This window comes from Oncorhynchus clarkii, chromosome 22 (genome assembly GCF_045791955.1).
Source record: "Oncorhynchus clarkii lewisi isolate Uvic-CL-2024 chromosome 22, UVic_Ocla_1.0, whole genome shotgun sequence".
Lineage (NCBI taxonomy): Eukaryota > Metazoa > Chordata > Actinopteri > Salmoniformes > Salmonidae > Oncorhynchus > Oncorhynchus clarkii.
The window spans coordinates 39,144,909-39,216,997 of NC_092168.1; the positions used below are offsets into that span (position 1 = coordinate 39,144,909).

Genomic DNA, 72,089 nt, shown 5'->3' on the forward strand with positions numbered 1-72,089 from the left:
GGATTGAAGCTCCTAATTGTATCCTGTCGTGTTGGTTGATGTCACTGGTGTGTAATATCATCTGGGATCATCAACCATATTGATCCTCTATACCACTGTCAACAGTCCTAAGAGCTTCCTCAGCAAGTCTGTATCTAGTCTCTGGTGCATGTGATTAATGACTACAGCCCCTATGGCAAGTGCTCCACAACATCATGGCATTGTTCTGTCTGTCTGTCCAAAGAGCTCTCTCAGCGCCCTTTTAAACTTAGTGTTTCAATCAATGTTATCACTTCAACTGGCTGTTGGTGGATTGGATATCGATAGGACGTCACAGGCCTCACTTGTACCATTGATTATGAGCTATAGTTTGGCATGAATTATAAGATAGCTTCATTTTAGACAACAACAAAAACAGAGCAGAACTCTTGTCAAAAATGTTCTCTTCAACCCAATCTTGATAAAGGTACTTTATGTTCTTCGTATGAAAAGGTATTGGCACACATCCAGGACAGCAGGAAGGTTTCTCATTGGGTGAAAACAGAAGTGCTCCTATAAGTCCCTGTAGCTTATATGTTTTAAGGTTTGATCACTTTATAAAATGATGACAAATGAGACACTTTGAATGCAATTTATTGTTTCCAAAAGAGCGGTACAATAAGTGTTACATAGCACTTTCAAATCTGTCGAGTGTGGCGTGTTTAGCAAGGTAATGCTGTTCACAGTATATACAACTGACTGATACACCACTGGAACACAATAAAACCTCCCCTAACAGGATTACATTACCTACAATAAACAGTATTTAAAGATTACAACTTGTAAAATTAGCAATATACAAACAGGGCATAAAAGTTCAGAAATAGGTTATTGTTCAAAGTTTGGCTGTGACAGGCTGTTCATGCAGGAAGTAAAGTCAGGTTTCTATGAACCTCAAAATGCTCCAGAAATCAAACCACTGTAAGCTATAGATATTCTTCCATTAATTCAGCTACTTAAACTGAATGTAATACAAATAAACAAATTGACCGATTGGCATCTTCACTGGTATTTTGTCAAGATGACAATTCATGTTCTTTTCAAGCAAATCTCACATGCTGTGTTGTTAGAGGCATTGACCTGGGCCCGGTTTCCCAAAATGCACTAGGTTTCATTTAGCTGTAAGTGGCTAAGAAATCAATTTGATGCTGCCTGCCACACCGCTCATCTGTATTGAGGGCTGAGAGCCTCGAGCGAATGTTGTAACAGGTTTACTACAATGTATTTTATCACAGAGGCCTGTGAAATTGATACTTTTTCAAAAGATGCTTTTGGTAAACTGGGTCCTGCTCTTGTCAGATCTGCTCTTCTGTCATAAAATAATCGTTTTTTTTCCCCCAAAGTCGGCAAAGCTGAGGCTCAAGGTGTGCTTGTGTCAAATTGCATTCCCTCAGCATGAATACATAATCTACCCTGACAAAGCTCTGCTAAGAGATCACCTCTGCAATGTATCACGTCAAATCGTCTGTGTGAAGCACTGTAGGGCCAGGAAGGAGGGATTATCCATACAAATCAACGGATGGCTTTGCCATTTGCTCACAACAGAAGAACACAATTACAGTGGTGCCATTGTAGATTCACACTTCTTTCTGTGACCATTTCACCCCAACCCACTTCCCTATTTACAACATTCAGATAACGTGATGAATACAGTACATTTGAAACAGTCCTTTAATGTATAAAAAAAGAGCAACACTGGATTGCCTTAATCTCAACATACAAACACAGTACAAATACAAAGCATTAACAAACTTCATCAGTCATATTTAGGCTACCCTTTATCCCCACCCCAACAGCAAACTGAAAACTCAGGAAGCAATGCTTTATGTTAGATGAGTGTGAGATAAATCTGGGTATTCACATTGAAGATAGTTTTTGAAATTCCAATGTGTTGATTTGTTTTTCATGGTTCACCCAGATTGAAAATATTTAGATTCCCGATGCGTCCTCCTGAATACAAAAAGACTAACAAACTAGGATTTTGGTACTGATTATTTCCACAGATCACGTTTTGTATTGAGATATTACAAGTTTGGAACTGGCTGAACCATAGTGTTCTGGTGTCTAAAATTAATTCTTATTCATAAAGCACAATGAATAAAAACTGAAACAAATGCATTTACTGTACTGTGACGTTTCACATGACATAATACCATCATACAAAAAGGAAAACAGCTTTCGGTGCATCATGGTGTTGCTGCCTTTTCTACGAGGAAAAATATAACAAGTTAAAAAAAAGATACATTTCACAGGCCTCTGTGATAAAATACATTTGTAGTAAACCTGTTACAACGTTCACTCGAGGATTTTACAACCACTTGGGGCTCTCAGTCCTCTGTACAGATGAGTGGTTTGGCAGGAAGCATCAAATTGATTTCTTAGCCATTTACAGCCTTAATGAAACCTAGAGCAATAATTGAAGTGATATATCTTGTGGGTCCGTAATAACTTCAAACAGGCTGTCCACTTGTCTGTCTAGAAAAGGCACTCTGTGCGGGTTTGGACTCTACCGGATGCATCTGGTTTTCAGGGGGAATGGAAAGTGAGCCTGTGACGACATTTCCGTTTTCAGACGTTAACAAGCCGACACTCCATCTTAACTCCTCCTCCACATTTACAGGATTGGTTCAACAGTGCAAAAGAGAACCTCTCCTGACAGTTTATTTTTCTCGTCAGGACCAGAAAGAGAGAAACGCCTGCTACATTAGGTTAACAAAACCTAAAGATGAGCAGAGGAGTTTTAAAAAGGCCTTTTATCTGCTGGCATTGTGATAAGCCTGGTAAGCTAAAGGAATATAGATGTACTGTATATCGTTTACATTTTATGTACTGCAGTGTATGATACAAATACGTAAATCTATATTGGTTTCATATTATGCATAAGATTTTTTTCTCTCCCAAATCAATAGAAATATCATAGCAAAATCTACACATGCTGTAGGCTCCATGTACAGTAATAATATCAAAAGAAAAATAACTCATATGTAATACAACATGGTACTACTTTATCCAATCATGAACAGAACACAAAGTATGTGACGTTGGAAGATGGATCCCAAGTCCTATGTGAACCTAGTAACTTATTGTTATGTCATATGTAATCATATGTACGCATGTACAGTCATTCACTCACTGTAAATATGTGTATGTATCTATGCCGGAGATAACAAAATGATCTATTCCAGCAAGATTTACTTGGATGAATTTCAGGCTGTGGAGTGTACTGACAATTGGTTCCTATCTGCAGATATTAATGTGTTTCCTTTAGTAGTTATATGGGATCCAAATTCCACCGCCAACCCAGCAACAACCTACATCTTTAGAGTGTAACAAAAGTTTATAAAATCTCAGATATCAACAAGTAACAAAGGGAAGAAAACACCCAAGACAGTTGAAATGGAAGATGACTCTGAGTTGATGGGTTATCTTGATCATGGAGGTTTAACTCAAAACAACATGATCTGATCTCATTTGATCTACTGTGCAAAGCAATCTCATATACATGTCCTAACGGACTCCAATACCAGGGTTCTAGAGGCTGTCTTGACTTCCTTGTTTTGACCTCCTCTTGAGCTTATTGGACAGTCAGACACTAACCCTCTTGTTTGATTGGCTAACCATTGTTAGTGATTACATAAGAGGCTTCGGGTTAATAAAAAAATGACTAACAATGTGGGAAGTCTGTGGCTTGACTTCCCAGTAAACAAACCCCATACAAGAAGCTTGAATAGTGTAAGAGTTAGTGTTTTGTTTCATCACGTTATCTCTGGATACACAACTGACACATGAATCCTCCTCTTTCGTGTTCCACGATGTGATCATATTGAGACAAGTTGGGAGAGGAGAAGATAAAAGAAAAGGTGGTTAACAAGTGAGCGGGAGAAGAAGGAGTGGAAGCAAGAGGATGTGAGAGAGAAGACATGGTGAAAATAGATTGGATGGATGGGAGATTGGGGGACGTATTGGCTGGGGTGGTTGTGTTTACCTACAAAACTACAATTCCCACAAAGCACTGTCCGTCACTGATCTCCCGTCCATCAATCCATTTTCATTCTGTCTTCTCTCTCACATCCTCTTGCTTCAGATGTCAGGGGTCATGCCTGGGGGCAAACGCTTGGCAGAGTCTGTACAGGTCGGTGGGCAGTCTGATGGGGTAGTTTGGGGCTATTCAGATTTATGGCAGTACAGGTCTTTAAGTGCTTTCAGTTCCTCTATCAGGGTTTTGTTCTGGTTCTCCAGCACGGCCACGCGGTTCTCCAGACACTTGACATACTCCTTCTTCTTCCTGCGACACTCGCGGGCCGCCTCTCTGTGTGGCACAACAAGGACCAAGACACAGTCAGGGAAACCTCCGGCTATTGGCTCAGCTAGTATGGGATGGTGCACAGCATCTCTCTAGGATCTTGGTTACACTTTACTTAATGCAGACAGGTGTAACACTAGATGGAGTTCACAGTGGACCATAACCAAAGAGAACCTCACTCTGACTGTATGTCCTTACCTGTTCTTCATGAGTCTGACCTCTCTCTTGCGGGTAACTTCTACCTCTGGGCCCCCCTGGCCAGACAGGGCAGGGGAGGAAGCCATGACCACCCCAGAGGCGATGGTGCTGTTGGGGACCGTGCGGATCTGGTAGGCCTGCACATCTCCAGACGCAGCTGGGGAACAATGGCATGATCCAGGAGGTGAAATATGGAACCATCTTTTAGAAATCTACTACATTGCAGTTGCAATGGATTACTGATATACAGATGACCTGGCACCCAGGATAACTACTCATTATCTCTTTTAGATGAGCTCAAACTGATTCCATTAAAACACACCGTTGTCTGTTTGTGAGTTCAAAGAGGTAAGGCCAGTGTCTGCACTACCACTCACCTTGCACTACCATCTGGTTGCTGGGCACCAGGATCTGCTGGCCGTCCGAGGTCTGGGCGTACTGCAGGATGGTGGTGCCCTGCTGGGCGGCCGCAGCGTTAGACATGGTCAGGGTCTGCAGTCCCTGGACCGCGTCTGTTCCGTTATTGGCCAACTGGATTGCACCGCCTTGGGTGATTGCGACTGAGAGAGGAGAGGGAGGGGGAGGGAGAGATAGAAAGAAAGGGAGGGGGCGAGAGAGAATGAGAGATATGAGAGAGAGTTTGTGGATAAGGTTGCAACATAAACAACTAAAGATCTTGCTTAAACTACCCTCTTACTGTAAATAAACTCTTTGTCAGTGACATTATTGAGTAAAAGAACGAAGGGTCAAAGGTGACGTACTGTACTGGCCACTGCTGGTCTGGTAGATAGGGCATGATGTGGGCATGGTAACCGTGGTGATGGCAGGCGCTAGGTCCTCCTCTGACTTCTCTTCCTCAATCCTGGGAACCCCCGGGGTGTCATTTGATGACAAGTCATTCAGGATCTTTCTGTTAGGGTCAGAGGTCAGGACGTTAGATAAAACGCACACTAACAGTCGTCACAGTACAGCATGATCACACAAACATCAAAGTGTACCTGTATGAGGGGCGTCGTGAGAGGATCTCTCTGCGTTTCTGAGAGTCAGTCACACTGTCCACTGACTCCTGGGAGTCTTCCCTCTCTGCTATGTTGGAGATCTGAAACAGTTCAATCAGGTGTGTTAGTGCTGGGCTGTGAAATAATACTAGCTCCATCACAGTATATTCTTCTTGCGTCCTGTTGTGGTGGTCAGAGTTGTACCCAGGGTGCAAAGTTGGTGTATCTAAGCTAAAGTTTTAGGTATTATAAATAAAAGGTTAGATGAGAAGGTCTACTCACCTGAACAGTCTGGACCTGTGGTGACTGTATGACCGAGGGCTGAGCAGCCTGGATGACCCCGTGAACCTGGACCGTCTGACCGTTGGGCAGCTGCACCAGGGTGACCGTAGGACCACTGGACGTGGCGTGGCCCGCTGCCATGGAAACCTGCAAAGCATAAACATAATCCTGCTGTCCAGGGGGGACACACCTATGACTAGAACCCCCGAGTCTCTCCTAGTATGGAAAAACTTGGGGTTTTCTGGGCCATACTACGTACGTTTATAAAATACATTATTTTGTATCTGTATGGGTACAGTTGAATTCGGACAATTAAATACACATTAGCCAAATACATTTAAACACAGTTTTTCACAATTCCTGACATTTAATCATTCCCTGTCTTAGGTCAGTTAGGATCACCACTTTATTTTAGGAATGTGAAATGTCAGAATAAAAGTAGAGAGAATGATTTATTTCAGCTTTTATTTCTTTCATCACATTCCCAGTGGGCCAGAAGTTTACATACACTCAATTAGTATTTGGTAGCATTGCCTTTAAATGGTTTAACTTGGGTCAAACATTTCGGGTAGCCTTTCACAAGCTTCCCACAATAAGTTGAGTGAATTTTGGCCCATTCCTCCTGACAGAGCTGGAGTAACTGAGTCAGGTTTGTAGGCCTCCTTGCTCGCACGCGTTTTTTCAGTTCTGCCCACAAATGTTCTATAGGATTGAGGTCAGGGCTTTGTGATGGCCACTCCAACACCTTGACTTTGTTGTCCTTAAGCCATTTTGCCACAACTTTGGAAGTATGCTTGGGGTAATTGTCCATTTGGAAGACCCATTTGCGACCAAGCTTTAACTTCCTGACTGTGGTCTTGAGATATTGCTTCAATATATCCACATAATTTTCAGTCCTCATGATGCCATCTATTTTGTGAAGTGCACCAGTCCCTCCTGCAGCAAAGCACCCCCACAACATGATGCTGCCACCCGTGTGCTTCACGGTTGGGATGGTGTTCTTCGGCTTGCAAGCCTCCCCCTTTTTCCTCCAAACATAACGATGGTCATTATGGCCAAACAGTTCTATTTTTGTTTCATCAGACCAGAGGACATTTCTCCAAGAAGTACGATCTTTGTCCACATGTGCAGTTGCAAACCGTAGTCTGGCTTTTTTTAATGGCGGTTTTGGAGCAGTGGCTTTTCAGATTATGTCGATATAGGACTCGTTTTACTGTGGATATAGATACGTTTGTACCTGTTTCCTCCAGCATCTTCACAAGGTCCTTTGCTGTTGTTCTGGGATTGATTTGCACTTTTCCCACCAAAGTACGTTCATCTCTAGGAGACAGAACGCGTCTCCTTCCTGAGCGGTATGACAGCTGCATGATCCCATGGTGTTTATACTTGCGTATTATTGTTTGTACAGATGCACGTGGTACTTTCAGGTGTTTGGAAATTACTCCCAAGGATGAACCAGACTTGTGGAGGTCTACAATTTCTTTTCTGAGGTCTTGGCTGATTTCTTTTGATTTTCCCATGACGTCAAGCAGAGGCCCTGAGTTTGAAGGTATGCCTTGAAATACAGCCACACCTCCAATTGACTCAAATTATGTCAATTAGCCTATCAGAAGCTTCTAAAGCCATTTTCCAAGCTGTTTAAAGGCACAGTGAACTTAGTGCATGTAAACGTCTGACCCCCTGGAATTGTGATACAGTGAGTTAGTTATAAGTTAAATAATCTGTCTGTAAACAATTGTTGGAAAAATTACTTGTGTCATGCACAAAGTAGGTGTCCTAACCGACTTGCCAAAACTATAGTTTGTTAACAAGAAATGTGTGGAGTGGTTGAAAAACAAGTTTTAATGACTCCAACCTAAGTGTATGTAAACTTCCGACATTAACTGTACGAATTTCTTGTGTGTATGCGAATGAAACGGTAGCGTGAGTGATGTAAGTATGTACAGTATATTCTGTGACATCCTACTGTCTCGGCTTGGTCACCTGGCCATTTTACAGTCTCCTGCCTGCATTCCAGCCATTACAATGAGCCATCCCCCTATAGCTCCTCCCACCAGCCTCCTCTGGTAGGTGACCAGATTTCTAGTACTACAGGGTCATGCTGATTACCGTCTCTCAGATCTCTGCCGTGTGTGTGGAGTGTCAGCACATACCCTATCAGTCAGTGAGTATGTAGTAGTGTGTAGCAGCAGTATGTGGTAGATGTAGCAGTGTGTGGTAGAGAGACAGGGAGGCAGTGTAGACTAACCTGTGAGTGGTAGTAGTGATGAGGTGCTGTACCAGTATGTGGCAGGGTACTAACCTGTGAGTGGTAGTAGTGATGAGGTGCTGTACCAGTATGTGGCAGGGTACTAACCTGTGAGTGGTAGTAGTGATGAGGTGCTGTACCAGTATGTGGCAGGGTACTAACCTGTGAGTGGTAGTAGTGATGAGGTGCTGTACCAGTATGTGGCAGGGTACTAACCTGTGAGTGGTAGTAGTGATGAGGTGCTGTACCAGTATGTGGCAGGGTACTAACCTGTGAGTGGTTGTAGTGATGAGGTGCTGTACCAGTATGTGGCAGGGTACTAACCTGTGAGTGGTTGTAGTGATGAGGTGCTGTACCAGTATGTGGCAGGGTACTAACCTGTGAGTGGTAGTAGTGATGAGGTGCTGTACCAGTATGTGGCAGGGTACTAACCTGTGAGTGGTAGTAGTGATGAGGTGCTGTACCAGTATGTGGCAGGGTACTAACCTGTGAGTGGTTGTAGTGATGAGGTGCTGTACCAGTATGTGGCAGGGTACTAACCTGTGAGTGGTTGTAGTGATGAGGTGCTGTACCAGTATGTGGCAGGGTACTAACCTGTGAGTGGTAGTAGTGATGAGGTGCTGTACCAGTATGTGGCAGGGTACTAACCTGTGAGTGGGCGATCTGTTGGCTGTCTGTCTCTGACACGGCTGTGTCTCCTTCCTGCTGAACCTCTGCTGCCGACTCCATGGTCATCGACTTAGCTGTTGGGGAAAAGGGGAGCGGAGTACAAGAGGGTTACAGAAGACTTTCTGATGCATATCTTATGATCAACAAGGAGAAAATCACTAATGATCCTTTCAGCTGGTTTTTATTGACAAAATGGTAGTAGCCTTACTGCTTTGTAGTATTTTCTACAAGTAAATATTCTGAAGACTTCGACACAATTGATAGTTAACTGGTATTATCATGTAATATCACATTGTAAGAAATGCATGTCATTAATCTTCCTGTAGAGTTCATTAGTCAGTGGAAAGCTTCTCTCTGTCTGTTAGCCAAGTGTTTGTTTGTACACATCCATATAAGACTATGACCACAGATGTCCTTCCAGTTTTTATGAATAAAGTAGCTAATAACTGAAATAAGACGTGTATAATGAGTCTGTTTATAACTGACAAAGTTGTATATGACTTGTGTCACTTAAATGTCAACATGATAGCTTGTACCTTCTTTTAAGTACAGCAGGGCGAAGCCACTTCTCACAGATGTGACTGAGAGGTCGAGTGAAGGTTAATATGGCACCTTCACAGACAGCGCTCAAAGCTATTCCTGAGCTTTATCATAGTCTTCGACACTGAGTATACTTAAGCAATAAGGCCTGGGGGTGTGGTACGGGCTACGGGCTGTTCTTAATCAAGACGCAACGCAGAGTGCCTGGATACAGCCCTTAGCCATGATATATTGGTCATATACCACAAACCCTGATGTGCCTTATTGCTATTATAAACTGGTTACCAGAGCAGTATAAATAAATGTTGTCTCATACCCATGGTATATGATCTGATATATTCAATGGCGGTCAGCCAATCAGCATTCAGGGCTCGACCCACACAGTTTATAAAAAAACATTAAGATGCTTTTCCCATGACACAGACTGACCAGGTGAAAGCTATGATCCCTTGTTTAGGTCACTTGTTAAATCCACTTCAAATCAGTGTAGATGAATGAGAGGAGACCGATTAAATAAAAGAGTGTTACGTCTTGAGACAATAGAGACATGGATTGTGCATGTGTGTGCCATTCAGAGGGTGAATGGGCAAGATAACGGATTTTGAAGTACCTTTGAACGGTATATGCTGCTGGGTTTTTCACGCTCAACTGTTGCCCGTGTGTGTATCAAGAACTGTCCACCACCCAAATGACATCCAGGCAACTTGACACAACATGGGCCAGCATCCCTGTGGAACGCTTTCGACACAGGGATATATATGTATATATATATTAGGAAGTTGTGCTTAATGTTTTGTACACTCCAGTGTATATACTGTAAATATACAGTACGTGTAAGTGAGGGACTTAGGGCAACCCTTTGACAATGTCATTTATTTTAGGAACGTCCTGAGACAACCACTGGAAAACTGACGTCATGATTACAAAGAAAAAAGCCTTGCATTCTGGCTGAGGAATACCTTAGAGACCAACCCTGTAGTGGAGTGAGGAAGTGGCCAATTTCTGGGTTATAAACACATGAGCGCATCACACTACAGGTCTTCGCAGATCCACCTATACCCGAGAGGGTTCGGATCAAGAATTCTAAATAATGTCACGGGCCTGGGTCTGATCTGATTTTCATGGGTCATCGGGTATGTGTAATTTCAAATGACTTGTTCGGAAGTACCAATATAGATCCAAACGTGACTGCTTCAGTAGAGAGAGAAAGAGAACAATGGTAAAATTTATGCTACTGCTCTTTGATTTTCATGAGAGTGGCGTGTGTAGCTTGTTGTTGTTATTGGCCAATCAGAAGTCATCAAAGCAGCAATAGGCTACAGTCATAGAGCCTCGCACCATGTTAAAGGAGAAGGCTACAGCGACCAAGAGCCAACAGGTATGCTGCTACTTAATATTCTGAATGGAGTTGTTGTTGTTTGTAACTGTAGGATGAGAAAGTGCATGCAGCCTCAGTTAGCCTAAAACAAATTACTTTTCTACTGCTTCCCTCCCTCCCTGTCCTCGGGTCCCTTCAGAACGTGTCTATATATACACAACAACAAAATATGCATATTGGGTCTGGGTGGGAAAGACACAGGTCCATTTCAAAACGGGTCCAACTTGTTGGACCTGTGAAGACCTCTACATCTCTCACACACACACACGCACACATACACGCTCCCTGGAGAAGTCATTCATTTCATTGTGTCACTTTCCTCCCTGCAGCTAGTGTGTGTCTGGGCAGCTGACATTTCCCCCCAGTCCTCTGGGGCACCTTGTTCAGCAGAAGGCCTGTAGATCCACCTAATGGCTACATCTGAAATGACACCCTATCCCTATACAGTGCACTACTTTTGACCAGGGCCCCATAAGGATCATAGGGCTCTGGTCAAACATAGTGCACTATATAGGAGATAGTGTGCCATTATTTATGCATCCCAATTTCTTCCTTTTCTGAACTTTTAGGCTTCAAAATGTTCACCAATAGGCAAGCTGCTGCTCGACTCCACGAGTCTGACCGACTCAGATACTTGGCAGGCATGCGCACTGCGAGACACCCAATAATCAACATGTCATGCATTGGCTTTGTCCCCTACAGGCCGTTTCTTCCCCTGCTTTCCAAAACCCTTTCCCCCTTCTCTACCACTGTCTTGTCAACATGCCATGTATCCAGACTAGTCAGAGAAATGATTCACCACACACGACACGACTGATGTGTTGTGACTTGTTGTGCTGCTAGTCTGGTTTGCCATCCCAACAGAGTTCTGTCAGAGAATTCCATGTTGGAAATCCACCTACTGCCAGTGTGCGTTGGCTGGCTGTTAGACATGGAAGTCTGGTTGTGGAGAGAGGGCCAGCAGCCACAAGCCCTCTTCTTCAGTGGTAAAGAAAGGTAATGGAAGAGGTGCCAGGTACAGACACAGGAAGAGAAACAGCCAAAGTCACTCACTCTGCCTTGTAAATCAAGTAGGCCAGCTGAAAAGTAAAAAAATGCTATTTTGTAAAAATTGCTATATTGCTAAATGTATGAAAACAAAAATGTGCTTTTTTGGTCTTAATTTAAAGTTAGGCATTAGGGTTAGTAGTGTGGTTAAAGTTCGGTTTAAAATCAGATTTGATGACTTTGTGGTTGTACTAGCTAGTGACCACTGCTGAGCTGGCTCCAGAACAAGATTCATGACGAAAAATGGTAACCTGCTAGAAGATATGTAGGCGCAAGTCGGACAATTTTTATCCCCATAATGCAACACAATTGAAAAGGGGACTTGACAAAAGTGATCCTCTCGAAAGGGCACATTCAGTAGTGATGGGAAGTACGCCTCTTCTTATTGACTTGGATCTTTTAGACTCTTTCAGTCAAAATAACTAATATTTCGACTCATTTGGTTCATTTGATTCAGTAATGCCCAGAACACGCTGGATCCCCTATCGGCGAACGATGAACTAAAAACTCAAAAGAATCATGATTCCTCAAGCCTCTCGTTCACCATATTGGAGCTCTCATCTTTATGGGATCTGACATCTGTAACTGAAACGTATAAAACTGTGCGTGAAACTGTGATTGATAAGCATACAAATAAGGTTATTTTTTTTGACATTTGAAACGAAGTCTAGGTGCGGCCGCCACCGGAATAGATTATGAACGGAATGACATTTTTTGACTGCCCCAGGAGAGAGATTTGCCCAATAAGCTATCATTTGCGAACTGCAGCAGCCACCCAACGATTCATTCGAGTTTGAGTGTTGAGCAGAGGCAGGCTATGCATGTTTTGGTTCTACAAAGCTGTGTCCATTGATAACATTCAATAATCAATTGACTGCATTCACTCTTGCACCGTGTGATCATGTATCAGCTCTAAACATGCATTTCCTCTCTATGCTGCCTGCAGCATGATCTATTTCTGTGCGCGCACATGACAGACAGTTGGTGGTCAGAGCAGATGCTGAGCCCAATGATTTAAATATACACACTCGATTACTAATTAGGGGTGATGTGTTGAAGCCACAATGCCTCCATCTTGGAACTCCCCCACCATCGTGTTGAAGCCACCATGTCTCCATCTTGGAACTCCCCCACCATTGTGTTGAAGCCACCATGTCTCCACCTTGGAACTTCCCCACCATTGTGTTGAAGCCACCATGCCTCCACCTTGGAACTTCCCCACCATTGTGTTGAAGCCACCATGCCTCCACCTTGGAACTCCCCCACCATTGTGTTGAAGCCACAATGCCTCCACCTTGGCACTCCCCCACCATCGTGTTGAAGCCACCATGTCTCCATCTTGGAACTCCCCCACCATCGTGTTGAAGCCACCATGTCTCCACCTTGGAACTCCCCCACCATTGTGTTGAAGCCACCATGACTCCATCTTGGAACTTCCCCACCATCGTGTTGAAGCCACCATGCCTCCATCTTGGAACTCCCCCACCATCGTGTTGAAGCCACCATGTCTCCATCTTGGAACTCCCCCACCATCGTGTTGAAGCCACCATGTCTCCACCTTGGCACTCCCCCACCATCGTGTTGAAGCCACCATGCCTCCAGCTTGGCTCTCCCACACCATCGTGTTGAAGCCACCATGTCTCCATCTTGAAACTCCCCCACCATTGTGTTGAAGCCACCATGCCTCCACCTTGGAACTCCCCCACCATTGTGTTGAAGCCACCATGTCTCCATCTTGGAACTCCCCCACCATTGTGTTGAAGCCACCATGTCTCCATCTTGGAACTCCCCCACCATTGTGTTGAAGCCACCATGTCTCCATCTTGGAACTCCCCCACCATTGTGTTGAAGCCACCATGCCTCCACCTTGGAACTCCCCCACCATTGTGTTGAAGCCACCATGCCTCCAGCTTGGCTCTCCCACACCATTGTAAAAAATATTTGGGAAACTATAGAAATGTCTACATTCATTTTTGCCAGATGTATTCTATTATAGACACCTTAATGCATATTTCTAAACACATTTTAGATGACTAATGTTACCGTCTCCTCTACAACAACAACAAAAATACTTCAAGTGCCTTTGGAAAGTATTCAGACCCCTTGACTTTTTCCACATTTGGTTATGTTACAGCCTCATTCTAAAATGGATTCAATAGTTTTCCTCCCCCCTCGTCAATCTACACACAACACCCCATAATGACATCACAATACCCCATAATGACATCACAATACCCCATAATGACATCACAACACCCCATAATGACAAAGCAAAAACTGTTTTTTTCTTCTTTCCCCTCGCAAATGTATAAAAAATAAAACGGAAATATTATACTTACATAAGTATTCAGACCCTTTACTCAGTACTTTGTTGAAGCACTTTTTGCAGCAATTACAGCCTTAAGTCTTCTTGAGTATGATTCTACACGCTTGGCACCAGTGGTGTAAAGTAATTATGTACAAATACTTTAAAGTAAAGTACTACTTATGTCGTTTTTTTGGGTATCTGTACTTTACTATTGATATTTTTGACAACTTTTACTTCACTACATTCCTAAAGAAAATAATATACTTTTTACTCCATACATTTTCCCTGACACCCAAAAGTAGTCGTTACATTTTAGTGAGTTAGTGACAGGATAATTGTCGAATTCACACACTTATCAAGAGAACCTCCCTGGTCATCCCTACAGCCTCTGATCTGGAGGACTCACTAAACAGAGAACCTCCCTGGTCATCCCTACTGCCTCTGATCTGGAGGACTCACTAAACAGAGAACCTCCCTGGTCATCCCTACTGCCTCTGATCTGGAGGACTCACTAAACAGAGAACCTCCCTGGTCATCCCTACAGCCTCTGATCTGGAGGACTCACTAAACAGAGAACCTCCCTGGTCATCCCTACTGCCTCTGATCTGGAGGACTCACTAAACAGAGAACCTCCCTGGTCATCCCTACAGCCTCTGATCTGGAGGACTCACTAAACAGAGAACCTCCCTGGTCATCCCTACAGCCTCTGATCTGGAGGACTCACTAAACAGAGAACCTCCCTGGTCATCCCTACAGCCTCTGATCTGGAGGACTCACTAAACAGAGAACCTCCCTGGTCATCCCTACTGCCTCTGATCTGGAGGACTCACTAAACAGAGAACCTCCCTGGTCATCCCTACTGCCTCTGATCTGGAGGACTCACTAAACAGAGAACCTCCCTGGTCATCCCTACTGCCTCTGATCTGGAGGACTCACTAAACAGAGAACCTCCCTGGTCATCCCTACTGCCTCTGATCTGGAGGACTCACTAAACAGAGAACCTCCCTGGTCATCCCTACTGCCTCTGATCTGGAGGACTCACTAAACAGAGAACCTCCCTGGTCATCCCTACTGCCTCTGATCTGGAGGACTCACTAAACAGAGAACCTCCCTGGTCATCCATACTGCCTCTGATCTGGAGGACTCACTAAACAGAGAACCTCCCTGGTCATCCCTACTGCCTCTGATCTGGAGGACTCACTAAGCACATGCTTTGTTTGTAAATGATGGTGTTGGTCTCCCAGTCCCCTGCCACTGAAAAACATCCCCACAGCATGATGCTGCCACCACCATGCTTCACAGTAGGGATGGTACCAGGTTTCCTCCAATCTTGGTTTCATCAGACCAGAGAATGTTGTTTCTCATGGTCTGAGAGTCTTTTGGCAAACTACAAGCGGCTGTCATATGCCTTTTACTGAGGAGCGGCCTCCGTCCGGACAATTCCTTCAACCTCATGGCTTGGTTTTTGCTCTGACATGCACTGTGGCACCTTATATAGACAGGTGTTTGCCTTTCCAAATCATTTGAATTTACCACAGGTGGACTCCAATGAAGTTGTAGAAACAAGGATGATCAATGTAAACAGGATGCACCTGAGCTAAATTTTGAGTTTCATAGCAAACGGTCTGAATACTTATGTAAATAAGGTATTTCTGTTTTTTGCAAACATTTCTAAAAACCTGTTTTTGCTTTGTCATTATGGGTTATTGTGTGTAGATTGATGAAGAAAAACATATTTAATCCATTTTAGAGTAAGGCTGCAAAGTAACAAAATGTGGAAAAGGTCAAGGGGTCTGAATCATTTCCGAATGCACCGTAACTTTGTCCTCAAAACATTTAACTGAAATAGTGTAGAATTCAATGTATTCCTATAGACGGGTTGGTTGTTTAGCAACAAAACTGAGGTGTGCGCAACTATGGGGCAAAACAGACTGTGGTCGGCTTAGATTGTTGACAACATGTAAACTATATTTTGCATCCAATGTTTATTGAAAACATAAATAAACTTGCACAATGAGCACCTGCTGTGATTGTTATAGCAAATTGTAGCCATATTAGCATTAACATGAAATCAGTGAAAACACCTCTAATCAAGACATGTTATCAAGAACAAGATGAAACTGGTCACTTACGATTCCCCACATGACAGTTTCCTGTAATTGTTGGTAGCTACCTGGCCATCCGGAATGACAACAACTCACAGACTTCTGCCCTATTGAAGCGCGCACATGGTTTTCCCAACATTGTCAGCTAATCCATCTAGGAGAAGTGCAAATATGGCTGACCCGTGAAGCGGTAAAGACTTTTATAACTAACCCAAGATAGACCAGAGCCTGTCGTTTCCAATGGGAGGAAATTAATCATATTGGGCAGAACAAGCAAGGAGGTGGGTGGGGCCAAACACAAGCTAGTGAGATCCTATTGGTTGTATCATTTATTTGTATATTTCCGTTATAGCTGTGAAGTGCGTGTGCAATAACTCAATTCACCCTTCATTCCTTCTAAACGCAATTTTCAGAAACTTTGGCAAAGGGTAAAGTCTACAAAACGCAGTCCACTCTTTTTGTTACACATTCTAGTTTTGGAAACTGTATGGAGATCAAATGTTTCATCAATAAGAAAATTAGCAGAATGTCGGCCAAAATCCATCTTCTCCCACTGCTGGCCATATTTGGAAGTGAGTGGAAACGCCAACTGTATGCTTCACATGTTTTACTCTGGTGAAATATCTGGTTTATTGGTCAATCTGTGGTAGTGGCATCACAATATGGAGACCGGAGTATGGGCGACCGGAGTATGGGCGACCGGAGTATGGGCGACCGGAGTATGGCGACAGGGAGTATGGGCGACCGGAGTATGGCGACCGGAGTATGGGCGACCGGAGTATGGGCGACCGGAGTATGGGCGACCGGAGTATGGGCGAGTGGGTATTTTGAAAGCGCCCTGCTATAGTTTAGACGGTTTTGATTGAGCTGTGCAACTACCGTACATTGAGCTATTATACTGCACAAGTTTGGACTTCTGTTTTGAAGCCAGAGGATGAGTCTTAGTCGAATATAACTGCTAGTTTTACACAAATAATGGTACATTTTCAGTTAGAAAACTGACGATTGTTTATTTTGGATTAAAAGTATTGATGATGGGTGTACTGTTGCTTCATGCGTTGTGCGAGTGTGCTTACTGTGACTGTCACCCTGATATCGGCTACTAGGTAGACTTCCCATGCCTTGTTGGACAGCTTGTTAAGTTGGAGAGAAGGGCCCCCCCCCCCCCCCCCCCGGTGTTGTTGCCATTCATTTTGTTATTATTTAACTAGGCAAGTCAGTTAAGAACAAATTCTTATTTACAACGACGGCCTCCCGGGGAACAGTGGGGTTAACTGCCTTGTTCAGGGGGGCCGGGCGATATGGCCAAAAGATTATATCACGGCATTTTTTTATTTTTAATTGGGCGGTATTTTTTGTTTTTGAATAATACATTTCTACATTTGCTTTATGAGTAGTGAGTGATCCTAGGGTGCTTTATGAGTAGTGAGTGATCCTAGGGTGCTTTATGAGTAGTGAGTGATCCCAGGGTGCTTTATGAGTAGTGAGTGATCCCAGGGTGCTTTATGAGTAGTGAGTGATCCTAGGGTGCTTTATGAGTAGTGAGTGATCCCAGGGTGCTTTATGAGTAGTGAGTGATCCTAGGGTGCTTTATGAGTAGTGAGTGATCCTAGGGTGCTTTATGAGTAGTGAGTGATCCCAGGGTGCTTTATGAGTAGTGAGTGATCCCAGGGTGCTTTATGAGTAGTGAGTGATCCTAGGGTGCTTTATGAGTAGTGAGTGATCCCAGGGTGCTTTATGAGTAGTGAGTGATCCCAGGGTGCTTTATGAGTAGTGAGTGATCCTAGGGTGCTTTATGAGTAGTGAGTGATCCTAGGGTGCTTTATGAGTAGTGAGTGATCCCAGGGTGCTTTATGAGTAGTGAGTGATCCCAGGGTGCTTTATGAGTAGTGAGTGATCCCAGGGTGCTTTATGAGTAGTGAGTGATCCCAGGGTGCTTTATGAGTAGTGAGTGATCCTAGGGTGCTTTATGAGTAGTGAGTGATCCCAGGGTGCTTTATGAGTAGTGAGTGATCCCAGGGTGCTTTATGAGTAGTGAGTGATCCTAGGGTGCTTTATGAGTAGTGAGTGATCCTAGGGTGCTTTATGAGTAGTGAGTGATCCTAGGGTGCTTTATGAGTAGTGAGTGATCCTAGGGTGCTTTATGAGTAGTGAGTGATCCCAGGGTGCTTTATGAGTAGTGAGTGATCCTAGGGTGCTTTATGAGTAGTGAGTGATCCCAGGGTGCTTTATGAGTAGTGAGTGATCCTAGGGTGCTTTATGAGTAGTGAGTGATCCTAGGGTACTTTATGAGTAGTGAGTGATCCCAGGGTGCTTTATGAGTAGTGAGTGATCCTAGGGTGCTTTATGAGTAGTGAGTGATCCCAGGGTGCTTTATGAGTAGTGAGTGATCCCAGGGTGGCAACACATACAGTCTAAGTGATTTCAATGGGGCTTTCTCCATTCTGATGGTTTTATACTGTTCAATTCAATTCAACACCTTTATAATTTCTTCATTTCCTGCACTCAATTGCAGTGGTGGAAAAAATATCCAATTGTCATACTTGATTAAAAGTAAAGATACTGTAATAGAAAATGACTCAAGTGAAAGTCATCCAGTAAAATCACATTTGAGTAAAAGTTCAAAAGTTTTTGTTTTTAAATGTACTTAAGTATCAAAAGTAAAATAATAAATCATTTCAAATTCCTTACATTAAGCTAACCAGATGGCCACAATTTTCTTGTTTTTTATTTAAGGATAGTCAGGGGCATTCTCCAACACTCAGACATAATTGACAAACAAAGCATTTGTGTTTAGTGATTCCGTCAGATCAGAGGCAGTAGGGATGGCCAGGGATGTCCTCTTGACAAGTGCGTGAATTGTCCTGTCCTTCTAAGCATTCAAAATGTAACGGAATACTTTTAGGTGTCAGGGAAAATGTATGGAGTAAAAAGTACACTATTTTCTTTAGGAATGTACGAAAGTAAAAGTAAAAGTTGTCAAAAATAAAAAATAGTAAAGTAAAGCACAGATACCAAAAAATAAAATGACGTTAATACTTGAAAGTATTTTTACTTAAGTACTTTACACCACTGCTCATTTGAGATCATTTCCACACTGCCACGTCGGGCTGCACAATATGGGCAAATCATCTAGGACTTCTTTTTAACCAAATGTTGCAATTGCGATTTGACTTGCGAATTAGAGCAAAACTGTTGGAATCATGGAAATATAATGACTATTCTAATTCTATAGTTAGAATATAATAGTGGGCACTTTGAATACAGTGTTGTTTGAGATGACAACGAATTCAAATGCCAGGGAAGAGTTACTGTGACAGGGTAGGAACTAAAGTGTTGATAAGTGTTTCCTAGGGGACCCTATAAGCTTTGGCGACATTGCATGTTTTCTCTTAGCTACTTCATGTAGCTAACCTATTCTTGCTTTGCATATTCCTCTTCGATTTAGAAGATACTGTTGCACAAACAACATACTGATTAGGTCTACACCATCATTGGTATTATCAGGCTGTATTAGCTAGCTACGTTTGCTCTTACTCAGTACATTTATTAGCTAGCTAGCTATTACCATTAGCAGCAAACAATTAGCGTCTCACAAGATTTAGGGCAACGTGCTAAGAAAAGACAAACTAGCTGTTTGCTGATGTAAGAAACACAAACTAATAGTGTCACTATAGAACGCTAGTTGATTTATATTAAGAAGCAAAGAGAAAACAGCATTGCTGTCATCAACACTGTTGCATGTGCTGCATTGACCACGATGGGTTGTTCGAGAACGAGTCGGCTCTAAGAGCCGGCTCTTGAAGGTGAACGTTGAGAGCCGGCTCTTGAAGGTGAACGTTGAGAGCCGGCTCTTGAAGGTGAACGTTGAGAGCCGGCTCTTGAAGGTGAACGTTGAGAGCCGGCTCTTGAAGGTGAACGTTGAGAGCCGGCTCTTGAAGGTGAACGTTGAGAGCCGGCTCTTGAAGGTGAACGTTGAGAGCCGGCTCTTGAAGGTGAACGTTGAGAGCCGGCTCGCATATCAGAAGAGCCAAATCTATTTATTAAATTATTACAAAATTAAGATATGAATAATCAAAATATTTAAATTCATAGAATTAACTAATTTAAAGAACAAAAAATAAATAAAATAATATAGGCTTAAATGCTCAAGCTCACACACATCCGTTTTGACTGTCTGCTCCGACTCACAGCCTCAGACTAATCAGACACCCAGTGTCACCCAGTGAACCAAAGATGGGCAAGGGAGGGCCAAGCAAACTCACTCACAGTCACACACTTAGCAGCCGAGGCGAGAAAGGACAGCTGTGAAAAAAACAGCTGGAAAATGAGTCGGAAGCACAGTTGCATTTGGATGCATTTAAAAAATGTAGACAATGTTAGAGCACAATGTAGAATTTGCCAAAACATGGACTAGTTTATGCCAAAGCCTATGTCTGTAGCAAAACAAGGCCAAATTGATACTGCATTGGCTAAAATGATTGCCACCAATTTCCAGCCATTTTCGATCGTGGAGGTCAGATGTTTCAGAAATTATATCAATAGTCTAAATCCAATGTACACAATTCCAAGCAGGAAAACCCTTTCAAAATCACTTATTCCACAACTGTACGAGAGCACACAGGCTTCAGTGCAAGAAAGAGTCCAAAAGCTACTGCAGTTTGCCTTACCACTGACTGCTGGACATCAAGGGTAACCACTTCTTACAAGTCGGTTACATGTCACTTCAATGAAGCCTTTTCAATGTCTAGCTGTCTTCTGGACTGCTTTGTGTTCAGCGACAGACATACCTCAGAGAACTTGGCAGAGAAACTGTTGAGAGTGGCCAGAGAATGGCAAGTAGATGGAAAAGTGGTCTGTTGTGTTAGCGACAATGCAGCGAACATAACCAAAGCAATGAACATTTTTAAATGGACCCATCACCCATGTCTTGCCCACACAATCAACCTGATTGTCAGAGATGCTCTGAAGGTGATGAAGCCCACTGTGGACAAAGTGAAAGCAGCTGTGGAATACTTCCACAGGAGCACAGTAGGTGCTGAAAAACTAAAATCTACACAACGCCAGATGGGGATGCCTGAGCTGAGGCCTAAACAAGACTGCACTACAAGGTGGAATTCAACATTTTATAAGTTGAAGCGGTTTTTTGAGTCAAAGGATGCTATCATGTCTAACCTGGCCATTGCACCTGTTGATGCTCTGACCCAAGAGGAATGGGAGGTGGTGGAGGAGGTGTGCAGAGTCCTGGAACCCTTTGAGCAGGTCACTGTGGAGATCAGTGAAGTGGTACAGTAAGCAGCGATTACTACATCATTATTTAATATGTATATGAGCAGTAGATGAGAATGTAGAATCAGTAGACAAAACATGAACCTGAACTAATAAGTTACTGTTCTCTCTTTTCAGCTATGTGACAGCTTCAAAAATGATACTCCTGTGTAAGAATCTGCAGCTAATCACAGCCAGCTGCCAGAGAGAAGCAAATGCAACCACGTGTGACATAGAGTTGATGGACACCCTATGTTCATCAATGGACAGAAAGTTCCACAGAATGGAATATAATCACGTGCCATCAGAAACCGTTGCACTTGACCCCAGCTTTAAGAAGCTAGCCTTCAGTGATGCCAGAGCGATTGATGAGGCTCTTCAAAGAATAACCTCAGCAGCAGGGAGGGACAGCCCCAGCAGTCAGCTGGTTCAGGCACCAGGGCAACAGGAAGAAGAGGGAGGGACAGCCCCAGAAGTCAGCTGGTTCAGGCACCAGGGCAACAGGAAGAAGAGGGAGGGACAGCCCCAGCAGTCAGCTGGCTCAGGCTCCAGGGCAACAGGAAGAAGAGGGATCAGATGGAGCAGAAGCACCAGCAGTAGTGCCACAAACGTCTGCTGTTTGGATGCTGTTTGACAAGAGAGCAAGTGGGGATGCAGCACGAAGGAATCCCTCAGTAGATGCCATAATGGAGGTGCGATCCTATTTGGAGGAGCCCCTCCTCCAAAGATCTGCAGACCCTCTGAGCTGGTGAAAGAACAAGGCCTCTGTCTACCCATGGATTACTAAAGTCATGACAGGGAGACTCTGCATAGTGGCCACATCCGTTCACCTCTGAGAGGGTCTTCTCGAAAACGGGACAAATAACTACTGAGAGAAGAAACCGCATCAGCCTCTCGAAAGTGAATCTCTCATAAAAGCTCAATCTGGTCAGCATTGCTGTGTGATGCTGGTTATAACATGGCAGTAAAGAAGAGAGAAGAGGGACCAGTTTAATGTTTTAACTGGGATGCTGGTTATAACATGGCAGTAAAGAAGAGAGAGAAGAAGGACCAGTTTCATGTTTTCACTAGGATGCTGGTTATAACATGGCAGTAAAGAAGAGAGAGAAGAGGGACCAGTTTCATGTTTTCACTAGGATGCTGGTTATAACATGGCAGTAAATAAGAGAGAAGAGGGACCAGTTTCATGTTTTCACTAGGATGCTGGTTATAACATGGCAGTAAAGAAGAGAGAGAAGAGGGACCAGTTTCATGTTTTCACTAGGATGCTGGTTATAACATGGCAGTAAAGAAGAGAGAAGAGGGACCAGTTTCATGTTTTCACTGGGATGCTGGTTATAACATTGCAGTAAAGAAGAGAGAAGAGGGACCAGTTTCATGTTTTCACTGGGATGCTGGTTATAACATGGCAGTAAAGAAGAGAGAAGAGGGACCAGTTTCATGTTTTCACTGGGATGCTGGTTATAACATGGCAGTAAAGAAGAGAGAGAAGAGGGACCAGTTTCATGTTTTCACTGGGATGCTGGTTATAACATGGCAGTAAAGAAGAGAGAGAAGAGGGACCAGTTTCATGTTTTCACTGGGATGCTGGTTATAACATGGCAGTAAAGAAGAGAGAGAAGAGGGACCAGTTTCATGTTTTCACTGGGATGCTGGTTATAACATGGCAGTAAAGAAGAGAGAAGAGGGACCAGTTTCATGTTTTCACTGGGATGCTGGTTATAACATGGCAGTAAAGAAGAGAGAAGAGGGACCAGTTTCATGTTTTCACTAGGATGCTGGTTATAACATGGCAGTAAAGAAGAGAGAAGAGGGACCAGTTTCATGTTTTCAGTGGGATGCTGGTTATAACATGGCAGTAAAGAAGAGAGAAGAGGGACCAGTTTCATGTTTTCAGTGGGATGCTGGTTATAACATGGCAGTAAAGAAGAGAGAAGAGGGACCAGTTTCATGTTTTCAGTGGGATGCTGGTTATAACATGGCAGTAAAGAAGAGAGAAGAGGGACCAGTTTCATGTTTTCAGTGGGATGCTGGTTATAACATGGCAGTAAAGAAGAGAGAAGAGGGACCAGTTTCATGTTTTCACTAGGATGCTGGTTATAACATGGCAGTAAAGAAGAGAGAAGAGGGACCAGTTTCATGTTTTCAGTGGGATGCTGGTTATAACATGGCAGTAAAGAAGAGAGAAGAGGGACCAGTTTCATGTTTTCAGTGGGATGCTGGTTATAACATGGCAGTAAAGAAGAGAGAAGAGGGACCAGTTTCATGTTTTCAGTGGGATGCTGGTTATAACATGGCAGTAAAGAAGAGAGAAGAGGGACCAGTTTCATGTTTTCAGTGGGATGCTGGTTATAACATGGCAGTAAAGAAGAGAGAAGAGGGACCAGTTTCATGTTTTCACTAGGATGCTGGTTATAACATGGCAGTAAAGAAGAGAGAAGAGGGACCAGTTTCATGTTTTCAGTGGGATGCTGGTTATAACATGGCAGTAAAGAAGAGAGAAGAGGGACCAGTTTCATGTTTTCACTAGGATGCTGGTTATAACATGGCAGTAAAGAAGAGAGAAGAGGGACCAGTTTCATGTTTTCACTAGGATGCTGGTTATAACATGGCAGTAAAGAAGAGAGAAGAGGGACCAGTTTCATGTTTTCACTAGGATGCTGGTTATAACATGGCAGTAAAGAAGAGAGAAGAGGGACCAGTTTCATGTTTTCAGTGGGATGCTGGTTATAACATGGCAGTAAAGAAGAGAGAAGAGGGACCAGTTTCATGTTTTCAGTGGGATGCTGGTTATAACATGGCAGTAAAGAAGAGAGAGAAGAGGGACCAGTTTCATGTTTTCACTAGGATGCTGGTTATAACATGGCAGTAAAGAAGAGAGAGAAGAGGGACCAGTTTCATGTTTTCACTGGGATGCTGGTTATAACATGGCAGTAAAGAAGAGAGAGAAGAGGGACCAGTTTCATGTTTTCACTAGGATGCTGGTTATAACATGGCAGTAAAGAAGAGAGAAGAGGGACCAGTTTCATGTTTTCAGTGGGATGCTGGTTATAACATGGCAGTAAAGAAGAGAGAGAAGAGGGACCAGTTTCATGTTTTCAGTGGGATGCTGGTTATAACATGGCAGTAAAGAAGAGAGAGAAGAGGGACCAGTTTCATGTTTTCAGTGGGATGCTGGTTATAACATGGCAGTAAAGAAGAGAGAAGAGGGACCAGTTTCATGTTTTCAGTGGGATGCTGGTTATAACATGGCAGTAAAGAAGAGAGAGAAGAGGGACCAGTTTCATGTTTTCACTGGGATGCTGGTTATAACATGGCAGTAAAGAAGAGAGAGAAGAGGGACCAGTTTCATGTTTTCACTAGGATGCTGGTTATAACATGGCAGTAAAGAAGAGAGAAGAGGGACCAGTTTCATGTTTTCAGTGGGATGCTGGTTATAACATGGCAGTAAAGAAGAGAGAGAAGAGGGACCAGTTTCATGTTTTCAGTGGGATGCTGGTTATAACATGGCAGTAAAGAAGAGAGAGAAGAGGGACCAGTTTCATGTTTTCAGTGGGATGCTGGTTATAACATGGCAGTAAAGAAGAGAGAAGAGGGACCAGTTTCATGTTTTCAGTGGGATGCTGGTTATAACATGGCAGTAAAGAAGAGAGAAGAGGGACCAGTTTCATGTTTTCACTGGGATGCTGGTTATAACATGGCAGTAAAGAAGAGAGAAGAGGGACCAGTTTCATGTTTTCACTGGGATGCTGGTTATAACATGGCAGTAAAGAAGAGAGAAGAGGGACCAGTTTCATGTTTTCACTGGGATGCTGGTTATAACATGGCAGTAAAGAAGAGAGAAGAGGGACCAGTTTCATGTTTTCACTGGGATGCTGGTTATAACATGGCAGTAAAGAAGAGAGAAGAGGGACCAGTTTCATGTTTTCACTGGGATGCTGGTTATAACATGGCAGTAAAGAAGAGAGAAGAGGGACCAGTTTCATGTTTTCACTGGGATGCTGGTTATAACATGGCAGTAAAGAAGAGAGAAGAGGGACCAGTTTCATGTTTTCACTGGGATGCTGGTTATAACATGGCAGTAAAGAAGAGAGAAGAGGGACCAGTTTCATGTTTTCACTGGGATGCTGGTTATAACATGGCAGTAAAGAAGAGAGAAGAGGGACCAGTTTCATGTTTTCACTGGGATGCTGCAGTTCTGCACATTATTTATTTTTTATTTGATATGATGCAATATTCTATTATCATGTTGTTCAGATTGTATTCGTTTTGAATGGTTAGATTTATATGCACTTTTTTATATACATAAAAAAGTTATACTTTAAATGCAAATGTTTAATAGCATTCTTTTTCATAACAAACCAATGCATGTCTAACTAAATACATTGTGGTTAAGGTAGAGTATGATTTAATTTAATAATTTCATTATAATTATAATTCTTTTAACACCAATCATAGTCAAACTATCGCAAACTGTTTTTACTTGAAGAAATACCAAACATTTTTTCTAAAGGGCCGTTTGGGACCCAAAGAGCCGGCTCTTTTGGGTGAGCTGAGCCGAACGAGCCGGAATGCCCATCACTACCATGCAGACTGAACGCTAGAGTCTCGTCTTAGGAACATCAAATGCGAGTGACAGGGGGCGTGGCTAGGTCTGTGTTGAAAGTGGCGCAGAGAGAAAGAGAGATGACTCAAGTTGCGAAGTAAACTATAAAAATGGACATTGCACATGGCGTCTCACATTTAACAAAGCAAACATTCAAACACCGGTATAGAAGGTAAAGTAAATACCCAAATCGGTCCCTGCATAAATACTGGTATATAATAAAATACGATATACTGCCCCTTCCTATCAGAACGACACATTTTTACCTTGTCAGCTCGTGGATTTGATCCAGCAACCTTACGGTTACTGGCCCAACACTCAAACCACTAGGCTACCTGCCGCCTCATGGCCTTTCCATTGATAGTAGACTATGTATCAACGTGACATCTACACGGTTATCAGTATTAATTATTTATTGTGTAGGCTGCTATCCTGCTTGAAGTAAAATCACGTGAGAGAAAAAAATATGGCCAAGTTAGCAACCGGCAGCAACACAACCTTGATACCCAGCAGGCTTGGCTCCCGAGTGGCGCAGCGGTCAATGGTAGAGGCGTCACTACAGACCTTGGTTCGAATCCAGGCTGTATCACAACCATAGGGTGGCGCACAATTGGCCCAGCGTCGTTCGGGTTAGGCTGTCATTGAAAATAAGAATTTGTCCCTTAATAACTACTTGCATAGTTATATATATATATCTTTTTTTTTTTGAAGGCTGCAGGAATCACTTCAAGTAAGCAGGCACGTCGATACAGCACTGGTCGCCTGCCTATCGCCTCGTCGCGCAGCCCAATCAGCCATGCAAAACGGTCAGGAGTGGCAACAAATCTGCCCAATTAGATGATTTGTTTTCCATACTCCCACTCCCACTCCGGCCGCCATATTGGACTGCAGCTACCCATGCTTGGCCTCTCAATGCGTAATTGTGCTGTTCAATTCATTGCGGCCAGCAGGTCAAACGAACGACTAAAACGAACGAGTCACTCTGAAAAACGAAGCATATCTCGCGAGTCAGGAAAAAGTCGTTCATAAAGAACGAACCGTCCACGAACTGCACATCACTACCAATCAGTAGATACGAAAATAGGCTAAACTCAGTGACAAGGCAGAGAGCCACATGGAGAGTGGGACCGACGCCTCTGTGTGACATACAATACATACATACATACATTTACATTTAGGTCAACTTTTGGGAGCAATATGAAACAAAATAATTCTGTATAATAAGTAAATATCCCAAAATGGGCCTGCAAAAAAACAACAGTGGCCTGTGTTTGAGGTTTCGACTAGGCTACACTTGCTTTAACATTGTTTTGGCAAACAAAAAACGACTAGAAACAAATAGACTAGTATGACGGGCCATATTATTGTAGGGACATATTGTAGCGACCCGGGCATTTAGACACATAAACCACATCCAAATCTGGGCTCGTATCTAGGTTAATTTATTTTAGACAAGGCAAGCAACAACGCTCCTCCGCCCAAAATAGTTGATTTAACTATAGAGGACAAAAACAAAATAATACAAAAACGTCATAATATGGAGCCGATACATAATCTTGCACTTTAAGAATTGAAGTTCAAGAATACCCAGATTTTTCGTAACAAACATTATATAGCAGTCGAGTTTGGTTTAACCCCTACATTTTGTAGGCTACATGCAATCTAGACAGCTACCTTTGCATTGCTATTCTACAGGCTAGGCTGCTGGGCAAGACCAAATACGCGCAAATTAGCCTTCAATCTTTATAGGGACAGACAGACTATGATTTCATGACAGGGCGAATTTGATTGGAAAATCGCATCACATAATATGCAGTCCAAACAAGCAACGTTCCACTCGATCCTGCCGGCGGGCTAGCCTACTCCTCATTCCCTGTCTTTTTCCAGGCTACTCGCCGCCGCAGCAGCCTCCCCTCCCTCCATGTCTGCATGACTGCCTGTAACAAGCCCGCCGCCATGATCTCTTTGTCCCTCCGGGCCGAACCCGGACAGGTTATATGTTATTTGGGACGCGCCTTGTCTCTCTTCCTCCCGGACACTAGTCTTCTCTTACCGATACAGACTCCCTCCGTCACTCCCGGGCCCTCGGAGCTCCACTTTTATTCAGGCCGACACGTAAGAGACCGCGTCAGGCTACACCTCCGTCGCGTCACCGAGAACAACAACAGAGTACGAGAGGGAGGAAAATCAAATCGTCAGCGGCACAATCGAGAACAACCGAATGATAAGCGGAACAAGCCGAATGGCTGACGGAGTTAACCGAAGTGATCCCGAAAGTGAGCGGAAAATAACGAACATTTAGGCTAGACACGTTGCACAGCAAACGCTGTCCAAATTGTAATCTTTCGGTTACAATGTAGCATATCTTCTTTTTTATTTTTTACATTTCGGTAGGTTACTCTGTAGCTACTAGTTGGCACCTGCCAAGTACTCTTGTTAGGATGTGGCTACCTGTGGTGTGTATGTATTATTGATCTTAACTAAAAAAAAAAAAAACGAGACTAATAATTGCTACCATTGACAGTGTAGGAACAGGGGTGTAGCGGTACCTGGAGCACAGGGCAACTAATGCTCCCTCACTTTTTTCAATTTGAGAATACATGGAGCTGGTTAAACTATTTCTGGAAAATTAATAAGGATAAATTCTAAATACATTTAGTTTAATTACCACTAACATTCAATGAAAAACAAAAGAAAGACAAACCAAATAAATATGTATAGCAGCCTAGATGTAACGGGCTTCCTCCTCTTCGTCTGAGGAGGAGTAAGGATCGGACCAAAGCGCAGCGTGGTAAGTGTTCATGATGCAATCTTTAATGAAAACGAACTGAACACTGAAATACAAAACAATAACGTGAACTAATGAAAACCGAAACAGTACCGTGTGGACCAAACACCCACAAACCAAAAGTGAAACCCAGGCTACCTAAGTATGATTTTCAATCAGAGACAACTAACGACACCTGCCTCTGATTGAGAACCATACTAGGCCGAACACAAAAACCAACATAGACTGCCCACCCCAACTCACGCCCTGACCATACTAAAACAAAGAATAAAATAACAGAACTATGGTCAGAACGTGACACTAGAGGTAAGTAAATTAGGATTTCGTCCCTGTCTTTTCTCTGGTGGTGAGAATAATGAAAGACTGTAGGCTACATGTGTGCTCGTTTAGTAAAGAATGATTAATTTGCATTTTACATTAGAGAACCAAATATAATAGCATAGCATAGTAGGCCTATAAGGTTATTATTACTGGAACAAATTGCAAAAATCACTGAAGTTGGAGACTTTTATCTCCCTCACCAACTTCAAACATCTGCTATCTGAGCAGCTAACCGATCGCTGCAGCTGTACATAGTCTATCGGTAAATAGCCCACCCATTTTTACCTACCTCATCCCCATACTGTTTTTATTTATTTACTTTTCTGCTCTTTTGCACACCATTATCTCTACCTGTACATGACCATCTGATCATTTATCACTCCAGTGTTAATCTGCAAAATTGTAATTATTCGCCTACCTCCTCATGCCTTTTGCACACAATGTATATAGACTCTCCTTTTTTTCTACTGTGTTATTGACTTGTTTAGTGTTTACTCCATGTGTAACTCTGTGTTGTCTGTTCACACTGCTATGCTTTATCTTGGCCAGGTCGCCAGGTCGAACTTGTTCTCAACTAGCCTACCTGGTTAAATAAAGGTGTTCTCAACTAGCCTACCTGGTTAAATAAAGGTGTTCTCAACTGGCCTACCTGGTTAAATAAAGGTGTTCTCAACTGGCCTACCTGGTTAAATAAAGGTGTTCTCAACTGGCCTACCTGGTTAAATAAAGGTGTTCTCAACTAGCCTACCTGGTTAAATAAAGGTGTTCTCAACTAGCCTACCTGGTTAAATAAAGGTGTTCTCAACTAGCCTACCTGGTTAAATAAAGGTGTTCTCAACTAGCCTACCTGGTTAAATAAAGGTGTTCTCAACTAGCCTACCTGGTTAAATAAAGGTGTTCTCAACTGGCCTACCTGGTTAAATAAAGGTGTTCTCACCTGGCCTACCTGGTTAAATAAAGGTGTTCTCAACTAGCCTACCTGGTTAAATAAAGGTGTTCTCAACTAGCCTACCTGGTTAAATAAAGGTGTTCTCAACTAGCCTACCTGGTTAAATAAAGGTGTTCTCAACTAGCCTACCTGGTTAAATAAAGGTGTTCTCAACTAGCCTACCTGGTTAAATAAAGGTGTTCTCAACTAGCCTACCTGGTTAAATAAAGGTGTTCTCAACTAGCCTACCTGGTTAAATAAAGGTGTTCTCAACTGGCCTACCTGGTTAAATAAAGGTGTTCTCAACTAGCCTACCTGGTTAAATAAAGGTGTTCTCAACTAGCCTACCTGGTTAAATAAAGGTGTTCTCAACTAGCCTACCTGGTTAAATAAAGGTGTTCTCAACTAGCCTACCTGGTTAAATAAAGGTGTTCTCAACTAGCCTACCTGGTTAAATAAAGGTGTTCTCAACTAGCCTACCTGGTTAAATAAAGGTGTTCTCAACTAGCCTACCTGGTTAAATAAAGGTGTTCTCAACTAGCCTACCTGGTTAAATAAAGGTGAAATAAATAAAACAAATAAGCAATTGTTACACCAAAAATACTTCCTCAGTAGGATGTCAGGTGTTGTTGCTGTCATGTTTGACAGCCATTTGAGAGCCATGCATGCTGTCTTTACAATTGTCCGAGGTGTGGTTTTGGAGCTGGTGGGGGGGTGGGGGAGGATATTAATGTATTCATGTACATATAGGTACACAAATAATGGTTGGTGTTACTGTTTTTTTTCTTTAATGTCACTTCAAATGTGTGAAATAACTGTCAAGACAGCAAGAGGGCGGTATAAAACCACTATATTTGGGATTGCCTGGTTACTGACAACATATTTTCTGTCCAGGTGGGGGCAGCATATCACAGTGTACAGGATAAGGATCCGTGGTATCCAGTCTCAACCTCCTGCTGCCTGTTCAAGAGCGGGATGTAGCTTCTGCCTTGGATCTGTGAGTTTATCAAGGCAATTCTTTTTATAATCCTCCAGATGCTTGTTTCTACGTGTTTTATCTGTGTAATACTGCTTTACGGATACAAGACATAAAAAACTGCTTTTTATTGTGACATGAAACACATTGTTTGGGGAATTGACCCTGCCTCGTTAATGACCAACAGTGAATTTGCAGCTGTTTGGCTAAAACCTCAAAGGAGAAAAAAATACAATTTTGACCAAGAGGTGAAATTATCTTTTACAAGAGGGACTTAGTGGGCTTTAAATGCAGGAAAAAAAAACTCACAATCGCGCTAACACAGTGATCACATACACACACACACAAGAATCAATAGAAGCATTTGGTCTATTACCATAAATACACTGTGCATCTGTGTTAGAATAATCAGCTTTTTATCACCCCATGGTTGACATTTTGACAGCTAATAAATACTACATTTTGTTATATAGTGGATATGAAACAATAGTAGATATACTATATGGTGGATATGTCACAATAGTAGATATACTATATAGTGGATATGTCACAATAGTAGATATATTATATAGTATATATGTCACAATAGTAGATATACTATATATTAGATATGTCACAATAGTAGATGTATTGCATTGTAGATATGTCACAATAGTATATATATTATATAGTATATATGTCACAATAGTAGATATACTATATAGTAGATATATTGCATTGTAGATATGTCACAATAGTAGATATATTATATAGTAGATATTAAATAGTAGATATTATATAGTAGATATGTCACAATAGTAGATATATTATATAGTAGATATGTCACAATAGTGTACATATTATATAGTAGATGTGTCACAATAGTAGGTATTATATAGTAGATATGTCACAATAGTAGCTATATTATATTGTAGATATGTCACAATAGAAGGTATTATATAGTAGATGTGTCACAATAGTAGGTATTATATAGTAGATGTGTCACAATAGTAGGTATTATATAGTAGATATGTCACAATAGTAGCTATATTATATTGTAGATATGTCACAATAGTAGCTATATTATATTGTAGATATGTCACAATAGTAGCTATATTATATTGTAGATATGTCACAATAGTAGCTATATTATATTGTAGATATGTCACAATAGTAGATATATTATATAGTAGATATGTCACAATAGTGTACATATTATATAGTAGATGTGTCACAATAGTAGGTATTATATAGTAGATATGTCACAATAGTAGCTATATTATATTGTAGATATGTCACAATAGAAAGAGATGCAGGGAGCCGCTTCTTTTGTCCTCCACCCTGAGTGAATGTGTGTCTAGTGCTCAGGGAATGTGAGTGTGTGTGTGTGTGTCTGTACCCGGCTGTGTGTGTGACTGAGTGTGTTTGTGTTCCCGGCTCTGTGAGTGTGTGTGTGAGTGTGTGTGTGTGCTCGCTCAGCTACTGCATGTGTGCGTGTACCCGGCTCTGTGATTGACCTTGAGAAAGCAGGCACAGTTGGAGGAGAGTGGGCCGCAGAGGCTCGCTTTCTTTCTCTCTGAGCCCCTGCTGTGCGTCTTCCCCTGGGTTAGCGCTCGCTCTCTCTCTGGCTCCCCGCCCCACGCTCCCCGCCACCGTATCCCTGGGCTAGCATGGAGCCATCCTGATGCGCTAGCTGAATTACTCTGCTCTCCTTTAGGAGCCCCTTTCATACTGCCAAGGTGCTCCACTAAAAAAGGGGGGGGGTTCATCAAAGGCCTAACTATGCCGCAAGCTTTGAAAATGCATAAATAACCAAATGGTAATTCAAAGGAAAGAGACAGGTGGCTTGGTGTATGATACTGTTCATGGTGTGTTTCTGAATTTCTGATGTGAGCGTTTATTTACCCTGGTTACCAAAGGGGCTTGGTGTGGTATTATCTAATATTGGTGACTGTTTGTTCCTCACAGTCTGCACTGTATCTCAGACTTCCTTTGTTGTTCCCCCTCTGAAGCTTCCTCAAAACACTCATGAAAGAAATATAAGAACAGTTTGATATTGAATAGAACAACCCAATTTTGTAGCTGTTTGTGAATGATCTCTTGTGTGGTGTTTGTTTTCTGAAGCAAACGACAAAATGTAGGCTATATTTTATACATGGTTCTTTCTTTTTTTTTACCATCGGTTTGGAGTAGAACTGTAACAGTTTTTGTTTTCTTCGATCGTCTTAGATTGACTGTTGCCCCTTATGTAACACCCAACAGCATTTATTTGCAGTTCATCCCCAGCTAAAAGGAACTCATGAGTTTCTGTGTTGAGGAGGCGTTAGGGTCCATTGTTGTCACCTTTTTCTCCCTCTGCAGGGAAAAGCTTTGTCAATGTGCAGTTTAACTAGCTAGGCCTGAATGACCAAGGGACAATCCAGCCAGCACATTTGGTTCCTTGGAAGTTGTGGGAATGTACATTTTGGTTTCCCATTGGTTCTGGGATTGAAGCCATACGTTTCCCATTGGTTCTGGGATTGAAGCCATACATTTCCCATTGGTTCTGGGATTGAAGCCATACATTTCCCATTGGTTCTGGGATTGAAGCCATACGTTTCCTGACAGGTAAAACAGAAGAGAAAATGTAGCCTGTTCTGGGAATGTTCATTTTTAGGTTGCAAGGAGGTTCCTTAAAACTTCCACTTAATGTTTCAATAGGACTTTTAATGATCTTCTGTTCTCGATCCATGGAATTAGTCCAATGCACGACCAGGATGGAGCTAGCATGCCATGTTTTCTTAACTGATACAAAGCTGTTCATTTTACTCTATTCAAACAGACCGTATTTCAAAGGAAACAAGCGTTCATTAAGATCAGGTATTGACAATAAGCGGGCGTGGCCAAAACACCTGAACACACTTAACAAGAGCGAGGCTAGAGAGAGTTTTGTTGACGCTGAGAACGGAATGTTTTTAAATAACATTCTTAAAACGTTACTAATATTTTCTTGTGGTTTTTATGGAACGTTTTCTTATTGTTCTGAGAACATGACTTTAAATACAACCACAAGGAAACGTTATGCTGAAGTACTGAAATTCCCACAGAAGAACATTGTTTCTTAACGTTCTCTGAATTTGAGAATATTTCCAATGTCAAACCAGTTGGAGAACATTACCAAAATGAAATATAACAACGTTCTGTTAAAGTAATGAAATAAAGTAAGAAAATAACATTTTTTTTGTCAAGTTCCTTAAATGTGCTGAGAATGTTCCAAAGCTTTCGCTAAGCTAAGGACCCTGGGACTAAACACATCCCTCTGCAACTGGATCCTGGACTTCCTGATGGTCCACCCCCGGGTGGTAAGGGTAGGCAACAACACATCTTCCACATTGATCCTCAACACGGGGTCCCCTCAGGGGTGTGTGCTTAGTCCCCTCCTGTACTCCCTGTTCACCCACGACTACGTGGTTGTAATTAATACTCAGGCAGAAAAAGGTATAGATTCACAGGCAGGTATTTATTTCGCCAGGAATCGTGGTAACAGGCAGGCAATGGTCATACACAGGTAGGCAAACAGGCAGGTGAATCAAAACTAGAACTGAAGGCTATATATAGCTGGTTCTCACAGACGAGCTAGGAAAATGCTTAGTAGAGTCAAAACGAACAATTCCTCACAAAGACACAAACAGAATGAACTGAAGTAAATAAGGAGCTGATGAGACCAGGTGAGTAACTAACACAGGTGAAAACAATGAATAAAAATTAAAGACAGGGCTACGTTCAAGAACATAACGAAACAGAACACAAGGTTGACTAAGAAAATAAATACAGAACCTTACAGTGGTCAAGCACGACTCCAACATCATCATTAAGTTGTCTGACAACACGACTGCGGTAGGCCTGATCACCGGTAACGATGAGACAGCCTATAGGGAGGAGGTCAGAGACCTGGCAGTGTGGTGCCAGGACAACAACTTCTTCCTCAACGTCAGCAAGACAAAGGAGCTGACACAGTTGTAAAGAGGGCACGACAACGCCTATTCCCCATCAGGAGGCTGAAAAGATTTGGCATGGGTCCCCATGACCTCAAAAAGTTCTACAGCTGCACCATCATGAGTATCCTGACCGGTTGCATCACTGCCTGGTATGGCAATTGCTCGGCATCTGACCACAAGGTGCTACAGAGGGTAGTGCTTACAGCCGAGTACATCACTGGGGCCGAGCTTCCTGCCATCCAGGACCTCTACACCAGGCGGTGTATATGACTCAAGCCACCCTAGTCATAGACTTTTCTCTCTGGTTCCGCATGGCAAACGGTACCGGAGCGCCAAGTCTAGGTCCAAAGGGCTCCTTAACAGCTTCTACCCCCAAGTCCTCAGATATAGAATTTCTTAATGTTATTCAGTTCCTTTAGCTTTGATGCCTCATGATTGAGCATAGCTCTGTTCAAGTAGAGTGTGATTTTGCTGTGATCTGATAGGGGTGTCAGTCTCTCTCTCAATCTCAAATCAATTCAAAGGTCTTTATTGGCATAGGGAACATGTTTACGTTGCCAAAGCAACTGTAATGGATAATAAACAAAAGTTAAATAAACAATTAAAAAAATACAGTAAACGTTACACACCAAAGGAATAGAGACATTTCAAATGTGATATTATGGCTATATATAGTGTAGCGTTGTGCAAATAGTTAAAGTACAAAAGGGAAAATAAATAAACATCTCTCTCTCTCTCTCTCTCTCTCTCTCTCTCTCTCTCTCTCTGTCTGTCTTTCTCTTCTTCCTTCTATTCCTCTCTGTGTGTTTCAACAGTGGCGCTGCTGTTATTGATGCGTGGGCACAAAGGATTCCAGACGTAGACACTCCATTATTTCATGCAGTAATGTAACTAGAAGCAGTTAATACTTTCACCAGTGCAGGATGAGTCTTCCTTGCTTTTGTTTTGAGAAAACCGTCTTTATCATGTAATATTCATACACTGCCCACCTGCCGTTGGACACCGCGATGTAAACGCTCAGAGCCCACAATGCATGCTGGGAATATTCTCGTATTGCCCCTACGCACCATAGTTCCCAACGAGGTGTCCTTTCCTCTCCTCTCCTCTCCTTTGCACTGTATATGCGGACATAGCACAGAAAGCACAGCAGGACTAGACACCAAGAGACGCATATGGTCTTAGGATTCCTCTCTTTCCCTCTTCCACAGTGCAGTAGAGTAGAGGCAAGGCAAGCACACAAGGGAGGGAGACACCAGAGGCATTTTATTAAGCAGGCAATAAAAAGACGGAGACGAGGCATCTCTGACATCTAAGGCCCCCGTCCTCCAGAGTGACGCAGCCTCCTTCTCGTCACTCTTTCTCCGCCGAGGATAAGAGGGAGGAATATAACAAGAGCAATAACCCTGCTCAGGAGGGAGATAGGGCGAGGGAGAGATGGAGGGAGGGAGGGAGGAACAAGAGAAAGTGGTAGGAGGGGTGTCGTAAACAGCAAAGCGAAAGCTCTGCCTGCCTGCCTGCCTGCCTGCCTACCTGCCTGTCTGCCTGTCTGCCTGTCTGCCTGTCTGCCTGTCTGTCTGTCTGTCTGTCTGTCTGTCTGTCTGTCTGTCTGTCTATTAGTGTGAGCAGACCAGCTAATGGTGCTGAAGGCCCTGGAAAAGCTAGAGCAAAACTATGTGGTCCTTAATTTAGCTTTGTTGTCCAATGTTCACGTCATGTCCATTTCATAGAGCCCACTTCAATGGTCATTGACTTGGAAATACACTATCTGTGGCTGAGTTGGCCCAGTGCATCCTCACTTCGATGGGCCTCATTCAGTAGCTTGTTGTCCATTAGGTCACTCAGTGTTAATGCTCAGTGAGATCCAAAGCCATTTAGATCATGTACAGTCAATCCCCACAATGTCTATTGATGCCAACACCATATTTTCATTGTGTCTGTGCAGCCAGGGACAAATTGACCCAGAAATTAGTGTTTGCGAGCTTGTGAGAGAGGGACGTGCTGTGCAGTACAAGGCTGGCAATGGCAGGTAGACAGACAGACAGACGGACGGACGGACGGACGGACGGACGGACGGACGGACGGACGGACGGTATTTTTTAAAGTCAATAGAATAGATGCAGAGGGGAAAGTTGGCGTTATCTGTGGATGACATCAGAGGACAGAGTGTTTGCATCCCAAAAGGCACCCTATTCCCTATATAGTGCACTACTTTTCACCAGGCCCTGCCAGAGAATCAGAAGATGGAGGTGAACCAGAAGTACCTGCTGAGGGGGAGGTCATAAGGTCCAGGTACAGAAAGCAGATAGTACCATGTGTGGTGTTACTGTTCACCATGACTTTTGTTCGCATTTATGGATTTATTTGCATATCGGATGGTTGATCTCCTCCTAGATGTTTTTATATGTCCTGTATATGTATCTAAAAACAAGTATGTTTATGTATTTATGTGTCTATGGTTATGCGTGCAAGGCTGTGTGTGCTGCATGCTGTGTATGTGTGTGTGCGTCTGTCTCTGGGAGTGTGTGTGTGTGTGTCTGTCTCTGGGTGTGTCTGTCTCTGGCTGTGTGTGCTGTATGCTGTGTATGTGTGTCTGTGTCTGTCTCTGTGTGTGTGTGTGTCTGTCTCTGGGAGTGTGTGTGTGTCTGTCTCTGGGTGTGTCTGTCTCTGGCTGTGTGTGTGTCTGTCTCTGGGTGTGTGTGCTGTATGCTGTGTATGTGTGTGTGTGTCTGTCTCTGGCTGTGTGTGCTGTATGCTGTGTATGTGTGTGTGTGTCTCTGTCTCTGGGTGTGTGTGTCTGTCTCTGGGTGTGTGTGTGTCTGTCTCTGGGTGTGTGTGTGTCTATCTCTAGGTTTGTGTGTCTGTGTGTGTCTGTCTCTGGGTGTGTGTGTCTGTCTCTGGGTGTGTATGCTGTGTATGTGTGTGTGTGTCTGTCTCTGGGTGTGTGTGTGTGTATATCTCTCTGTGTGTGTGTGTGTGTGTGTGTGTCTGTCTTTGGGTGTGTGTGTGTCTGTCTCTGGGTGTGTGCGTGTGTGTGTGTGTGTGTGTGTGTGTGTGTGTGTGTGTGTGTGTGTGTGTGTGTGTGTGTGTGTGTCTAGGTGTGTGTGTGTGTCTAGGTGTGTGTGTCTAGGTGTGTGTGTCTGTCTCTGGGTGTGTGTTTCTGTGTGTGTGTGTCTGTCTCTGGGTGTGTGTGTCTGTCTCTGGGTGTGTGTGTCTGTCTCTGGGTGTGTGTGTGTGAGCAGCCTTTACCTTCGCTGATATGTCATTCGTGTCGTGCTCATGCATGACCATGAGGGTGTTATCCCGGCAACACTCCCCTCTAACCTGTGACAATCTGTCACCATCCCCAGACATCACACACACACACACACACACACACACACACACACACACACACACACACACACACACACACACACTGGGTTTACCTCCATCACAGTATAAACATGTCCGTCATATAAAGACGTTAAATATACACAAGGGTACCATGGCAACATGAATAAAAGACAGGAGGACTGGTGAGATATCCCACAGCAACAGATTGTAAACAATATCTGTGACTTGTTTCAGTATCCTCTTCCTCTCTTTCAGCAGTATGTACAAATAGAACACTAAGGTCCAGGCTGGCTTATTGAGTGTTTTAACCCTCTGAGCTGAAGTTAGCAGATGGGTGGATGAATGGATGTACGGTTGGGGGATGGATGGAAGGATGGACGGTTGGGCGGGTATGTGACAGCCAGGTAGCAGATGGACATGTGACCTATAGAAGCCCCCCCCCCCCCCCCCCCCCCCCCCTTGTGACGAGCAGGTTTTTAATTACAAACTATCTGAGACTTTACCAATAATTTGAAATATTCAACTTCCTTCCTGCTCCGAGCCCCATAGAAAGGAATACATTAGAGTCACCAAATTAAACACAGAGCCAACCAGAAAGTGACATTCGGTGCTGAAGGGGACAGTTGGCGTTTATAAAGGAAACAAAAAATGCTATTGTTCAATACAGCTGCTTTGTTTTCGTGGACCATTGGACAGTTAGACATTATTACAGATGGTGAAATAACACAGGAAGTTATTGGACATTGCATTGTGTAGGAATTTTCATCCAAGGACACTTCATGGCCTGACAAGTATCCGTAGACAAAAGGTACTGTAAGTACGTTTTGACCAGAGCCCTAGCCCTATTGAGGGAGTAGAGGGACATTTGGGATACAGCCTGGGTCTCTCTCCTCACACTTCTCCATACATCCTGGGTTTCAGTCAGACCTGCAGTAGAGCTACAGCAGCAGACCAGTCTATTACAGACAGGAGGAACTGGAGGAGATAAATGAGAGGAAGTCTCTAATGTGTTTCCACTGGGTGAAACTTGACATGTAGACACAGCCCAATGCTGAGATACTGTCCTCTATCACACATACACACGCACACACACACACACACACACACACACACACACACACACACACACACACACACACACACACACACACACACACACACACACACACACACACACACACACACACACACACACACACACACTGTTCGTAATCTGGCCAAGACAGCCTGCCACAGATCTGACAGCACATACAGATTTTTCTGTTCCCTAAAAGACGATAGATAGGGGCTGTCCAGGCCAGCTAGCTACTTTGAGTTACAATGCCATTGTCTCTTCTCCTCTCTTTCTTTCTCGCTCTTTCGCTCTCTCTCTCTCTTTTGCGCTCTCTCGCTCTCTTTTGCTCTCTCTCTCTCTCTTTTGCGCTCTCTCTCTCTCTTTTGCTCTCTCTCTCTCTCTCTCTCTCTCTTTTGCTCGCTCTCTCTCTCTTTTGCTCGCTCTCTCTCTTTTGCTCTCTCTCTCTTTTGCTCTCTCTCTCTTTTGCTCTCTCTTTCGCTCTCTCTCTCTTTCGCTCTCTCTCTCTCTCCCGTGCTCTCTCTCGCTCTCTCTCCCTCTCTCTCGTCGCCTTGGCGATAAATCACTGACTCTGTATCCCCTCATGGTGTATTGAGCTGCACCACAAAAGCCACAGGCCAGGGAGATGCTTTGTGTTGTGTATGCTACTCTAGGTAGGTGCACCACTAGTGGCATGGTGATATTCACGAGGCGTCACGTGACAGGCTGTGCATGGTTATAAACAGGGCTGATAAATGCTGTGTTAAGGTGTCGCCGTTGGGATCTAACACTGTGGAAAAGATAGAGAGGTGGGGGACATGCCAGGTGAAGCACTACAACACACTGCAGTGCTGGGAACTGAGGGAGATTTGGTGCCGACAGAGATGGACGCGTCGCTTCGCGTTCTTAGGAAACTATGCAGTATTTTGTTTTTTTACGTATTATTTCTCACACTGTAAGCCCAGGAAATCACAAATCTTATTACATACAGCCGGGAGGAACTATTGGATATAAGAGCAATGTCAACTTACCAACATTACGACCAGGAATACGACTTTCAGTCCGACAACAAAGCGGATCAGAGAGACATCTCACAGAAACTTTCACTCGGGATATGTTATCTCTGTTTCAACCACCACCCAGGACAATGGATCGGATCCCAGTAGGCGACCCAAAACAACGGTATAATCACAGTCGTGTATATCCCCCCCCAAGCAGGCACCTCGACGGCCCTGAAAGAACTTCACTGGACTCTATGTAAACTGGAAACCCTACATCCCGAGGCTGCATTCATTGTATCTGGGGATTTTAACAAGGTTAACCTGAAAACAAGGCTCCCTAAATTTTATCAGCATATCGAATGCGCGACCCTGACTGGCAAAATTCTGGATCATTGATGCTCTAATTTCCGTGACGCATACAAAGCCCTCCCTCACCCTCCTTTCGGCAAATCTGACCACTACTCCATTTTGTTGCTCCCAGCCTATAGACAGAACCTAAAACAGGAAACGGCCGTGCTCAGGTCTGTTCAATGCTGCTCCGACCAATCTGATTCAACGCTTCAAGATTGCTTCGATCACTTGGACTGGGATATGTTCCGGATAGCATCGGACAATAACATTGATGTATACGCTGATTCGGTGAGCGAGTTTATTAGCAAGTGCATTGGTGATGTTGTACCCACGGTGACTATTTAAACCTTCCGCAACCAGAAACTGTGGATTGATGGCAGCATTCGCGCAAAACTGAAAGTGAGAACCACTGCTATTAATCATGGCAAGGCAACCGGAAACATGACCGAATACAAACAGTGTAGCTATTCCCTCTGCAAGGCAATCAAACAAGCTAAGCATCAGTATAGCTTTAAGCACCAGCTGTCAGAGCAGCTCACAGATCACTGCACCTGTACATAGCCCATCTATAAATAGCCCAAACAACTACCTCTTCCCCTACTGTATTTATTTATTTATTTTGCTCCTTTGTACCCAGTATTTCTACTTTGCACACTCATCTACTGTCAAATCTACCATTCCAGTGTTTTAATTGCTATATTTGTCACGTCCTGACCTTAGTTCCTTGTTTTGTCTCTGTTTTAGTTTGGTCAGGGCGTGAGTTGGGGTGGGCATTCTATGTTGTGTATTCTAGGTTTTGTATTTCTGTGTTTGGCCTGGTATGATTCCCAATCGGAGGCAGCTGTCGCTCGTTGTCTCTGATTGAGAACCATGCTTAGGCAGCCTGTTTTCCCACTATGGGTTGTGGGTGGTTATTTTCTGGTATTCATCTTTCTTAAAAGGATTATGAATACGTACCACGCTGCACTTTGGTCCTCTTCTCCTTTTCCCAACGACAATCGTTACAATATTGTATTTACTTCGCCACCAGGACCTATTTATTGCCTTTACCTCCCTTATTCCACCTCATTTGCTCACATTGTATATAGACTTATTTTTCTACTGTATTATTGACTGTATGTTTGTTTTACTCCATGTGTAACTCTGTGTTGTTATATGTGTCAAACTGCTTTGCTTTATCTTGGCCAGATCGCAGTTGTAAATGAGAACTTGTTCTCAACTAGCCTACCTGGTTAAATAAAGGTGAAATAAATAAAATAGAGACAAAGTAGAGTCACAATTCAACGGCTCAGACACGAGATGTATGTGGCAGGGTCTACAGTCAATCACGGATTACAAAAAGAAAACAAGCTCCGTCGCGGACACCGACGTCTTGCTCCCAGACAAATTAAACAACTTCTTTGCTCGCTTTGTGGACAATACAGGGCCAATGACACGGCCCGCTACCAAAACCTGCGGGCTCTCCTTCACCGCGGCCAACGTGAATAAAACATTTAAACGTGTTAACCCTCGCAAGGCTGCCGGCCCAGACGGCATCCCTAGCCGCGTCTTCAGAGCATGCGCAGACCAGCTGGCTGGAGTGTTTACGGACATATTCAATCAATCCCTATCCCAGTCTGCTGTTCCCACATGCTTCAAGAGGGCCACCATTATTCCTGTTCCCAAGAAAGCTAAGGTAACTGAGCTAAACGACTACCGCCCTGTAGCACTCACTTCCGTCATCATGAAGTGCTTTGAGAGACGAGTCAAGGATCATATCACCTCCACCCTACCTGACACCCTAGACCCACTCCAATTTGCTTATCGCCCCAATAGGTCCACAGACGACGCAATCACAATCACACTGCACACTGCCCTAACCCATTTGGACAAGAGGAATACCTATGTGAGAATGCTGTTCATCGACTACAGCTCAGCATTTAACACCATAGTACCCTCCAAACTCGTCATTAAGCTCGAGACCCTGGGTCTCGACCCTGCCCTGTGCAACTGGTTCCGGGACTTTCGGACGGGCCGCCCCCCAGGTGGTGAGGGTAGGAAACAACATATCCGCCCCGCGGATCCTCAACACTGGGGCCCCACAAGGGTGCATTCTCAGTCCTCTCCTGTACTCCCTGTTCACCCATGACTGCATGGTCATGCACGCCTCCAACTCAATCATCAAGTTTGCAGACAACATTACAGTGGTAGGCTTGATTACCAACAATGACGAGATAGCCTACAGGGAGGAGGTGAGGACCCTTGGAAAATAACCTCTCACTCAACGTCAACAAAACAAAGGAGATGATTGTGGACTTCAGGAAACAGCAGAGGGAGCACCCCCCTATCCACATTGACGGGACAGTAGTGGAGAAGGTGGAAAGTTTTAAGTTCCTCGGCGTACACATCACACATCGCAACCTCAGGAGGCTGAAGAAATTTGGCTTTTCACCAAAAACACTCACAAACTTTTACAGATGCACAATCGAGAGCATCCTGTCGGGCACTTAATCAATGACAATTTATATAATGTTTACATACCCTACATTACTCATCTCATATGTATATACTGTACTCTATACCATCTACTGCATCTTGCCTATGCCGTTCGGCCATCACTCATCCATATATTTATATGTACATATTCTTATTCATTCCTTTACACTTGTGTGTATAAGGTAGTTGTTGTGAAATTGTTACTTGTTAGATATTACTGCATGGTCGGAACTAGAAGCACAAGCATTTCGCTACACTCGCATTAACATCTGCTAACCATGTGTATGTGGCCAATATAATTTGATTTGAATTGATCTTCCTGTCACACAATGCACTGGATGAGGAGGACACAGGGAGGGGGATAAAGCCTGAGCTGAACTCTGAAGGCTTTTACACACACACGCACGTGCGCACGCACACACACATACACACACACACACAAAATGAAGAATAATCACAACTGACAATCCGGCCCCCCTCTGCTGCCCTTTACCATCCAATCTGTCCTGAGTGTCCGACTTGAAAGAAAAGCAGGTGGGTTGTTTTGGTTGAGCCCCGTATGTGAGGAAGAGATGTGTCCTCTTCCTCTAATCAAGTGTGCCTGAGTGCACACGACAACAACATCCACTCTGCAGGCAGGCAGGCAGTGGCCCGTGTGGGCCATCTGTGGGACAGGGAGGCGAGCGGGAGGGGGACGGGAGGGGAGTGGAAGGGGGGACGGGGTGGCCCATCCAAGGCCTGACGGGCCTGGTCCCCACCTGTCCCCCTGTCGTGGCCTGAGAAGTGACTGAGGAGAAAGAGAGAGAGAGAGAGAGAGAGAGAGAGAGAGAGAGAGAGAGGGATAAGCAGAAAGAGGGAGGTGGAGGGATAAACAGAGAGGTAAGGCTAGGAGGGATGAAGTGAGGCTTGGCGGAAGATGCCTGAGGCGGGTGTTGACTAGCAGATGTAGAAAGAACAGTGAGTGGAGGCTTCAGATAATAAAGAGCACAATCATTTGGAGACATTGTGTAATTATTTTGGGTCAAAATGGAAGGGTTGTAAAGTACACAGAAAAGAGGAAATGGTGTTTGTTATCAGACACAGAGACACACAAAGAGGTTACCACACCACATGGTACGCATGACATCGCATGACACCGCATGACACCGCATGACATCGCATGACATCGCATGACACCGCATGGCACCGCATGACACCGGATGACACCGGATGACACCGCATGACACCGCATGGCACCGCATGACACCGCATGGCACCTGATGACACCGCATGACACCACATGGCACGCATGGCACCGCATGACACCGCATGACACCGCATGGCACGCATGGCACCGCATGACACCGCATGACACCGCATGGCACCGGATGACACCGCATGACACCGGATGACACCGCACGTCAGACCTACGTTATACTACATGGGCAGGCTCAACAACAGAGTAGGGGAGGGAAAGGGGGAGCAATCAGTAGGGGAGGGAGAGGATGGTGTTTGTTTTTGTTTAGCCTAGTGGAGCCATGGCGTAAGCCCCTCTCTGTCTTGGCAGTCAGGGGTCAACCCAATGCAGGGTCCCCCTGCACCACCTCCTCCCTCCTCTGTGTCTCCCCCTTCACCTCTTCCTCCCTCCTCTGTGTCTCCCCCTTCACCTCCTCCTCCCTCCTCTGCGTCTCCCCCTGCACCACCTCCTCTGCTCCTCCCTTTGCTCAGTCCAATTCAGATGTCATGTGTTTATTCTCCCCGGATCAAAAGGAAGTCACGTTAATTAGCAGATTTCACACTTCTTCCAGCAATCACCCCCGTCTCTCCTCTCCTTCTCTCCTCCTCTTCTCCTCTCCTTCTCTCCTCCCTTCTCTCCTCCTCCTCTCCTCTACTTCTCTCCTCCTCCTCTCCTTCTCTCCTCCTCCTATCCTCTCCTTCTCTCCTCCTCCCTTCTCTCCTCCTCCTCTCCTCTCCTTCTCTCTATCTGCCTCAGACTCGATGAAGTGTCTGAGAGGCATTAGACATGTTAATCACTGGATCTGAATATGCAAAAGAAGAGCCAATCAGAGGGCTCAGCTAGGGGTTGAAGATGAAGGGCATGACGGGGCCGTCCCAATAGCGGTGATCTAGTAGTGACAGAGGTGATCCCCTGGTTTCATCCAGGTCCTTCAGTGAGGGTGTGGGGTCAGAGACATGACGTTGATTAAGACAAATCCAGGTTTTGATAAAAGGGGACTATTGACTCTTGCCTCTTGGGGGTATGTGTGGGGGCAGTGTGCGTGTGCACGTGCGTGCGAGGTGTGTGTGTGTGTGTGGGTCTGTGATCCACACCTGGGCTGCTCTCCTGCAGATGCTGGCTGGGCTGGGACCTTTGAAGTCACACCAATGCTGGACCCCAGCCCAAAACACTGAACTGCTTGGATGCCATTTGAAAAGTTCTCACTCAGTCCGTCACTCTGGCTGAGAACACACAGAAGAGTCTTCAGACTCCCATTGCTTGAAGACGTCCCAGGGTCCCAGCGTTTGGCATTGGCCATAATCGCTTGGTATTAGTGACAAGGGTTGTCCGACGCTTATACAATCAGCATAAGGCAAGGGCAGAGGACACAGAGGACGGGAGTGAAGAGTGAGGTTTTGCATATTACTTACTGTCTGTCTGGCTGGCTGGGCGACAGGCACGGAACCAGACATTGTGGGGCGTGTTGTACACAGGGGAGGGACGGACTAGTACACAGTCTGCATGATAATGGAGAAACGTGTGGACTAGAGATGCAAGGAGAGGAGAGAAGGGTGGGGGAGGGTAGAGGAGGGTGGGGGAGGAGAGGAGAAGAGACTGAGGAGAGGAGGGTGGGGGAGGAGAGGAATGGAGAGGAGAGGAGAGGAGACTGAGGAGAAGAGACTGAGGAGAGGAGGGTGGGGGAGGAGAGGAGGGAAGGGTGGGGGAGGAAAGGAGAGGAGAAGAGAAGAGACTGAGGAGTGTAGAGGAGGGTGGGGGAGGAAATAAGAGACTGAGGAGAGGAGGGTGGGGGAGGAGAGGAATGTAGAGGAGATTGAGGGAAGGAGAGGAGAGGTGGGTGAGGAGAGGAGAGGTGGCTGGGTGAAGAGAGGAGAGGTGGGTGAGGAGAGGAGAAGTAGATGGGTGGGTGAGGAGAGGAGATGAGAGGAGAGGAGGTTGTGTGAGGAGAGGAGGGTGGGTGAGGAGAGGAGAGGAGAGGTGGGTGGGTGGGTGGGTGGGTGAGGAGAGGAGAGATGGGTGAGGAGAGGAGAGGAGAAACCACAGCCAGTCTACTGCATGAGGCCTCCACCTCCACCCTCTGGATGCACAGGCCTCTACACTCCTCATAGTATTCCACCTCCACCCTCTGGATGCACAGGCCTCTACACTCCTCATAGTATTCCACCTCCACCCTCTGGATGCACAGGCCTCTACACTCCTCATAGTATTCCACCTCCACCCTCTGGATGCACAGGCCTCTACACTCCTCATAGTATTCCACCTCCACCCTCTGGATGCACAGGCCTCTACACTCCTCATAGTATTCCACCTCCACCCTCTGGATGCACAGGCCTCTACACTCCTCATAGTATTCCACCTCCACCCTCTGGATGCACAGGCCTCTACACTCCTCATAGTATTCCAACTCTGTCAGATTGAGAAACAGAAAAATATAATCTGTGAATTTGGCTCCTGCTTGGATTTGTTGATATGTTATCATCAGATGTGACGTAATCCAGGACCACTATACCAGGCGGTGTCAGAGGAAGGCCCTAGTCATAGACTGTTCTCTCTTCTGCCCCCAAGCATAGGACTCTATCCACCCTAGTCATAGACTGTTCTCTCTTCTGCCCCCAAGCATAGGACTCTATCCACCCTAGTCATAGACTGTTCTCTCTTCTGCCCCCAAGCATAAGACTCTATCCACCCTAGTCATAGACTGTTCTCTCTTCTGCCCCCAAGCATAAGACTCTATCCACCCTAGTCATAGACTGTTCTCTCTTCTGCCCCCAAGCATAAGACTCTATCCACCCTAGTCATAGACTATTCTCTCTTCTGCCCCCAAGCATAAGACTCTATCCACCCTAGTCATAGACTGTTCTCTCTTCTGCCCCCAAGCATAAGACTCTATCCACCCTAGTCATAGACTGTTCTCTCTTCTGCCCCCAAGCATAAGACTCTATCCACCCTAGTCATAGACTGTTCTCTCTTCTGCCCCCAAGCATAAGACTCTATCCACCCTAGTCATAGACTGTTCTCTCTTCTGCCCCCAAGCATAAGACTCTACCCACCCTAGTCATAGACTGTTCTCTCTTCTGCCCCCAAGCATAAGACTCTATCCACCCTAGTCATAGTCTGTTTTCTCTTCTGCCCCCAAGCATAAGACTCTATCCACCCTAGTCATAGACTGTTCTCTCTTCTGCCCCCAAGCCATAATCTAATCAAACGTACCCAGACTATTTGCATTGTCCCCCCCCCCCCCCCACACACTTTTACCCTGCTGCTACTCTCTGTTTATTATACATGCAAAGTCACTTTACCTCTACCTACATGTACACATTACCTCAATTACCTCGACTAACCGGTGCCCTGCACATTGACTCTGTACCAAGAACCCAGTGCCTCGCTACTGTTATTTTATTGTTGCTCCTTAGTTATTTGTTATTTTTCTTCTTTTTTTAAATTTATTATTTTATTTATTTTTTATTTCAGATTATTTTAGTAAATACTTTCTTAACACTTATTTTTCTTATAACTGCATTGTTGGTTAAGGGCTTGTAGATAAGCATTTCACTGTAAGGTCTACACCTGCTGTATTCGGCACATGTGAGAAATACAATTTGATTTGATTTGATTATATGATGTGTTTTACCAATTCATGTAGGATAGGCTGGCATACTTGGAGATGAACATATCTAAATACACTATATATACAAAAGTGTGTGGACACCCCTTCAAATTAGTGGATTCGGCTATTTCAGCCACACCCGTTGCTGACAGGTTTATAAAATTGAGCACACAGCCATGCAATCTCCATAGACAAACACAGACAAACATTGTCTTGGATGGCCTTACCGAAGAGCTTAGTGACTTTCAATGTGGTACCATCATGCCACCTTTCCAACAAGTCAGTTCGTCAAATATCTGCACTGGTAGAGCTGCCCCGGTCAACTGGAAGTGCTGTCATTGTGAAACATCTAGGAGCAACAACGGCTCAGCCATAAAGTGGTAGGCCACACAAGCTCATAGAACAGGACCGCCGAGTGCTGAAGCACTAAGTGAATAAAAATCGTCTGTCCTCGGTTGCAACACACTAACGAGTTCTAAACTGCCTCTGGAAGCAACGTCAGCACAATAACTGTTCGTCGGGAGCTTCATGAAATGGGTTTCTATGGCCGAGCAGCCACACATAAGCCTAAGATCACCATGCACAATTCCAAGCATCGGCTGGAGTGGTGTAAAGCTCACCACCATTGGACTCTGGAGCAGTGGAAACGCGTTCTCTGGACTAATGAATCATGCTTCACCATCTGGCAGTCCGACGGACGAATCTGGGTTTGGCGGATGCCAGGAGAACGCTACCTGCACTAATGCATAGTGCCAATTGTAAAGTTTGGTGGAGGAGGAATAATGGTCTGAGGGAGGGAGGGAGGGTTCTCTCCCTCCAAACAGCCAACCCTCACTCCCACCCTTCCTCCCTCGAACCCTCCCTCCAACCTTCCAACCCTCCCTCCAACCTGCCAACCCTGCCTCCCTCCAACCATTCCTCCCTCCTCCCTCCATTCCTCCCTTCCTCCCTTCTCCCCTCCAACCCTCCTTTCAACCCTCCTTTCAACCCTCCAAACCTCCAACCTTCTCCCTCGCTCCAACCCTCACCTCCAACCTTCCCTCCCTCTCTCCAACCCTCCCTCCCTTCAACCCTCCAACCCTCCTTCCAACCCTAAAACCCTCTCTACCTCCCTCCCTCCAACCCTCGCTCCAACCCTCCAACCTTCCAACCCTCCCTCCCTCCAACCCTCAAACCCTCGCTCCAACCCTCCAACCCTCCCTCCAACCCTCTCTCCCTCCAACCTTCCTCCCTTCCCCCCTCCAACCCTCCCTCCAACCCTCCCTCCAACCCTACAGCCCTCCTTCCCTCTCTCCAACCCCTCCTGCCTTCCTCCCTCCAACCCTCCCTCCCCCAAACCTCCCTCCAACCCTGCCTCCCTCCAACCTTCCAATCCTCCCTCCAACCCTCCCTACATCTCTCCAACCCTCCCTCCCTCCAAAGCTTCCTCGCTCCCTCCCTCCCTCCATACAACCCTCCCTCCCTCCCTCCAACCGTCCCTCCCTCCAAAGCTTCCTCGCTCCCTCCCTCCCTCCCTCCAACCCTCCCTCCCTCTCTCCAACCCTCCAACCCTCCCTCCCTCCCTCCCTCCAACTGTCCCACCCTCCCTCTCTCCCTCCAACTGTCCCTCCCTTTTAACTCCCTTCCCTCAATCCAGTGTGGAATCTGAGGTCAGGGGTCATATGCTTGTCACCAGGGTTCAGCCTAGAGGACTATGGAAAGGGAAAGATGATGTCCCCTCAGAAACACATTCCATTCCATTGATTCCATAGCTGGCCACGCTATCATTGTGGTCTCAAACATTAATAGTATATTTCTATGATTTGGACCTCCTTGGGGTTAAATCTGAACCAACATTCATGTACTGTAGATTGGTGATGGATGCAGTAAAGTCTGTCAAAAGCGTAAAGGACGAAGAAAAGGGTGGAAAATGTAATGACTGACTTATACAGTATGTTTGTAGAAATCTTTCAGCCAATGAAGTCAAATACATGCTTCTTTCTCATTGATCCTGACAGATCCTGCCTGTAATTAACTCACGTTGTATCTGAAATGACAATAAATCAATGGTAACATTGGTCAGCAGCAGGCTAGCAGCACAGAGGGCAGTGTATTCAAACAAGTTCATACCTGCCCTCCAGCAACCAATCCTGGGGGATGGTGGATTACACACCATCCCCCAGGATGGAAGGTTGGCGGTGGGCATGGATTACCCACCATCCCCCAGGATGGAAGGTTGGCGGTGGGCATGGATTACCCACCATCCCCCAGGATGGAAGGTTGGCGGTGGGCATGGATCATGACTGCAGCTTCATTAGGTCTCCAGCTCCATACTGCTGTGTGGAGCCAGAGAGAGGAGAGGCAGGCAGGGGAGAGTCACGGAGGGGAGGGGAGGAGAGAGACTGTTATCTGCCTAGCTGCCATGGATGAAGCCCCAGGTGTATCAGCCTGCCTGACAATTATGGAGGCAATTAGGCCAGGTCACATCTCCAGGCAACTGAAAAATGATCATCAGTCAGCCAACCACTAATTGGATCATTGTCTCTAAAGAAAAGAGAAAAAGAGAAAAATGAGGAGGGTCAGGGAAGTAGCTAAGCGCATGCCCCGCCCACCTGAGGATCTGTCTTTTTCAGCCATCTACTGCCTGTGTTTGAGGGGTGTGAAATCCACTTGTCACTTAAATCTCGCTCGCTCGATTGGTTTCATTTTACTGCTGCGACTCTTTCATGCACTTGCTTGTGCCTTTTTTCCCCGATAACATTATGACCACGGAAATGTTTGTAATGACCCGGGTAACGGCTGTAATGGGCTCAATGGAACACATTGTCTTTCCGTTGCATCTATAAGAACGCTAAAGCTGAGTGCAGGTAGGGTAGAGCAAGTGTTTGGTAGTTGCAGCCCTCTTCCACCCCTTTATGTTAATATAGCAAATACACCCAGTGTGTTTATGCAAATGAGGCACATATAATTTTCTTTATTTTAACACAAAATGTTTAAAAATAACTGAAACAATAATAAAATGTATGAGTGCATTCTAAGATTTAAAAAAAAAAAATTGACAATAAATGGAATACCTGAATTCACACTATTCATTATTTGTTAGTTTTATGTGCTGTAATTCAGTCAATACTTTATGGATTATAAAGAATCAAAAAGTTTGCAGTATCTTCAAATATTGTCCAAATTGTTACATTCATTAGAATTGTTTTTTACAAACTTTTTAACAATTTTGAAGTTGCTAAAGGAAGATCAATCAATCAATCAAATGCATTTGTTAAGCTCTTTTTACATCAGCTGATGTCACAAAGTGCTATACAGAAACCCAGCCTAAAACCCCAAACAAGCAATGCAGATGTAGAAGCACGGTGGCTAGGAAAAACTCCCTAGAAAGACACGAACCTAGGCAGGAACCTGGAGAGGAACCAGGCTCTGAGGGGTGACCAGTCCTCTTCTGGCTGTGCCGGTTTGAGATTACAAGAGTACATGGCCATTTAAGGCCAGATTGTTCTTCAAGATGTTCAAACGTTCATAGATGTCCAGCAGGGTGAAATAATAATCACAGTGGTTGTAGAGGGTACAACAGGTCAGTCAGTACCTGTCAACTGTCAGTGTGCAGTGGTGAGGATGGAGTCAGGTGCAGGACACAGAACTGAGTAAAACAACGTATTTTACTCTAAAAGAAACAACCATAAAATTCCACGCAGAGAAAACACCCCATAACACAGCAGTCTAATAACACTTAACAAGGAACAATCACGCACAAAACGTATTGGGAACCAGAGGGTTAAATAGGGAAAATAATTATAACGTAATGGGAACCAGGTGTGTACAATCAAGACAAAACAAATAGATAAAGAAATGTAGATCGGTGGCAGCTAGAAGGCCGGTGACGACGACCGCCGAACGCCGCCCCAACAAGTAGAGGCACCAACTTCGGCGGAAGTCGTGACAGCACCTCAGGAGTAAATGTCAGTTGGCTTTTCATAGCCGAGCATTCAGAGGTCGATACAGCAGGTACAAGATAGTACATCTGGTGAACAGGTCAGGGTTCCCTAGCCACAGGCAGAACAGTTGAAATTGGGGCAGCAGCACGACCAGGTGGACTGGGGACAGCCAGGAGTCATCAGGCCAGGTGGTCCTGAGGCATGATCCTAGGGCTCTGGTCCTCTGGAGGGGAGGGGGAGAGGGAGAGTATTAGAGGGAGCATACTTAAATTCACACAGGACACCGGATGAGACAGGAGAATTACACCAGATATAACAGACTGACCCTAGCCTCCCGGCACATAGACTATTGCAGCATAGATACTGGAGACTGAGACAGGAGTAGGTCGGGGGAGACTGTGGCCCCATCCGATGATACCCCCGGACAGGGCCAATCACTTTGCCAAAGCACAGCCCCCACACCACTAGAGGGATATCAACAGACCACTAACTTACTACCCTGAGACAAGGCTGAGTATAGCACACGAAGATCTCCTCCGTACAAGCCTGAGGGGATGCAAAACCGGACAGGAAGATCACGGCTATGACTCAACCCACTCAAGTGACGCACCCCTCCTAGGGACGGCATGGAAGAGCACCAGTAAGCTGGTGACTCAGCCCCTGTAATAGGGTTAGAGGCAGAGAATCCCAGTGGAGAGAGGGGAGCCGGTCAGGCAGAGACAGCTAGGGCAATTCGTCGCTCCAGTGCCTTGCCGTTCACCTTCGCACCCCTGGGCCAGACTACACTCATTCATAGGATCTACTGAAGATATGAGTCTTCAGTAAAGACATAAAAGTTGGGACCAATTCTGCGTCTCTCACATGGATGGGCAGACCATTCTATAAAAATATAACTCTATAGGAGAAAGCCCTGCCTCCAGCTGTTTGCTTAGAAATTCTAGGGACAATAAGGAGGCCTGCGTCTTGTGATCGTAGCGTACGTGTAGGTATGTACGGCAGGACCAAATCGGAAAGATAGGTAGGAGCAAGCCTATGTAATGTTTTGTAGGTTAGCAGTAAAACCTTGAAATCAGCCGTAGCCCTAACAGGAAGCCAGTGTAGGCAGGTTAGCACTGGAGTAATATGATCACATTTTTGGGTTCTAGTCAAGATTCTAAACTAAAGTTTATTTAGTGCTTTATCCGGGTAGCCGTAGAGTAGAGCATTGCAGTAGTCTAATATAGAAGTGACAAAAGCATGGATGAACTTTTCTGCATCATTTTTGGACAAAACATTTCCGATTTTTGCAATGTTACGTAGATGGAAAAAAACTGTCCTTGAAACAGTCTTGATATGTTCTTCAAAAGAGAGATCAGGGTCCTGAGCAACGCTGAGGTCCTTCACAGTTCTATTTGAGACGGCTGTACAACCAACCAACATTAATTGTCAGATTCAACAGAAAATCTCTTTGTTTCTTGGGGCCTAGAACTAGCATCTCTGTTTTGTCCGAGTTTAAAAGTAAAAAAGATAACTGTGGGAGATTAATGTTAGGCCTAAAACAAATCTCAGGAAGCTGTTCAGTGGCTCAGTGCTCCGTCCCAGCTTGGGTTTTTATTTATTTAATAAAGGGTGGGACCTGTTTGATTAGTGTTTGGACAAAATCACACCCCATTCCCTATATAGTGTATTTTTTTTGACCAGGGAAATGTAGTGCATTATATAGGGAATAGGGTGTGATTTCGGACACAGACTGGGTGTCCTGAAACTGTGCTGTGGATCCTGGTGTGACCCTGGTTTGATACTGGGTGTGACAACACCCCTGGGGGTTGGTCTGTTTTCCTGGCTTACCCAGTGTGAAACAACACATATTCTAACAATGACATTATGGAAAGATTCTGTTTGCTCTGGACTCTCCCTCTCTTGTACTCTCCTCCTCTGCTATCCTCCATCACCCCCAGCGTGGGAAAGTTCCTCAATGGATGAGAGATTTTTTTCTGTTTTTAGATTCTGCTCGTAGGCTGACATCACAACATTGTCCTGCTTGGCTTGTGTGGTGAATGGAAGAGGATGAGTCATTCAGGAACACACTGGACTCTCCAGAGAAAGCACCTGGGGAATAACTGTGTGTGTGTGTGTGTGTGCGTGCGTGTGTGTGTGTGTATATGTGTTTCACAGAGAGATAGCGAGAAAGACATATCCCCCGTGTACAACGTAAAACACCAAATAATGTATGCAGAACAGATTTAGGCCGATACCCACTAATTATCAAAATCTAGAAAAGAGCCGTTAAATTCTACAACCGCCTCAAAGGAATCGATTCCCAAACCTTCCATAACAAAGCCATCACCTACAGAGAGATGAACCTGGAGAAGAGTCCCCTAAGCAAGCTGGTGCTGGGGCTCTGTTCACAAACACAAACAGACCCCACAGAGCCCCAGGACAGCAACACAATTAGACCCAACCAAATCATGAGAAAACAAAAAGATAGTTACTTGACACTAGCAAACTAGAATGCTATTTGGCACTAAACTGAGAGTACACAGTGGCAGAATACCTGACCTCTGTGACTGACCTAAACTTAAGGAAAGATTTGACTATGTACAGACTTAGAGAGCATAGCCTTGCTATTGAGAAAGGCCGCCGTAGGCAGACCTTGGCTCTCAAGAGAGGACAGGCTATGTGCTCACTGCCCACAAAATGAGGTGGAAACTGAGCTGCACTTCCTAACCTCCTGTCCAACGTATGACCATATTAGAGAGACATATTTCCCTCAGATTACACAGATCCACAAAGATTTCGAAAACAAATCCAGTTTTGGTAAACTCCCATATCTACTGGGTGAAATTCCACAGTGTGCCATCACAGCAGCAAGATTTGTGACCTGTTGCCACGAGAAAAGGGCAACCAGTGAAGAACAAACACCATTGTAAATACAACCCATATTTATGTTTATTTGTTTTCCCTTTCGTACTTTAACCATTTGTACACCATTACAACACTCTATCTGTACATAATATGACATTTGTAATGTCTTTATTATTTTGGAGTGTAATGTTTACTGTTAATTTTTATTGTTTATTCCACTTTTGTTTATTATCTACTTCACTTGTTTTGGCAATGTTAACATATGTTTCCCATGCCAATGAAGCCCTTGAATTGAATTTAATTGAGAGAGCGGAGAACCCAGAGAGAGGTAGAGAGGGAATGTGTGTACATGCACGTGTGTGTCTGAGTGAGTGAGTGAGTGAATGAATGAGAGAAAGAGAGAGAGAGAGAGAGAGAGAGAGAGAGAGAGAGCGAGGGCCAAAGAGATAATGTGTATGCACGTGTGTCTTTCTCTGTGTGTGTGTGTCAAAATCAAATAAAATCAAATCAAATCAAATTTTATTTGTCACATACACATGGTTAGCAGATGTTAATGCGAGTGTAGCGAAATGCTTGTGCTTCTAGTTCCGACAATGCAGTAATAACCAACAAGTAATCTAACTAACAATTCCAAAACTACTGTCTTGTACACAGTGTGAGGGGATAAAGAATATGTACATAAGGATATATGAATGAGTGATGGTACAGAGCAGCATAGGCAGATACAGTAGATTGTATCGAGTACAGTATATACATATGAGATGAGTATGTAAACAAAGTGGCATAGTTAAAGTGGCTAGTGATACATGTATTACATAAGGATACAGTCGATGATATAGAGTACAGTATATACGTATGCCTATGAGATGAATAATGTAGGGTAAGTAACATTATATAAGGTAGCATTGTTTAAAGTGGCTAGTGATATATTTACATCATTTCCCATCAATTCCCATTATTAAAGTGGCTGGAGTTGAGTCAGTGTCAGTGTGTTGGCAGCAGCCACTCAATGTTAGTGGTGGCTGTTTAACAGTCTGATAGCCTTGAGATAGAAGCTGTTTTTCAGTCTCTCGGTCCCAGCTTTGATGCACCTGTACTGACCTCGCCTTCTGGATGATAGCGGGGTGAACAGGCAGTGGCTCGGGTGGTTGATGTCCTTGATGATCTTTATGGCCTTCCTGTGACATCGGGTGGTGTAGGTGTCCTGGAGGGCAGGTAGTTTGCCCCCGGTGATGCGTTGTGCAGACCTCACTACCCTCTGGAGAGCCTTACGGTTGAGGGCGGAGCAGTTGCCGTACCAGGCGGTGATACAGCCCGCCAGGATGCTCTCGATTGTGCATCTGTAGAAGTTTGTGAGTGCTTTTGGTGACAAGCCAAATTTCTTCAGCCTCCTGAGGTTGAAGAGGCGCTGCTGCGCCTTCTTCACAATGCTGTCTGTGTGAGTGGACCAATTCAGTTTGTCTGTGATGTGTATGCCGAGGAACTTAAAACTTGCTACCCTCTCCACTACTGTTCCATCGATGTGGATAGGGGGGTGTTCCCTCTGCTGTTTCCTGAAGTCCACAATCATCTCCTTAGTTTTGTTGACGTTGAGTGTGAGGTTATTTTCCTGACACCACACTCCGAGGGCCCTCACCTCCTCCCTGTAGGCCGTCTCGTCGTTGTTGGTAATCAAGCCTACCACTGTTGTGTCGTCCGCAAACTTGATGATTGAGTTGGAGGCGTGCGTGGCCACGCAGTCGTGGGTGAACAGGGAGTACAGGAGAGGGCTCAGAACGCACCCTTGTGGGGCCCCAGTGTTGAGGATCAGCGGGGAGGAGATGTTGTTGCCTACCCTCACCACCTGGGGGCGGCCCGTCAGGAAGTCCAGTACCCAGTTGCACAGGGCGGGGTCGAGACCCAGGGTCTCGAGCTTGATGACGAGCTTGGAGGGTACTATGGTGTTGAATGCCGAGCTGTAGTCAATGAACAGCATTCTCACATAGGTATTCCTCTTGTCCAGATGGGTTAGGGCAGTGTGCAGTGTGGTTGAGATTGCATCGTCTGTGGACCTATTTGGGCGGTAAGCAAATTGGAGTGGGTCTAGGGTGTCAGGTAGGGTGGAGGTGATATGGTCCTTGACTAGTCTCTCAAAGCACTTCATGATGACGGAAGTGAGTGCTACGGGGCGGTAGTCGTTTAGCTCAGTTACCTTAGCTTTCTTGGGAACAGGAACAATGGTGGCCCTCTTGAAGCATGTGGGAACAGCAGACTGGTATAGGGATTGATTGAATATGTCCGTAAACACACCGGCCAGCTGGTCTGCGCATGCTCTGAGGGCGCGGCTGGGGATGCCGTCTGGGCCTGCAGCCTTGCGAGGGTTAACACGTTTAAATGTCTTACTCACCTCGGCTGCAGTGAAGGAGAGACCGCAAGTTTTCGTTGCAGGCCGTGTCAGTGGCACTGTATTGTCCTCAAAGCGGGCAAAAAAGTTATTTAGTCTGCCTGGGAGCAGGACATCCTGGTCCGTGACTGGGCTGGATTTCTTCCTGTAGTCCGTGATTGACTGTAGACCCTGCCACATGCCTCTTGTGTCTGAGCCGTTGAATTGAGATTCTACTTTGTCTCTGTACTGACGCTTAGCTTGTTTGATAGCCTTGCGGAGGGAATAGCTGCACTGTTTGTATTCGGTCATGTTACCAGACACCTTGCCCTGATTAATAGCAGTGGTTCGCGCTTTCAGTTTCACACGAATGCTGCCATCAATCCACGGTTTCTGGTTAGGGAATGTTTTAATCGTTGCTATGGGAACGACATCTTCAACGCACGTTCTAATGAACTCGCACACCGAATCAGCTTATTCGTCAATGTTGTTGTCTGACGCAATACGAAACATGTCCCAGTCCACGTGATGGAAGCAGTCTTGGAGTGTGGAGTCAGCTTGGTCGGACCAGCGTTGGACAGACCTCAGCGTGGGAGCCTCTTGTTTTAGTTTCTGTCTGTAGGCAGGGATCAACAGAATGGAGTCGTGGTCAGCTTTTCCGAAAGGGGGGCGGGGCAGGGCCTTATATGCGTCGCGGAAGTTAGAGTAACAATGATCCAAGGTCTTTCCACCCCTGGTTGCGCAATCGATATGCTGATAAAATTTGGGGAGTCTTGTTTTCAGATTAGCCTTGTTAAAATCCCCAGCTACAATGAATGCAGCCTCCGGATAAATGGTTTCCAGTTTGCAAAGAGTCAAATAAAGTTCATTCAGAGCCAACGATGTGTCTGCTTGGGGGGGGATATATACGGCTGTGATTATAATCGAAGAGAATTCTCTTGGTAGATAATGCGGTCTACATTTGATTGTGAGGAATTCTAAATCAGGTGAACAGAAGGATTTGAGTTCTTGTATGTTTCTTTCATCGCACCATGTCACGTTAGTCATAAGGCATACGCCCCCGCCCCTCTTTTTACCAGAAAGATGTTTTTTCCTGTCTGCGCGATGCGTGGAGAAACCTGTTGGCTGCACCGCTTCGGATAGCGTCTCTCCAGTAAGCCACGTTTCCGTGAAGCAAAGAACGTTACAGTCTCTGATGTCCCTCTGGAATGCTACCCTTGCTCGGATTTCATCAACCTTGTTGTCAAGAGACTGGACATTGGCAAGAAGAATGCTAGGGAATGGTGTACGGTGTGCCCGTCTCCGGAGTCTGACCAGAAGACCGCCTCGTTTCCCTCTTTTTCGGAGTCGTTTTTTTGGGTCGCTGCATGGGATCCACTCCGTTGTCCTGTTTGTAAGGCAGAGCACAGGATCCGCGTCGCGAAAAGCGTATTCTTGGTCGTACTGATGGTGAGTTGACGCTGATCTTATATTCAGTAGTTCTTCTCGACTGTATGTGATGAAACCTAAGATGACCTGGGGTACTAATGTAAGAAATAACACGTAAAAAAACAAAAAACTGCATAGTTTCCTAGGAACGCGAAGCGAGGCGGCCATCTCTGTCGGCGCCGGAAGTCGGTATATATATATACAGTGCCTTGCGAAAGTATTCGGCCCCCTTGAACTTTGCGACCTTGTGCCACATTTCAGGCTTCAAACATAAAGATATAAAACTGTATTTTTTTGTGAAGAATCAACAACAAGTGGGACACAATCATGAAGTGGAACGACATTTATTGGATATTTCAAACTTTTTTAACAAATCAAAAACTGAAAAATTGGGCGTTGGCACAACTATGGCACAACTATGACATAACACATATGGAATCATGTAGTAACCAAAAAAGTGTTGAACAAATTGAAATATATTTGAGATTCTTCAAAGTAGCCACCCTTTGCCTTGATGACAGCTTTGCACACTCTTGGCATTCTCTCAACCAGCTTCATGAGGTAGTCACCTGGAATGAATTTCAATTGATAGGTGTGCCTTGTTAAAAGTACATTCGTGGAATTTCTTTCCTTCTTAATGCGTTTGAGCCAATCAGTTCTGTTGTGACAAGGTAAGGGTGGTACACAGAAGATAGCCCTATTTGGTAAAATATCAAGTCCATATTATGGCAAGAACTGCTCAAATAAGCAAAGAGAAATGACAGCCCATCATTACTTTAAGACGTGAAGGTCAGTCAATACGGAAAATGTCAAGAACTTTGAAAGTGTCTTCAAGTGCAGTCGCAAAAACCATCAGGTGCTATGATGAAACTGGCTCTCATGAGGACCACCACAGGAATGGATGACCCAGAGTTACCTCTGCTGTGATGAAACTGGCTGTCATGAGGACCACCACAGGAATGGATGACCCAGAGTTACCTCTGCTGCAGAGGATAAGTTCATTAGAGTTACCAGACTCAGATTGCAGCCAAAATAAATGCTTCACAGAGTTAAAGTATGACACATATGCAGCCAACAAGTTCTCAGCATATTTGGGAATCCCTTCAAGACTGTTGGAAAAGCATTCCTCATGAATCTGGTTGAGAGAATGCTAAGAGTATGCAAAGCTGTCATCAAGGCAAAGGCTGGCTACTTTGAATAATCTAAAATCTAAAAATATATTTGGATTTGTTTAACACTTTTTTTGTTACTACATGATTCCACATGAGTAATTTCATAGTTCGGATGTCTTCACTATTATTCTACAATGTAGAAAATAGTAAAAAATTAAGAAAAACCTTCGAATGAGTAGGTATGTCCAAACTTTGGACAGGTATTGTATATACTTTTTCCTCTCCTTGGCTGCATGATAACAGACACAAGCCCCTCAAAGGCCACTCTAAGGCCACCACACTGCCACGTCTACCCTGGTCACTTGCTAGCCTACAGCTGACTGCGGTTTGTCTGGGAAGGGCCCTTAAGTAAGCATTTCACTATTAGTCTACACCTGTTGTTTACAAAGCATGTGCCAAATTAAATTTGATTTAATTAGAACATTTGATTTGATTTATAAACCCATAACATGGAAAGTGTCAGTGTTGGAGAATCTACTCTGAAAAGATAGTTTACCAAAGTACCAATTACACTGAAAGAAGGTAAGCTACACTAAAGTCACCCTTAAACATATATATAGTTTCCTTAACTGAAGTTACTTTGAAATGCTCGTAACTCGATGCTCGTAACGCTGGTGACAGGTGTGCGCCATAACGAGCAGCCTGGTGACCTAGAGACCGGAGAGGGAGCACACAGGACAGTAATGAACTACTGTAAATGCTATCTACATAGATTTTAAATGAGTTAATCTACCACCAAGCTACTGCAAAATGGAGTTAAATTACTAGTTGAACTACATGTACTTCACTACTCCTAAACCCTGGAAAGTGTGTGTTTGTGTGTTTCACACCCCTCCCTAAAAAATATAATGTTGTTTGTCAAATGCTTCGTAAACAAGAGGTTCAACAGGGAAAATGCTGACTTACTAGTGCTTTTTCAACCATGCAGATTTCAAGATAAAAATAAAACAAATATATAGAAATAGTGACAGGAATAAATACACAGTGAATAATGAATAATAATAACGAGTAAAAGTTACTGTACATGGCAACATACAGGAATTACCAGTACCGAGTCGATGTGCAGGAGTACGAGGTAGTTTAGGTAGCTATGTACATATACTGTAGGTAGGGGTAAAGTGACTAGGCAACAGGATAGATAATAGACAGTAACAGCAGTATACTGTAGGTAGGGGTAAAGTGACTAGACAACAGGATAGATAATAGACAGTAACAGCAGTATACTGTAGGTAGGGGTAAAGGATAGATAATAGACAGTAACAGCAGTATACTGTAGGTAGGGGTAAAGGATAGATAATAGACAGTAACAGCAGTATACTGTAGGTAGGGGTAAAGTGACTAGGCAACAGGATAGATAATAGACAGTAACAGCAGTATACTGTAGGTAGGGGTAAAGTGACTAGACAACAGGATAGATAATAGACAGTAACAGCAGTATACTGTAGGTAGGGGTAAAGGATAGATAATAGACAGTAACAGCAGTATACTGTAGGTAGGGGTAAAGGATAGATAATAGACAGTAACAACAGTATACTGTAGGTAGGGGTAAAGTGACTAGGCAACAGGATAGATAATAGACAGTAGCAGCAGTATACTGTAGTTAGGGGTAAAGTGACTAGACAACAGGATAGATAATAGACAGTAACAGCAGTATACTGTAGGTAGGGGTAAAGGATAGATAATAGACAGTAACAGCAGTATACTGTAGGTAGGGGTAAAGTGACTAGACAACAGGATAGATAATAGACAGGAACAGCAGTATACTGTAGGTAGGGGTAAAGTGACTAGACAACAGGATAGATAATAGACAGTAACAGCAGTATACTGTAGGTAGGGGTAAAGGATAGATAATAGACAGTAACAGCAGTATACTGTAGGTAGGGGTAAAGTGACTAGACAACAGGATAGATAATAGACAGTAACAGCAGTATACTGTAGGTAGGGGTAAAGTGACTAGACAACAGGATAGATAATAGACAGTAACAGCAGTATACTGTAGGTAGGGGTAAAGTGACTAGACAACAGGATAGATAATAGACAGGAACAGCAGTATACTGTAGGTAGGGGTAAAGTGACTAGACAACAGGATAGATAATAGACAGTAGCAGCAGTATACTGTAGGTAGGGGTAAAGTGACTAGACAACAGGATAGATAATAGACAGTAGCAGCAGTATACTGTATGTAGGGGTAAAGGATAGATAATAGACAGTAGCAGCAGTATACTGTATGTAGGGGTAAAGGATAGATAATAGACAGTAACAGCAGCGGGTAGCCATTTTATTAGCTATTTAGCAGTCTTGTTAAGCAGTCTTGTTTCGCAGTCTTGTTTCGCAGTCTTGTTTAGCAGTCTTGTTTAGCAGTCTTGTGGCTTCGGGGTAGAAGCTGTTCAGGGTCCTGTTGGTTCTAGACTTGGTGCGCTGGTACCGCTTGCCGTGCAGTAGCATAGAGAACAGTCTTGGTTGGGTGGCTCGAGTCTTTGAAACATGTTTGGGCCTTCCCTATGAGGTCAATGACCATGTCGACAGCCCTGTAGGCGTTCCTAAAAACCTTGACAACCTCTAAACACGGGGAAAAAATAACTCCCACGAGCGAGAAACAAAGCTGTTCTGTCATCAGGGAAAATAATAATGTCTGCAGGGTTTTAGTGTAGATAGACTTGCCCTTTGAAGGTGTTTACAAAATAGTAATATTTTTTACCTTATTCTATTTGTCCAGACTTGTTGTTTTGGTCTCATATTCAGTCACTACTATAGCATCACTCCAAATGGAGAGAAAAAAGGAGAGTTTTATGAATGTCTGCTCTTTTTCTTATTACATTGGATCATTAGCCTGTAAAAAACATATGTTTTGCTTGTACTCTATCACTCGTTCTTCTAAATAATCCTGAACTTCTAAATTATAACTCATACTGGGCTCGGAAAATAATTGTTCAGGTTGAAACAAACAATGTGTGGATCTCGTAACTCTACTCTCTTGTTTCGATTAGCTATTGTCAGAGCCATTCAGGTCAGGTTGTGTGTAGAAGTCCTTCCCTGTGCTGCACACCTGTTTCGAGGAGACCCCAATCAAGACCTTGAACAATGCGCTCTTTAACCAGAGGCATTGAGTCAAAGGAAAGACGTGCAGTCATCACCACGTCATCACATCATCACCACATCACCACGTCACCACCACGTCATCACCACATCACCACGTCATCACCACATCACCACGTCATCACCACATCATCACCACGTCATCACCACGTCACCATGTCATTAGTTACTTGATTAGTGATTAGTTACATCACCACATCACCACATCACCACGTCATCACCACATCACCACGTCATTACCACATCACCACGTCATCATCACGTCATCACCACGTCATCACCACGTCATCACCACGTCATCACCACATCACCACGTCATCACCACATCATCACCACATCACCACATCACCATGTCATCACCACATCACCACGTCATCACCACATCACCACGTCATCACCACATCACCACGTCATCACCACATCACCACGTCATCACCACATCACCACGTCATCACCACATCACCACGTCATCACCACATCACCACGTCATCACCACATCACCACGTCATCAACACATCATCCACGTCATCACCACATCACCACGTCATCACCACATCACCACGTCATCACCACGTCACCACGTCATCACCACGTCACCACGTCATCACCACATCACCACGTCATCACCACGCCACCATGTCATCACCACATCACCACGTCACCATGTCATTACCACATCCCCACGTCATCACCACGTCATCACCACGTCATCACCACATCATCACCACGTCATCACCACATCATCACCACGTCACCATGTCATCACCACATCACCACATCACCACATCACCACGTCATCACCACATCATCACCACGTCATCACCACGTCACCACGTCATCACCACATCATCACCACGTCACCATGTCATCACGTCATCACCACATCATCACCACATCACCACATCACCACGTCTGTGTGCAGTCATCACCACGTCTGTGTGCAGTCATCACCACGTCTGTGTGCAGTCATCACCGTGTCTATGTGCAGTCATCACCGTGTCTGTGTGCAGTCATCCCCATGTCTATGTGCAGTCATCCCCACGTCATCACCGTGTCTGTGTGCAGTCATCACCACGTCATCACCGTGTCTGTGTGCAGTCATCACCACGTCATCACGTGTCTGTGTGCAGTCATCACCACGTCTGTGTGCAGTCATCACCACGTCTGTGTGCAGTCATCACCACGTCTGTGTGCAGTCATCACCACGTCATCACCGTGTCTGTGTGCAGTCATCACCACGTCATCACCACGTCTGTGTGCAGTCATCACCACGTCATCACCACGTCTGTGTGCAGTCATCACCACGTCTGTGTGCAGTCATCACCACGTCTATGTGTTCCCTCTTATCGGCTCAGGGTCTGATAAGAGAGAGAGGAAAAACCCAGCAAGGTTTTCCTGTTTCCAGCTACTTGGTCTACAAGCTTTATGGAACACAAAGGTATTGTCCTCAGACACTTAAGGAAGCTGCATTTGTGATTTTGTGAGGCCATCTTTCCTTGGCTGAAGCGGGGCCCTGGGTAGAGGTAGAGTACCTGAGCAGTTTTATTGGTGTTTTAAGTTTTATGATTAGGAGCTTGTGCTAGGGAATAGAGGTAGAGAGAGAGCTCTCAGTCTTGTGAAATGATTTGCATGGGACGGGGGGGCACACACAAGACGTCCTTTCAAGCTCGCTGCATCAAAGGAGGGTGGAACATTTGAAACTTGCCTTTGAGTAAAGTTGATAGACCCAGAACCACTCTGTTTGAATATTTTAGGGACCAATGAAAACAATTGCAATTGAACTTAAAAGTGATGTGGTGCAAGACCACAGAATAAAACTCCCTCATAATAAATGGTGTGTTTAACCTTTTACTGTAGTGAGCTAAATCAGGGTCACACAGAGTGTTTCTTGGTAGTCGTAAAACAAATCTACTTTGAAACACAAGTATACACCTCACACACATGGTTATAGCTATGTAAGAATGCTGTTCACTGAATATAGCTCCGCATTCAACACCATAGTACCCTCCAAGCTCATCATCAAGCTGGAGGCCCTGGGTCTCAACCCTGCCCTGTGCAATTGGGTCCTGGACTTTCTGACGGGCCGCCCCCCAGGTATTGAAGGTAGGAAACAACATTTCCACTTTGCTGACACTCAACACTGGGGCCCCACAATGGTGCGTTCTCAGCCCCCTCCTGTACTCCCTGTTCACCCAACTCAATCATCAAATTTGCAGATGGCACAACATTAGTGGGCTTGATTACCAACAATGACGACAGCCTACAGGGAGGAGGTGAGGGCACTTGGAGTGTGGTGTCAGGAAAACAACCTCTCACTCAACGTCAACAAAACAAAGGAGATGATCGTGGACTTCAGGAAACATCAGAGGGAGCATCTCTCTATCCACATCGAAGGGACAGCAGTGGAGAAGGTGGAACGTTTTAAGTTCCTCGGCGTACACATCACAGACAAACTGAAACTGGGCTTGTCACACAAAACCCTGACAAACTTTTACAGGTGCACAATCGAGAGCATCCTGTCGGGCTGTATCACCGCCTGGTACGGCAACTGCACCGCCCTCAACCTTAAGGCTCTCCAGAGGGTAGTGTGGTCTGCACAACGCAAACTACATGCCCTCCATGACACTGACAGCAACCGATATCACAGGAAGGCCAAAAAGATAATCAAAGACAACAACCACCCAAGCCACTGCCTGTTCACACAGCTACCATCCAGAAGACGAGGTCAGTACAGGTGCATCAAAGCTGGGACTGAGAGACTGAAAACAGCTTCTATCTCAAGGCCATCAGACTACTAAACAGCCATCTCTAACTCAGAGAGGCTGCTGCCTACATTCAGAGCAAATCTCACCCACCCCTTTAGATTTGTGTGTATTAGGCAGTTGTTGGGGAATTGTTAGATACTTGTTAGATATTACTGCACTGTCGGAACTAGAAGCACAAGCATTTCACTAAACTCGCATTAACATCTGTTAACCATGTGACCATTAACATCTGCTAACCATGTGACCATTAACATCTGCTAACCATGTGTATGTGACCAATAACATTTGATTTGATTATGGGCTTAAAAAAGAAGACACCTGTACCATGTCAGGTATAGACTTGAAATGTATTACATTATGAGCCCAAATAAATGCTTCACAGAGTTCAAGTAACAGACACATCTCAACATCAACTGTTCAGAGGAGATTGTGTGAATCAGGCATTCATGGTTGAATTGCTGCAAAGAAACCATCACTAAAGGACACCAATAAGAACAATAGACTTGGTTGGGCCAAGAAACACGAGCTATGGACATTAGACAGGTGGAAATTTGTCCTTTGGTCTAGAGTCCAAATTTGAGACTTTTCATTCCAACCGTCGTGTCTTTGTGAGACACAGTGTGGGTGAACGATGATCTCTGCATTTGTATTTCCCACACAGAAAGCATGTAGTAGGGGGTGTTATGTTGTGGGGGTGCCTTGCTGGTGACACTGTCTGTGGTTTATTTACACCCTGAGTCACCCTGAAAGATAAACCTCTCGCATAGCGTGTGCGAGCGTTGCAAAATAAATGTAGAAATCTATATTATTCAATTATTGCACCCACACTGCTCGCGTGCATCAACGAGCGCCTGTGTTACCAAGGGCTAAAATAGAAGTCAGTTCTATTTGTGACGCAGATCGTGCTGCAAGTCCTGCCTCTCCCATCTCCTCATTGGTTTATAGAAGCAGGTACCCACGTGAAAGACGAACTGTGTTGTCGGTCGTGGTGGTGATACTATGAAAGTTTAGATGCCAATCACCAAATAACTTCAAAGAAGAAAAAGCCTGGAAGGAGGAGAGATGACTAGAAAATATTCGGTTGACCGTTTTATATGTGGATTAATTACCGGAATAGAGGACCTTGTGCATTTCAGGTAAAATAATAATTCAATGTTTATATCCTAGGACAAATTAGCTAGCAACAGCAAGCTAGCTAAATAGGATCATTTAACTAGCAAGTGCAAGCTATCTAGCTAAATTTTCATAAATGTTTAATGCTTTTCGACTTGTCCCCAAATTAATGTCAACGGTTCAGAATTTGTTTTGATAATTTAACCTGAGTCATCCCCGCGTTTGTGTGGGGGGACAAAATAAATGTATGCACGATGGCACATGCGCACAGCCAGTTTGGCTTCCATGTTAGAATTCAAGGCACACTTAACCAGCATGGCTACCACAGCATTCTGCAGCGATATGCCATCCCATCTGGTTTGGGCTTAGTGGTATTATCATTTGTTTTTCAACAAGACAGTGACCCAACACACCTCCAGGCTGTGTAAGGGCTATTTGACCAAGAAGGAGAGTGATGGAGTGCTGCATCAGATGACCTGGCCTCCACAATCCCCCGACCTCAACCCAATTGAGATGGTTTGGGATGAGTTGGACCTTTTAATGAAGGAAAAGCACCCAACAAGTGTTCAGCATATGTGGGAACTCCTTCAACACTATTGGAAAAGTGATTCTACACCTGCATTGCTTGCTGTTTGGGGTTTTAGGCTGGGTTTCTGTACAGCACTTTGATATATCAGCTGATGTAAGAAGGGCTATATAAATAAATGTGATTTGATTTGATGAAAAGCATTCCAGGTGAAGCTGATTGAGAGAATGCCAAGAGTGTGCAAGCTGTCATCAAGGCAAGGAGTGGCTATTTGAGGAATCTAAAATCGAATATATATTTTGATTTGTTCAACACTGTTTTGGTTACTACAGAATTCCATGTGTGTTATTTCATCATTTTGATGTATTCACTAGTGTTCTACAATGTAGAAAAAAAAGAAAAAAACCTCTAGAATGAGTAGGTGTTCTAAAACCCTTGACCAGTAGTGTAAATAAATTATGAAATTATTACAAATATGAATAACATTCCACCTATGAGGCCAAATGGGGCGCTTGCACATTGACAGCAGTAAAGGGCTACATTCAGGTCAAATACGTTTACACAGACACTTTTGATTCTGTATGGAATTGCAGATTAAAAGTAGGTGAAGAGGAAGATTGCACCTGATGTTATCCAGGAGGAAACACAGGAGGGAAGGATGGAGGCGGGAGGACAGAGAGGGGGTGAGGACAGAGAGAGAGGGGGGAGGACAGAGAGAGAGGGGGGAGGACAGAGAGGGGGTGAGGACAGAGAGGGGGGAGGACAGAGAGGGGGTGAGGACAGAGAGAGAGGGGGGAGGACAGAGAGGGGGGAGGACAGAGAGAGAGGGGGGAGGACAGAGAGAGGGTGGGGAGGACAGAGGAAGGCTGATTCCGGTAAACAGTGAGTCTGAATTGATGTTCAGTGAGATGGAAGAGAAAAGAAACAAGATAAGCCCCTCGGTTCCTCCTCACATCTCTGTATGTTTACACTGAATTATTGAAGGCCTAAAGTACAGCCAGCTGCCTGATAACAGCAGCCAAAGCACATGAATGTGGACCACAAAGAGAGAACCATGTGAGCACCACTTTTGCCTATTTGAATCTCATTGATAGCGCTATAGTGCTCGTCAGCAATATCCCAAAGTGGCAATATAATAGATTGTGTTGATGATAATGTTGCGATGTACATGATTAGATTTTAATCCGAAGAAGATGTTGTTTTGGAATGAGGTGCTTGAGGGCTTCTCTGTTTGCTAAGAGGATAGTGATAACAATACGTGTGGGTTGTGAGTAGCTTGTATTGTGTACTGGGAGAGAGAATGGAGAGGGTTGAACTGCCTTTCACCCTGAAGATTCTTTAACTTTCAATATTGATATATTCGCGTCGTGGAGCCTTTGGTCATATCTTATCACTGACTTTTAATAAAATACATTTCCTTATTGTTGTTGTTGATGGGGTATCATTAAACCACAAAAGAGTATAGGGTTGAACGTAACCAAGACTAGCCTGACGACTCACACTAAATTGTTCCGCTGCTCTGTCGTTCACAACATACTTTAATCTGAGACTGCCAACACTGCAGTCGTCTGTGGCGACGATGGGTGTTGTACAAAACAAAGTCATTAGCAATTGGATCGTCTCTAACCAATCAGAGTATCAAAGCCAATGATCGATGTCATAAAGCTGCTTTACCCACCTGTCCTGGGTCTGGTCCAACCCATCGGTTTCTGGACCAATCAGACAGCCCCTGAAAGTGTTTGATTCGGTGAAGGGTCGGGAGGAGAAGAAACTAACGCCTGTGGATGTGGCATAGCGTTTGGCCGGAACAAGGATTCTTGGTAACTAGGCAACAACCAAGACAGTGGCATTGACAAAATGTTGCAACCATTCCAGCTAGTGCTCTGTCTTCTACTTTACACTGCAGAGGGCAGGGGCAGAGTGGAGCTATAGTCCATCCCTAGCTTGGTGTGGGAAGCCGGTTCAGTCTTTCCAGCCAGTGTCCAGTGATCCTCCACAGCCCACATCCCAAATCCAGGTCATTTTCACTCCAGCAGGGTAGGAAAGGAAAGATTTAGCTCAGCTGGTGTGGTAAAAAGGTTCCTTGAGGGAAAAGGCAGGAAGCATATGTGGGAGAGGGTGCAGGATGTGTGCATTTCCTAACCTCCTGCCAAATGTATGACCATATTAGAGACACATATTTCTTTCAGATTACACAGATCCACAAAGAATTTGAAAACAAACCCAATTTTGATAAACTCTCATATCTACTGTGTGAAATTCCACAGTGTGCCATCACAGCAGCAAGATTTATGACCTGTTGCCACAAGAAAAGGTCAACCAGTGAAGAACATTGTAAATACAACCCATATGTATGTTTATTTATTTTCCCTTTTGTACTTTAACTATTTGCACATAATATGACATTTTAATTATTATTATTTTTTTACTTTTGTGAGTGTAATGTTTAATGTACATTTGTATTTATTTCACTTTTGTTTATCGTATACTTCACTTGCTTTGGCAATGTTATCATATGTTTCCCATGCCAATAAAGCCCTTAAATTGAATTGAATTGGAAGGGAGGGAGGGAGAGGGAATGAGGGGAGGAGGTGGTAGGGAGGGAGAGAGAGAGTGTTAGAGAGGGGGAATAGAGAGAAATGAGGTAGAGAGAGTAGAAACAGATATGGGTAGAGATAGCCAGGCAGAGTGTGCCTGAGTGTGTGTATTTGACCATTTGACCCTTTGAGTACCTGTAGGAGATAAGGTACAGGGAGCACTGTGTCCATCCATGTAGATAACCACTGTGCTGTAATTGCCTCATTTATCTCTTTGTGTTAGATCGGATTTACACAGGGAACTTTTCTCCTATGCTCTCCGGCTTAGCGTGACCTTTCACTGACCCTTGGTCCTCTGGAGTTCTGACCTCTGACCCCTGGTTAGCAGGCCAGTCTTTAGAGCGAACAGACCTCTACATCCTCCAGAGACAGAGTGTAATACCCTTTCCACACTATCTAGCCCCACTATGCCATACCATGTTGTGTGTTTCTACACTACTCTTTCCAGCCCTAACTTTACACTACAATGTTCATCATTTCCATCCCTAACTTTACACTACAATGTCCATCATTTCCAGCCCTAACTTTACACTACAATGCCCATCATTTCCAGCCCTAACTTTACACTACAATGTTCATCATTTCCAGCCCTAACTTTACACTACAATGTTCATCATTTCCAGCCCTAACTTTACACTACAATGTCCATCATTTCCAGCCCTAACTTTACACTACAATGTTCATCATTTCCAGCCCTAACTTTACACTACAATGTCCATCATTTCCAGCCCTAACTTTACACTACAATGTCCATCATTTCCAGCCCTAACTTTACACTACAATGTCCATCATTTCCAGCCCTAACTTTACACTACAATGTCCATCATTTCCAGCCCTAACTTTACACTACAATGTTCATCATTTCCAGCCCTAACTTTACACTACAATGTTCATCATTTCCAGCCCTAACTTTACACTACAATGTTCATCATTTCCAGCCCTAACTTTACACTACAATGTCCATCATTTCCAGCCCTAACTTTACACTACAATGTCCATCATTTCCAGCCCTAACTTTACACTACAATGTCCATCATTTCCAGCCCTAACTTTACACTACAATGTCCATCATTTCCAGCCCTAACTTTACACTACAATGTTCATCATTTCCAGCCCTAACTTTACACTACAATGTTCATCATTTCCAGCCCTAACTTTACACTACAATGTTCATCATTTCCAGCCCTAACTTTACACTACAATGTCCATCATTTCCAGCCCTAACTTTACACTACAATGTCCATCATTTCCAGCCCTAACTTTACACTACAATGTCCATCATTTCCAGCCCTAACTTTACACTACAATGTCCATCATTTCCAGCCCTAACTTTACACTACAATGTTCATCATTTCCAGCCCTAACTTTACACTACAATGTCCATCATTTCCAGCCCTAACTTTACACTACAATGTTCATCATTTCCAGCCCTAACTTTACACTACAATGTCCATCATTTCCAGCCCTAACTTTACACTACAATGTTCATCATTTCCAGCCCTAACTTTACACTACAATGTTCATCATTTCCAGCCCTAACTTTACACTACAATGTCCATCATTTCCATCCCTAACTTTACACTACAATGTCCATCATTTCCAGCATTAACTCATCATTTCCAGCCCTAACTTTACACTACAATGTTCATCATTTCCAACCCTAACTTTACACTACAATGTCCATCATTTCCATCCCTAACTTTACACTACAATGTCCATCATTTCTAGCATTAACTTTACACTACAATGTTCATAATTTCCAGCCCTAACTTTACACTACAATGTTCATAATTTCCAGCACTAACTTTGCACTACAATGTCCATCATTTCCAACATTAACTTTACACTACAATGTTCATCATTTCCAGCACTAATTTTTACACAAACCGTGCTTTATAATATACTGTATATGCTACAGAGCAGTATATAAGCAGAGGAAAGGAATCACAGCCTTACCCGGCGATACAGCCACTGTGGATTGTAAGCATCCCTTTGTAAATAGCTGTGTGTGTGTGTGTGTTTTCTTCATTGGGTTTGTGTGTTTGAATGTGTGAATGTGTGTATGCAGCATGCTTGTACATACGGTATGTGTTTATAGGTTTGTGTGAGCTGTTCTATGCATGTATGAGAGTGTGCCTGTGGTTGTGGTTGTGGATGAAGATGTGGATGAGGATGTGGATGAGGATGAGGATGTGGTTGTGGATGTGGATGAAGATGTGGATGTGGATGAGGATGAGGATGTGGTTGTGGATGTGGATGAGGATGTGGTTGTGGATGTGGATGAGGATGGGG

General features: G+C 44.3%; 1 protein-coding gene across 3 annotated transcripts; it reads right to left on the bottom strand.

The window, feature by feature from the left end:
- Positions 1–596: 596 nt before the first annotated feature.
- On the bottom strand, positions 597–28,139 carry LOC139380890 (cyclic AMP-responsive element-binding protein 1-like). 3 transcript variants are annotated; one of them, XM_071124041.1, is made up of 8 exons: positions 28,022–28,139; positions 8,696–8,790; positions 5,800–5,946; positions 5,518–5,618; positions 5,281–5,429; positions 4,897–5,079; positions 4,520–4,676; positions 597–4,327 (listed from the first exon to the last, which is right to left on the bottom strand). In XM_071124041.1, the coding sequence occupies exons 2-8, from the start codon at positions 8,780–8,782 to the stop codon at positions 4,183–4,185; spliced, it is 969 nt and encodes a 322-aa protein (XP_070980142.1). In that variant the 5' UTR covers positions 8,783–8,790; positions 28,022–28,139; the 3' UTR covers positions 597–4,182. The 3 variants fall into 3 exon arrangements, with proteins under 3 accessions (XP_070980142.1, XP_070980140.1, XP_070980141.1); XM_071124039.1 differs by having other exon boundaries at positions 1,672–4,327; positions 5,800–5,970; positions 28,022–28,131; XM_071124040.1 differs by having other exon boundaries at positions 3,967–4,327; positions 5,800–5,967; positions 28,022–28,131.
- Between the last annotated feature and the right edge of the window lie 43,950 nt (positions 28,140–72,089).

Excerpts from the sequence above, each read along its gene's own strand:
- LOC139380890 (XM_071124039.1), bottom strand. The coding sequence starts at position 8,782 with ATGACCATGGAGTCGGCAGCAGAGGTTCAGCAGGAAGGAGACACAGCC. Across the intron at positions 5,080-5,280 it reads GACCAGCAGTGGCCAGTACA|TCGCAATCACCCAAGGCGGT; the intron begins GTACGTCACCTT and ends CTCCTCTCTCAG. Across the intron at positions 4,328-4,519 it reads GTCAGACTCATGAAGAACAG|AGAGGCGGCCCGCGAGTGTC; the intron begins GTAAGGACATAC and ends TGTGCCACACAG.